The following is a 72,089-nucleotide window of genomic DNA, read 5'->3' as shown; positions in this document are numbered from 1 at the left end:
AATAAACATATTTTGGTAGTACTGAAAAAGAGCTGCCGAAAATTACATTTGTTTAGAAGTGCTTAACGCGTATTAGTAAGACCACAATCATACAGGACAATTTTTGTTCCTTCAACCTGTTAATTGTGATGCTCGTGCTGTGCCAACACCCTCTGTGTTCTCGTTTTACTAATGTTGTTGTTGACATGTACTAAGAACTAACAATTGCAAGGTGTGTGAATACGACGGGAACATACGAAGAGCATTCGCAAAGCTGAAGCAATAAAAGTTTCCCTTTTTGAACGCGGTCTAATGAAATGTGCCAAATATCAGAAAATGTAGTAAGCAGCAATGGAATTATTGAGTTTTATACTAGTTTTATGAGGTATAACCGAGGACGATAGAATACCAGGATGTGAATTCACTGTGCCGTAGAGCAGGAAGGGGAATCACTTGCTTGTGAAGAGGAAAAATAGGCGAAAGCAACAGAAACTACCAAAAACAGGAAATTATACATACACACGCATTCTCTTGCTACGGCGTCATCCGCATAAAAAACTGCATATGGAGACTTAATATTCATTTGTGCTTTTACAATTTAACACGCGACGCTTTGTTTTCATTAGTTTATATAGTTTAAATATCACAAATCACAAGATTGACAAGCCATTCACTGAACTTTCTTTACATGTAATTTCTCCTCCTTTTGTTTGTTTTTACGCTTTGTTTATTTGTTTTGTATTATTATGGTGCCTAACGTTACACTTAAGTAAGAGTTTCGCAAGGCGCCCCCTTCTGTATTCAATTCACGTTGAGCTATAAGCATACCCCCGGCCGCGAATCTTGCTCGATAATTTTGTTGTTGATTTCACATGCAAATTTTTCGTCAAGCGAGCAGAGTCCATAATTTGAATTTATAAATTATATAAAAACTACTTTGCTTGTATTGCAAAAAATAAATTGCCAAAGCAAATATTTCAGTCTTTTAGACTTTTTAGATAAACAAAGATAAACAAACAGAGTCATAGCCACTACAACATCGCCGTCACAGCATGTCAGCATCGACTGTGCGTCTTCGGAAACCTTATATATAAATATTTTTATTTACAATATACCTCTGATATTGCATCTATGGGCTCTAAAATAATACCTCGGACCGCGAATCAATGCTCAGGAGGTGTAGAATAAGTCCATATACATATGTATATAGGTTCCACGACCAAGCAGTCAGGCAAAAATAAAGGTATTTGTCGAAAGGACACTGAGCGCAATTCCAGTCCGCATCGGCACGTCAGAAACCATCTCTTCCAAATGAGATACAAACTACATAAAACAGCCCAACTGAACCCAATGGAATATATTCTCTGCTTTAAGGGGACTGATACCTGTAAAGAGCAATATTTTCCCTGATTTTCAATAAAATTATTTAAAATGAAGAAGTCAATATATATATTTTAAAATTGGCATACAGTTTATTTATGCATTGAAATAATATACAATTTTTTTTTATATTTTAATCATCAAAATGGCGGATGTACACTTAATTCTTCCAGGAAGGTCGCAACGGGGCTTCTCAATCGGCGGGCATTGTAGCATCGGCGTCAGGAACCTGAATACAAAAAATCATAATTTCTATATGAATTAACAATAAATGGGGGAAAAAATTCGCGGAAGAAAATGCTTAAAAAATATGAATTTTGGGGCGAATTTTCCTACTATTTTTGCGTCGAAAAATTTTTTTTTCGAACAGTTTTCGAATTGTAAATTCACATAGAAATTAATATCATAAAAAAAATGTGTGCAAAATTTCATGGAGATCGGTCAATAACTTTTCGAGCTATCGTTGTACGCCAATTCGAAAAATATAATTTAGAGAAAAACGCGTCTAAAGTTTGAATACATGAAAATTCAACCTCTCCCAGCGCTCGAACGCAAACAATAGAGTCGTCACGGTTGACGATCTATAATATAAGAAATACTTAAATTTACGTTCTAAAAAGTTTTTTACATATTCTTAAAGGATTATCTTAACATTTTATGAAAACATTTTTTTTTTCAAAATTTTACAGGTATCTGTCCCCTTAAACGACATTTACTGAGAATTCATTACTAACTTCACGGGCTCTGGCGCTCACAATGCCGTTATCGCAGTCAAAGTACCACCGATGGTAGACGAAGAGCTGTAGATGGCCCGTCAAATCCGCGCTACCCTAGCACAATTACTTTCTTGGGTTTTAGCACGTTAAACTTCTATTTATGCAGAATTGACTCAATAAAATACATATATACATATATCGGGTATATGGAGTACCTTATATGTCCTCCTACGCATCTCTTCACATGCCCGCTAAAGCCTACTAATCTAACACTCCTTTCCCTTTGGTCACACTTTGTTGAAACAGGGCGTTTTATGAACCTATAACCACTCTAAGCAGGGACCAGCAAGCTGCCACAACAACAACAACTACCACAATCAAATTATTAATTAAATCAAATAAATATAAAAAGTAGTTTTTTTTATTTTAATGCTCACATGTTTATGTATAATAGAAGCATAATGATTTGAAATTTAGTTCTAAAATTAAAAAGAAAAAATCTTGAAAATATGCGACACATCTGCATATTTGCACTTACTACCTAAAATACATGTATGTGTATATGCCGCTGTCATATGGCACCTATTGAACTTTAATAAACAAAGAAGCATGTAAATATGTGTATACATAAGTATGCCTGAATTGAATTGAATTTGAAAAGGTCGAGCCAAGGAGCACCAGGAGATTTGGTGGCTCCTAAAACACTCAGGCTAAAAAAAAGCCCATTGTATTTAAAGCTCTGGAAAGGGGGTAGATAGTCAAGGAGGGAGGGAGAAAAGTGTCATAGAAAGAGATAGGAAAGAATAGAGACAGAGATAGAGATAGTTAGTCCTGTTAGAATTTTCCAGATTCTTTGACAAATTTGTAAATATCCTCCAGTTTTAGAGAACGAATAATACTCATTCTCATGACATCGGAACCCAATACTCGTAGTCGCGCTCTAGCAAAGGCAGGACACTCACAGAGAAAGTGCTCAGTGCTATCCGCCTCCTCCAAGCACGACAGGCATACCGGGTCCTCGATGATTCCAATGGTGGTCATATGCTGACCCCATGGGTTGTGTCCTGTAATGATGCCGACCATCAACCGAATGTCTTTCCTTCTAAGTTTTAGTAGAAAGTTTGACAGTTTTCTGTTCGGACTCGTCACAAAACACTTTGCAGTTCTGCAGCGTTCTAGACCGGACCATCGCTCTTTATGTAGATTGCCTACATAATCGTTGATCCAGTTCTTGATTCCTGCGGGACTGATTCCGATTATTGGCTCTGGCCCCTGTGGAGGCACCGCTGATCCACGGTTGGCCAATTCGTCGGCGATTTCGTTTCCTTGAACACCGGAGTGTCCTGGAACCCATATAAGTACAAGCCTGTTCTGTCTTGCGACAGAATTAAGCTTCTTCTTACATTCTTGAACAATCTTTGAGGTTTGCTTCGCGTTCTTCAGGGCCTTCAATGCAGCCTGACTGTCACTGAAGACTCCAATCTGTTTCCCGCTCCATCTCCTCTCGATTATCCATTCGGCTACTTTTAGGATGGCAAAAACTTCTGTTTGGAAGACAGTTGCCATTCCCCCCATAGCGTAGTGATACTTATTACTATCGTTTAAGTACCATCCGGCTCCAGACCCTATTTCAGTCTTGGACCCATCGGTAAAGAAAATATCCGTCAAACCTCCCTGCATGCCTCCTGGATTGCTCCATTGCTCACGCAATGGAAATCTGACATCAAATTTCCTTCCGAATGAAACTGTGGGTATCCTGCTTATATACATACATGTATAGATAAACATACATACATAAAAAATGTTTTCAAAGGTAGAAATTGTGAAAAAAGCAGAAACAAAACACGCATCCACTTTCCTTTCTTGCTAAGTTGCCATTAAGACCTTTTGTCGTTGTTGTTCTTGTGTTTGCTCTTTGTGACATTTTTAAAAGATGCTTTTAGCGGTTAATAATGAAAAGTTAAAAAGCCACATCAATAAGTTTTTTTCACCATTTTTTCCCGTTACTATTCTGTTGTCCTCATTTGCGCATCGCAAAGGAAACGTAGAATACGACGCACTGATGGCGCTGCATTACAAGGGCATCGGTAAGTATGCATAAATATTCACACACACATACACATAAAAATACGTTCCAGTTCTTCTATTTGTCGTTGATGTGTTTGTGATGTTGTGATTTTGCAAAAAAACAAAAACAAAAAAAAATGGCGCATATTCATTTTCATTTTCGCTTTTCTTTTCATGTTTTGTGATAACTTTTTTTGTTGTTGTTTGATGTTCAAATGCTCTAAAAGTAGATGGACCGTAATGGCTGCGTTTTATGATGCGCTTTTGTGGCTGGCTATATGTGCAGATATACAAGTACATGCACACAAACAAAGCACATCCCACGCACCCAACAACACACTAATGGTACACCATTCATGCAAATATTCACATGTACGAGTATATGAGTATGTACATACATATGTATCAGGCGGAAGCTATAGTGAACTGTCTGTGGTTAGAAGGGGCTGTGCACTGGGTGTTTGTGCTTGTTTGCGTTTGTGTGTGTGTGGATATGTGGATATGTTTGTATAAATTGAAATGATACACAAATTAGTGTGCTGAATGGACTTTTAATAGCTTCACCACATGCTAAGGGAACTCATTTTATGCGCACATCGTTTACATGTACATAAGTACATACCCTGTAGTCAAATGAACTAGTTGTGAACTATTTCCCAACTCGCAGTAGGGCACAACTACTTTGAGCCTCAGATTCAACTAGTCAGGCAACTGTCTTTGTTCCATACAAACAACTGTAGGCTACATGAGAAGTGAATTGTCAGATTTCGATTACAAATATACCAGTTTCATGCTCGTTCAAAATATACAGAAAAAGATAAAAATATGCACCAAAACCACTGGTTTTAGTTTGAAAAGGGTAATGAAAAAAATAAACTAAATTCATGAATACACAATAAAAATCTACAGTCTTTGCGAACATTCAAACGCCGTTATCATTGAAAATGATTTTGCATGCTATTAGTCCATAAAAAAAGACAACAAAACACAAAAAATAGTGTATTGTTGTATTTTATTTTATTTTTTTTTTAATTTTGAATTGCGTACATTATTTTTGAATGTTTTTAATTTGGTATTCGGTATTTTCGTTATCGCTTTTATCGTCGTTAGAAGTTTTAAATTTTTTGGTTGGTTAAAAATACTCAGAGATTTTGGTTTTTCAATTTCAATGTCTTTCAACAGAATATGGCTTAAGAAACCAAGAAAAAAATCCAAATATATGCCATTTTTTGTTATTTTGAAGCCAGTAAACTTTATAATGCACAACGCGTGAACGTTGGATGGTTAGGCAAATATTTTCAATTTACTTTGAACAAATTTTGATTTTACCTTTGAGCTCCACAACCGTTAGCGTAATTTGTTGTATATCAAATACATTTGGTTTTATATTGCTCATATAAATACTTGAGGCTTTGATGTGCTTAGTATGCAATTTTCAAAAATAGCCCTAACTTTATCCAATTTAATATTTTGTAATACCAGATTATTCTTGCATTAATTGGATTTTGTAGGCAATTTGCGCAAGTCATCGATAAATCGACCTTCAGACATTGCCTTAAACAATTCAGCATTTTCTGCTATTCCACTATTGAACAGTTGGCAACAAAATGGGGACCAATGCTTGCTCTCCAAAGCGTTGATATCATACATAATTGTTTTTGCGTCAAATTTTTCCGAATTACTCACACAAATACCGAACATGTTTCCAATGTATGCAAATTTAAGTGGGTTTTTGTAATTATATTCAATAGAATTGAATCATTTGATTACATTTTTGTTAAATTTATTTATCATCAACAAAACTTGGATCACTTTTTTTTACATCTGCCAAAAAACTATTTACAATATCAAAATTAAAATATTCATTTTCTGGGTTTTATACGTATTCGTTATTGTTATTCAGGGGTTAGGGGTAGTCAGAGGCCCGAAAAAATTATGATTTTCAATAATTTTTTTTGCTGGTCAATTGCTTTATTTTACAAAAATAAAAGCATAGCATTAATAAATCATGTTTCGACTTGATTTGAGCAAAATTAAAAAGAAAATTAATATTTGTAAAAGTTATCGCTGTTTGTGTGGAGCCCGTTTCTCCAGAAGTCCCTAGCGGTGATCATCACAAGTCCTTGGAGATTCATCTCAAATCAATCGGACAAGAGAAATTAATTTTTTTAATAGATAATCTTGTGCCTGATCGAAGCTTTTTGTTTTCAATGTTAACATGCAGTAATTTTACGCTCCATTTCTACACCACAGGTTCTAACATCCAAATTCTACACACTCGAAAACTTTCTAACTCTCAAATTCTATACAAGCACCGCGTTCTAAAATTCTACTTGACCTGATAAAAAATAAAATGTATACATCTATCATGTTTTAGTGTTTGATAGGCTTACATATTTTACTTGCATGACGGTTTTTATGTCGTGTCGCCTTTGCATATTCTCGAGCGCTTAATCATTTTCAATCATAAAACCATTTTATTAAGAGTAATTTAAATAATAAACAGTTTTATTAAACAGCCTTAGATTTGCTAATAACATCAGTTTACATTTTCTGAGTGATAGAAAGGGGAAATAAGTACATAAATATTTCAAAATAGGCATAAATCCAAAGGTTAAATAAAAATATTCTTTATTACATTTATCAAAAGCAAGAGAATTTAAGTATAATAAGTAATATTGTTTTTATCTTTCCCAATAATATTAAATATGTTTTTTCTATCAATTTGCTGTTTCATGCACGGAGATTCGAACCTACGTACTCCCGAATGGTGGTCTCTCAGCAACGGCTACGGCGGCCGAGGTAACTAAATAAAATAGGTTTGAGTCAATTGAATAGACATGAATTGTATCGGTACAAATCTGGACTTTTTCGTACTAGTTCGATTTTGGCCAGGAAGTTAGGCAGTTGTAAACTAGTACTTTTTCTGATGCAGTTTGATGTTTCATTGCAGCGTGGTTATATACCCTGCCCGTGATACATACAAGTATATAAGTGTGGCTTTGTGATCACATTTTTGATAATGGATCTATTTATTTTTATATCTACCAACGTAAAAGAATATAACCACAGCTGGACAACCACTACATTCGATTTCGGGTTGCACTACTTGTATGCATGAATAGAAAATATATGATTATGGGAAAAATATGATTAGTCCTTGCTAGCGTGGTTTTGTAGTTGCAAGATCTACGTTATCTACGTTATCTAACTTATCAGTTTTTTCTGAAGATTGCCAAACAGGCTTTCAGAGTGGAATCCAAATTAACTCGATCTATCCGGACTTCTGTAAGGTCTTTTTTAGAAATGATTCGATTTTATTTATTAAATAAGAGCAGCATAGTAAAAGTAATTATCTTTTATCTTTTTAAACAGTTGGTTTAAACAGCTGACACAAGTTTCGTGTTTTGTTTCACTGTCAAACATCTTCAGTTTGGTCTATAATTTAACCATGAATCGTCTTACAAACGAACAACGCTTGCAAATCATTGAATTTTATTATATTATAAAAATGCGTGATCTGTTAAAAAAGTTTATCGCGCGCTTCTTCCATTTAATGGCCAGTTTAATCGACCCACTGAAGCGGCTATTGTGACTAAATTTAGAAACGAATTTACATTATTGGACATCAAACCACCAACACGCTTACGTAGAGTGCGAATTGAAGAAAATATCGCAGTTGTATCGGCCAGTGTTAATGATTACCATCAATTATCGATTCGTCGCCGTTGGCAGCAATTGGGCTTTTGTTACTCAACAACGTGGAAAATTTTGCGAAAGGATTTAGGTGTGAAGCCTTTCAAAATACAGCTGGTGCAAGGATTTGAATCCGAACGACCTACCGCAACGCAGAATTTTTGGTGAATGGGCTCTTGGAAAGTTGGCCGAAGATCAGCTTTTTTATCGAAAAATTGTGTTCAGCGACGAAACTCCATTTTGGATCAATGGGTACGTAAATAAGCAGAATTTTAGATTTTGGAGTGAAGATCAGCCAGAAGAATTGCAAGAGTTACCAATGTGTCCAGAAAAGGTCACAGTTTGGTGCGGTTTATGGGCTGGAGGTATCATTGGACTGTACTTCTTCAAAGATACTGCGAATCGTAACGTAACTGTGAATGATGAGCGCTACCGTGAAATGATATCAAACTTTTTTTGTCCAAAATGCAAGAGCTTGACTTGCATGACATGTGGTTTCAGCAAGACGGTGCCACATGCCACACAACACGCGTAAGAATGGACTTGTTGAGAGGCGAGTTCGGTGAACATTTTATTTCACTTCGGGACCTGTCAATTGGCCACCCAGATCGTGCGATATAACGCTTTTAGATTATTTTTTGTGTTGCCATGTTAAAGCTCATGTCTATTCAGACAAGCCTGCTTCAATTAACGCATTGGAAGACAACATTAAAGCATTTATATGTGAGATACCGGCCGAAACATTGGAAAGAGTATGCCAAAATTGGATTAAGCGGATGGACCATTTGAAGCGCAGTCGCGGTCAACATTAGCATGAAATAATCTTCAAACATTAATTTATATGGACTGTATTATCGATTTAAATAAAAACTTCGTGCATTTTGCTGAATATTACGTGTGTTTTTTGAAAAACTTTCCTACAGCTCTTAAAAAATCACCCTTTTGTTATCCATGGGGCTTCTCCGAAACAGTTTCTGACCTTTAGTGTACCTCAAGGTAGTATTTTATTACTTTTATTATTTGTTTTGTTTGTTAATAATATCTGTTCGCATTTCACCTTTACTAAATTTTTGCTCTGAGTGGATTTATTTAATTTATTTGCCTGGTGCCTGGTACATTTTCTAAACTCCGAAAACCCTTTAATACATCTTATCATATTAATAAAATATGTACATATATTTTGCTTCGCCTGATGTGATTAAAGATTTGGAGGTGTTTTTGATACTCTTGCTGTGCTCGCTTTTGTAAAATGTTACTCTTCGCACTTAACTGACCCAAATATTTTTAAAATATTATACTCCGCATTTGTTCGGTCCGGGTTTGGCAGCTAGAGGATTAAGGTCACTGGGTGCTCCTTTTTTCGACAGCCTGGGGCTGTGCTTCAGCCTAAATCTCATCTATCATCTCCATTATATCGGGTTAGTCTCATAATGTTATCAAAACGGCGCTTTAGTGCTATAGGTAACGGGTGATCAGATTGGAGGTACTTTTTCGAATAGGATTTTTTGACAGATCACGCGTGATTACTGTGAAAGTAAATACATAATTTTTTCAGTATTCATTGACCTTTCATCATGGAAAGATTTGCGCCTCAACAATATTTACAAATCGTACAATTGTACTACTAAAATCGACGCTCTGTAAAAAGTGTTCATCACGCGCTCAGACCAACTTATGGTGCACATAACCCTTCAGTGATGAGGCCATTTTTGGCTTAAGGCTTTTTGGAAGAGCAACTCGAAGTCATCCAAGAGAAGTCATAACATCCATTGAAAACAGACGTTTGGGGCGGCCTATGGTCTGGAGGAATCATCGGCACGTATTTTTTTCAAAGACGAGGCTGACGCCAGTATAATAGTGAATGGCGAACGCTATCGCACCATGATAAACAACGTTTTGATGTCGGAAATTGAAGCACGTAACCTCCACAATATTTGGTTCCAACAGACGAAGCTACTTACAATACAGTTCGTGAAACAATGGATTTACTGCATAGTCGTCTCGGTGAGCAATTTATCTCTCGTCTCGGACCATTGGAGTGGCCACCAAGATCGTGTGACATTACACCTTTAGACTTTTATTTGTAGGGGGTATGTAAAGTGTAAATACTTTGTGGATAAATCAACTTCGAGACTGAGGAATGGAAGTCAACATTATTAAAGTTATTCACGAGGTAATGACGGAAGTCCGCCGGTGAATCACTCAAAATTGGTGTTTACGTATGGCCGAATTATGGCGCAGTTATGGCAAACATTTGAAAGCGATTATCTTTAAAAAATATATTTCGTGAATGGTTCTACACAAAAATAATAAAGATTGCCCAATCAATTTGAATTTCCATTGTTTTATTTTAATTTAAAATTCGATATCTCTAAACTGATCCCTCTTTAGTAAATCTGCGTTATTAATTTCTTATCGGCACGGCAGAGTCTACTTTAAAGAACTTTAAAGTTTCAGTTAGCACCCGGGATTAAAAAAAATATTATTAATCCATAAACTTCTCGATTCTGAATTGATGCAAATTGATTTAGATAATTTCAATAACTGGTGTATCAATAATCATCTATCGCTGAACATAAATAAGTGCTTCCAAATTACCTTTTCTAGGCGTGTTGCTGTTATTGACACCTCTTATCACAAACCTAGCACGTCACTGTCGCGTGTAAGTTAAATTAAAGACTTGGGTGTAATATTTGATTCGAAGCTCACTTTTGCTAGTCGTATAAAAATTATTATTACCAAACCTTACGCGGAGCTCGCTTTTGTTAGGCGTCATAGGTCCGATTTCTCCGACCCTTATACGCTGAAGCGTTTGTATACGGCGTTTGTACGTCATTTAGTTTCCGTATTATACTCGTACGTGCCATGTTGCTAGAATTGAACGAATCCGGAAAGTATTTTTACATTTTGTGTTGCGTAATTTATGCTTTTTGGATCCTATCCCCACCTATGAAACGAGATGCTTTTTGATTCACTTGAAATCATTGCAGAACAGGAGAATAATCTTATATTTGTGTTTCGTTTTTGATTTGATCTGTGGTGTTGTTGACTGTCCGGTGCTTCTTGAGAGGATTTTCTTTAATATTCTGGTCAGAGTGCTTCCTAATTCGGAGTTTTGCTCCTATTACTAGAGCCTTAATTGAGTTTAATAAAAACTCTAAATTTGTTGAGATATTGAAATTTTTGAATATTTACTCGTATTATTGTATTATATTGAGTTGTTCGGAAAGTAATTTCGTTTTTTCCCGACAGAGAATTTAATTGTATTTTTTGGCATAGCTAACTTTTTCAAGTAACTCGCATTGTCATCAAGAATGATAGAAAGAAGATTGCGCCCATCAGAGAGTACGTGACGTCACGTTTTTCCAAGTTGTGCAGTATTGCCAACCATTTGCTCTTCGCAATAAATATAGCGCTTTTTTATACCGAAAATGCGAAAATTTTGAAGTTTCGTGTTTGTTTCTTTTTTTTTTAATTTAAAGCTACCGAAGCTTTAAGTTAAAAAGAAATGTATTATTATACTAAAGAAGGTTAAAAAAGGTCAATCTGAGAAGATTTTAGTGCTAATGAAAATTTGTTGATTTTATAAAATTTGATATTTTGAAAGTGAAAATTTAATGTTTTGCTCCTTTTAAGGTTATGCAAGAATATTAAATGTTCCTCTCTCACCTGTTCGCAAGATTGAAAACCTTTTTACACATTTTAAAAAGCGTTTGAACTTTCTGAATGCGGATTAAAACCATAGAGGTGTAATCGTTTCTTCCAGACATCAATCCTTAGTGGGACATAGGGTCCCAAGAGGTGTATTCATTGTAAAAATAAGCCACAAACTATCAGAAAATACTAAAGAAACCATACTGGAATTTTTACAAAAATCTTCTAACATAACCTCAAATATAGCAAATAAGTCGTTCTCTTAACAAAAAAAGTCTCGCTTAACAAGAAAACTCATAAATTAAATTGTACATAAGCATAACACATTTATTTAAAAAAACGCACATTCTATAGACAATTTGTCACGCATACAAAGTTCTTTAAGTGATTCAATAAAAATTTAGTGTTTTATTTTCTTTAAATGGGTATTTTACTGCGTTTTTATATCCAAAGCTAGGCAACACTGCAGTAGCGAGAGAGAGATTTGACTGCCGAAGGCAGAAGAATACCAACAATACCTTCAATCGCAGGCAATGCCACCAGATGTTAAAAAAAAGTAAAGCTAAATAAAAAATGTATATTTAACAAAATTGTAAACATTACATTTTAATTAGAACAGGCCAGAAAATGTCATGAAAAAAAAGTAAAACTCCGAGACTAAATAACAAAAAAAAAAGCTAAGTCAAGTTACGAAAATGGTAATCTGGCCATACTGGAGCTAAAATCACGTAACTCGTTGTCAACTTCGCTGAGAGCCAAGTAACGGGACCACGATAGGCGCCATCTCAAAATTCTTTCCATCATGCATTGTCATTATATGTTTTGGCAGCTGATATAGCAAGGCTTGTGTGTGAATAAGTTCAATTGATTTTACGCAGTAGTTTTTGGTCAGTGCCTTTTTAAATATGGAGAGCAATAAGCAGCATTTTCGACATATTTTACTTTTTTACTATTGAAAAGGTAAAAATGCTGTTCACGCCAGAAAGAAATTAACTGATGTGTATGGAGAAGATGTGTTGACAGTATGCCAGTGCCAGAACTGGTTTGCAAAAGTCCGATCCGGCAATTTTGATGTCGAAGATGCACCACGTTCTGTAAGGCCGGTTGAAGATGATAAAGACGCGATAATGGCATTAGTTGATGCAAGCCGGCGAATAACATCACTTGAGATCGGTGAGAGGTTAAATTTATCGAATTCAGCTCAATACATCATGGAGATGAAAAGATGAACCGGCTCTAAGCATTTTAAAAGCCGATATCCATCAACAAAGGTGATGCTGTCTTTAAAGGAGTCACTTTTTTTGAGCTTTTACCGGATAACACAACAATTAATTCGGAAGTCTACTGTCATCAGCTGGACAAACTGAATGATGCACTTCAACAGAAAAGGCCCGAATTAATCAACAGAAAAGGTGTAGGATTCCACCAAGATAATGCGAGACCTCATACAAGTTTGGTCACTTGCCAAAATCTTTTACAGCTTGGAAGGAATGTACTGCCACACGCACCATATTCTCCAGACCAGGCCCCTTCGGATTATTATTTGTTCTAGTCACTGCCACTTGGCTGGTAAAACCTTTACCTCAAACGAACACGTCAAAAATCACCTGGATCAGTTTTTTTCCAGCAAAGACCAACAATTTTATGAGCGTGGAATCATGCTACTACCAGAAAGATGGCAAAAGGTGTTGGATCAGAATGGCCAATAAATAATATTAATATTTATTCTTTATACGAAGATAGTCCTTCATTTTCACTACAAAAAAACGAAATTACTTTCCGAACAACCCAATAAATAGTTTAATTGTGTTTCCTTTTTTTTAATGCCTTAATGCCTATTAACCTTAAAATATGTCTCTTAGCCTAAAATGCAATATCAGCGCAATATAACACTGTGCGATAAAAATCAACTTTTATTGTTCTCCAGAAAAAATTTCATATGCACGAAAATTCTATATTTTATACTAATATAATAACGCTACATTCTCAGTTCTTTATTTTCTCATAAACATAAGCAGAGGTATACATTGCGTATACTTCATTTCATAGTAAAAAAGTTCAACAATTTTTCTTTATGTTTTTATAAAACAACAAGGATAATAAAGTCGTAGTATGTGCTACTCCATTTACAAGGTGGCGTGAAATTAATCATCTAATTTTGTTTTTATATAACTTTAAAATACAATAATACAAATATATTAATAAAACTGTGGGTCCCTCCATTTGTGGAAGAACATCAAGTCGCCTTCCAAAAATAGGAAGAGGAGCTCGGCTAAACACCCAAAAAGAGTGGTAAATGCCAATCACATACAATTAATTATACTGTTTTGCGAGTGATGGAAATCTTTATTTAGATCTTTACGCGCTTGACTGTTGGTCATTGCTTGTCTGTTTGTATACTGCAGCTTTTTAGTTGGCAAGTGTCAAATAGGAGTAGCACATACTACAACTTCATTCTTCTTGCTGCAAAAAACAAAAAAAAAAAAAGTTGTTGAAGTTTCCTACTATGAAATAAGGTATACGAAATGGATAAAATAAAGAACTGGGTATGTAACATTATTATATAATATAAAAACTCAAAATTTTTCGTGCATATGAAATTTTACAATTTAACAATAACAGTTGATTTTTACACATTTTGTCAAAGAACGTTGTTGCACTATTTATCCGGGCGAAAGTAAAAAAATATTATTTTCTAATAGTGGGATGCTGGGTATCCTCGTTCGTTTGATATTTATGTCAATATCATGCAACGAGTATAAGTATGATATTTAAAACTACTTCTCGTTAATTTAGTGCTTTGAGACTTTAAGTTATCTAAAAAATTAGATCGATCAGCATTTCCATATAAAACCTATAGTTTCACGTGCATTTGACACTTTTCCTGGATAACTTCTACTGTAGCTCGTTGTTATGTTCACTATGCACTAGAAACTCGAGTCATTTATGAGTAATTTTGGAGTTGAATAGTATGTTTTCACGGGCACCGCCAGTTGCGTTGTTTGTTCTCTCAATTACTTTTGAAAGTTAACCTATTTACGCAACATATTCGAAAAACAAAGATTTCACTGTATCGCTCAATTATAATATCCATCTTGCTATACGGTAGTGAAAGGTGGACACTCAGAGATGCAGATAAATAGAAGCTGCTGATTTTCGAGAGGTGAGATCTGCGAAAAATTTTGCGCGATACGCGATAAAGGTGAGTGGCGGAAGCGCTACAATCATGAACTCGACAAACTAAATGTGCACCAATCTGTGATAACCACAATCATGATCAACAGATTGAGATGTGCAGGTTACATATTGCGGGCTAACACGGATTACCCATCTCAACAAATAGTCTTCGGTAAATGCCACAGACAGAGAAAAAGGGGGCGCCCGCCACTTAGATGGATTGACGGTGTAAAAGAAGACGCAGGCTTATTGGGATTTCGGGCTGGAGGACACAGGCACGAAACCGAGACAATTGGAGGCATATGCTACAGCAGGCGAAGAGCCGACCAGGGTTGTCCAGCCAACAATGGTGATGATGATTCGTAATTCATTGTGACAGGTATATTGCTCTCAAATTCTTACTTTTTCGCAACCTTGCTAATAATTCCGTACGTTCATTTCAAAGAAGTATACTAGGTTGTGCAATAAGTTTTGCGATTCGATAAGAGAGGGCATTGCTACTAGCCTAAATTGTTTTTGGTACGTTTCAATCTGTCAATTCATTCTTTGTTTATAAGCCACAGTAGTCGGCCGATAAATTTCAAGCCCAGTCACAGTATCTTCTACAACGAAAAAAATCAAGCATCGTGCAATAAATTTTTATTTTTGGAGGGTTAAAAGCAAAGGAAATTTATGAACAAATGTTGAAATTATAAGGATTTTTCGTCATCACTTAGTACATTAGAAAGATTGGTTGCTGTATGTAAACGTAGTCGTACAAGTCTTGAAGACGATCCACGTCAGAGACGTCAAAAACAGTAACAAAACCAGAGATAATAGAAAAAAATAAAGGATACCATTTTGGAAAATCATCGAGTGACTGAAAGAGATTTAGTAGAAGCCCAAGGCATCTCATTGGGAAGTCTAAGCAATATTTTGACTGAAGTATTGGGTTTGTGTTTCTCAACAACATTTAGGGCGTTTTCGAAAACATAAAATGGATTTGTACGTCGATGGATGAGACTTGGGTCTATCATCATAAACCTAAATAAAAAAAAGGAGGTTAAAGAGTGGTGTGCAGCTGGTTCTTCGGCTCCGAACCAAGTTTGTGTCCAGAAATCGGCTAAGAAGGTATTACCATTGTGGTGGATTACTTGCAAACTGGTAAAACAATAAATTCTGAGCCTTTTAGACCAGCGGAAGGAAAAAAAAACGTGAAAAAGACCCAGTTTAAAAAAATTTTTTTTTTTTTCATCAGGACAAGGCACCGTGTCACAAGATCATTTTGACAATTGCTAAAATCGATGAACTAAAGTTCGAATTATTTGAGCTTTCACCGTATTAACCAGATTTGGCTCCTAGCGACTTCCATCTGTTTCAAGATCTAAAAAAATTAATGCGTGGAAAGCATTTTCCATCAAATGATGAGGTCACAGAACAGCTGAGGAAGCATATTTTGCAGCCTTTCCAGATTCTCACTTCAGGCGAGCAGAGAAGTAGCGAATCGAAAGCGCTTTTTATATAATATAAATATAATATTGGCGCTTACACCCTTTATTGGGTATTTGACCGAGCTCCTCCTCCTATTTGTGGTGTGCGTCTTGATGTTGTTCCAACAAGGGAGGGATCTACAGTTTTAAGCCGACTCCGAAAGACAGATATTTTTTTATGACGAGCTTTTTCATGGCAGAAATACACTCAGAAGTTTGCCTTTGCGATGCCACCACTATTAGAAGAAAAACACATTTTCCATCATTTTGTGTCTCAAGGTTTTGAACCTGGAAACTACCGAATGGTAGTCACGCACCAACTCATTCGGCTACATTCTTATATATAATTATACCCTATGATCAGAAAGTACCGGGAATGTTTAAATGAATCAAAACAGAGTTAAATTTCAGGCAAATTTATTTTATCTCCTTCAAAATATGACCCGTCTGAAACAACATACATGTGCCAACATGCACAACACATGCATCCCTGGTAGGCCGACGAAGGGATGGCTTTCAGCTCCTTCTCTTTGAACTCCTCTATCGGCTGAAATCTCCTTCCACGAACTGGTAACTTCAAGTTGGGAAACAAAAAGAAGTCGTACAGGGCCATATCAGGTGAATACGGTGCTTGCACGATGGTATATATTTACTTGGAGTTTGGTCAAATAATCCAGCACAATTTGGGCTCGGTGCGATGTCGCGTTATCATCATGCAAAATCCAAGAATTGTTTGCCCACATTTCCGGCCGTTTGCGACGTACAGCATGCGTATTACAGTCCTACCAACATAATGAAAAAATGTGGATCGGCTCCCACGTGGGCGGTTCGTTTAAGTTAAACATTCCCGTTACTTCTTGATCATAGGGTATATAAGTTATATAAGAAATCTATAAATTTCCCTTAACTATTGTAAATATATTTTTTTATTTAATATACTTTTTTTTAATTTAAATATATTTCATATATTAATTAAGAAAATGTAATTTAAATATTTTTGTATTTGTATAGTTTTAGCATGTTGAATTTTATAATTGAATAGAAAAGTCGATCATAGTTGCATAGGCCAGGAAAAAAATTAAGAGCCACCAATGAGGGTGGGAAATAATTTGTTGGGCTACATAGATTTGTACTCATCTATTTAATACAAGTACATACATATGTACCTATATACTACTATATATTATGTGTGTGTATCTAAGGCAAATACATATGCAGGTTTGAATTTTTTGCTCATGTACCTTCAATTGCAGGCTCTATCTTCTCCTTTTCAATGATTTTAAGCTGAAACTAAAACTACTTTACAAAACGCATTAAGTGCAGTAATGGCTTTTCATTAGATCTTTTATGTTTGCCTTCTTACTTTACGATGTTTTACTCGAATGTCAAAGCTTTCAGTATCTTTTGCAGTGTTGAAGCATTTGTCGAAATTTGTCTGTGTAAAAACGAATAAAAATGAAGAAAGAAATGCTCTTTACTTAAATTCGTTTCATTAATGCCATGATGGCCGCTGCTGTGCAAGCGGAGTGGAGCATTTAAGTGCTTAAAGTATTTGGCTGATAGAAAAGGACTTTCGCTCACATATACATACATATATGTATATAAGAGTCTGTTAATACAAATGTATGTATGTTGGTATGATATATGCACACATACATGTGCCTACTGTGAAAATTGAGATGTTCTCATGAAGGGCTACTTCCATATTACTTACTTACTTTGAAACCATTTCGGCACATGTACAAAATTGATGGCTACGGAGTGCCTAGCAACACTAATAATATGTAGTATTATAGAATAGCGCAAACATCTTTGACCAGTGTTTTGGCCAAGCGCATATTCTTAACTGTAGAATGTGACTAGATATTGTTCCACAAATGGAACGCCCTACAATTGTAATTATGACTTCTATTTTCATGCTAGAAATACATTCGGAGGTTTTAGCATTGCTTATTGAGGGGCTACCGTTTTTGGATAAAAGTTATTCAAGTTTCTTGTTCGCGATGCACTTCGAAAGCAGCTACATGTTATGCACAGAAACCCTAGACCGTGGCGGTTATTAAATGTGGAAAGGTCAAAACTAGTACAAAATATTTGTAGGGTCTTAACAGTGGCATATATGTACATATTTTTGTAAGTGTTTGACCCAACCACTACTATGTAGTTTTACCCCCACGATTCTTTCTCATACATATGTATAGATCCCGTTGCAAAATTATAAGCACACCAATATTTTTTTATAAACTAAAAAACTAAAATTTCATCAAAACCTATAACTTTTTAAATATAATTTTTCTGTGTCTGCAGTTTTATAGCCCATTGAATTTTAGTATAATAAAGTACAATACAAGTTTCATGCGATTACAAATTATTGCTGATTTTTAACATTTTTGTTGACGGTGGTAGGCGTTCTATTCCTACTTTGTGAGGAAGAAAAGGTGCAAAATTTTACAAAAATCAACGCTACTTTGTAGTCTCTTGATACTTACACTTTGTTCTACTACAATTCAATGTGATATAAAATTGTTTACCCAAAAAAATTTCAAAAATTTTATTTAAAAACTTGAATTTTTGTTGAAATTTTTAAAATTTTTGCACAAAGCTTGAAACCTTGCCTTTTATAGTTTGTGTTTTAATATGAACTATATTTTTATGAAAAAATATGTGTTGTGTTTTTATAGATAGTTTTGCAACCGGGTGTAAATGAGAAGTAATCGTTGGGGTACGAATTAATAGGGGTTAGGGCGGATACATACGGGTGTATGTTAGACTGTGTGGCACAGTTGGAGATTGATACTTTCCTCTTGTTTTTTTGCTTTATTCTGTATGCTTTTCGTCAAGTTTTTATGTTTGTAGCTTAACGTTGTACCCTATTAGGTGGATTTATTTCGATTCCGTTGTGCGCAGATGTACAATTTAGGAGAGTGCGTGTGTATGTAAGTATTTTGGAGCCTTATGGTTTTTGCGGAAAAGTATGAATGTATGCACACACATACATGCATTTGTGAAGAGCATGAAAATGTGCATTTATAAGCACATACATACGTACATATGCATATACATTGCATGCATGTGCAGATTGCAAATATTTCGTATATCATTTCCATCCACATTTGCCTGTGTCACTATGCGGCGTTTTCCATCCGCTGTCAGCTGCTCGGTTAATTTCTCATACTTATCAAATGAGCTTTGCTACATTTCATCTTCACAAATTATTCGGCCGCTTAACTTAAGCACAAAGGTACGAATGGAGTTTTGAGTTGTGGCAGATTTGAGCTTATAACCCGATTGTGAAATTTATAACCAAATATCATAAGATCCGTACTGTCCTCTGGCGACCTGGTGGTTTTTACGATACAAATAAAATTTCTTCTACTTTATGCATACATCATTCCTATTGCAATATTCTCAACAAAAATAAAAACAAAAAAAAATTGAAAAATGCAAAGCATACACTCGTAAGTTGACCTGATGATATCTATAGAGAAGTATAATAGTGAAACAACAAATATGTCATAAGCCCAACACCTATAATACACCAAATTCACTTCCTTACTAGTTTGTGCCTTAACTCATGCTTGTTGTTGCCATGCTACAAGATTTACGTCTGCGTGTTTTTTAAGCCTGAAACAGAACTACATATATATGTGTATATACTATATACATTTATTTTAATGTACGTATGTATGTATGTAGAATCGGTATTTTGTTGTCTCCCCCACATAAGCCAACGCCATCTTCTGCAGCGCCACTCTGGAACAGTCCGCATTTGCACCACCGCCATCGACAACAGCACTCTGATTGCATTTGTTGTTGTTGTTGGCACAGATGCCAGTTTTAACGAGGACTAATTCATTGCGCAGTCAAGTTTTTTCGTCCTTTGTTTGCACTTGTGTTGAGAAACAGTTTTTGATTGGTAGGAAGTAGCTGCGAACATCTGTCAAAAGCGAGAAAGAGATGTGCGTGAGAGTGAGAGGGATAAGCATAGTACATAAAAAGGTGCCATACGCTACACAAGTCATTTTACGTACAGTACGAATGAAAACTAGCATAACATTGGTGAATTTTGCAGTGGCCTTTAAACTGTGTGGTAGATAAAATTGTTAAAAATATTGATAGCCTGAAGGTCAAACTGCGGATACAACTACACAGGCATACGTTCATAGTTTACTTCCGATGTCGCAATAGAGAGTGCAGCTCATAGTCTAGGTATATGAGTATTAGGCTTCGGACAACAATTTTCGTTAGAATTGTTAATTCAAAAATATACTTTGACATCATTAACCCATGAATTTTATGTATGTATATTTATTGTTTTATGCTTATATTTATATGTAAATACATATTTTCAGAGAGAACGTAGATTCGAATCTCGGTGAAGCACCAAAATGAAGAACAAGTACCAGTCTACACAGAAATCCAGCGTCGTAAGTGGAGATAGATCGAGTATACGTTGCGTAAACCTCAAGATGACCTCACAAGAACTGCATTAGACTGGAACCCCAAAGGGAGTCGCAGACGCGGAAGACCAGCCAACACATGGAGATGACAAGTTGGAGTTTAACCGAAAAAACAGGCCATTTTTGCAGTCAAATTTAATTCTTAGCTCTAAATAAATCAAATTACAATTTCTTTATTGAGGCCATATGTTCTTCCTAGGGACTATGTGAAAATATATAAATAGTAGATATATGGAAGTTTACCAGTCAATACAAAGGAGTTTTGCTTCCAAACGGGTGTTCGAAAACTACTCAGAGGATACTTGGGCTAATCCCGGAAGTTGTGAGCTGAGTGAACCATATGTAGAAGAATCGTCCTGGCACTCCTAAGTGAATGGGAGGACAAAACGAAGTACCTCCTGACATCAAACAAACAATCGGCTCTGAAAGTATTCGATGCGGTACCAGCTGGTGGTAGGAGAGGAAGAGGAAGACTTCCTCTGCGTGGGAAAGATCAGGTGGAGGACTTAGTTTCACTTGGTGTGTCAAATTGGAACCGGTTAGCACGAGAAAGAAACGACTGGCGCGCTTAGTTAATCTCGGCCAAAATCTCGTAAGCGGTTATCACACCAATTAAGAAGAGAAGACCTTTTTTCTTGGGGTCAATTGCAGATGCGTTCTTCGCCACGCAACAGATCTCGTACACTCGCTTTCTCATAAGACGATAATAGCGACTTTACTCTACTCACTCCATCCCAGTGTATGTCTTTTGGGTAGGTGTTTTATAATTGGTATCATTTTCAAATCCAATTTATTAATAAAACACTTTTTAATTGAAAATTTGTTTTTGGCCCTTTACTTTGATTTTAATACCATTTCGTTTTATGATTTGTTTTCTCTTTAAACATAATTTGCTCTTCTCAAACAAATGACACAAATTTATTAACAATTAAGTATTGATTGACAATTAATGGCTGCAATTTTTGTATGGTAAATTGTACTACAATTAAGACTTAAATTGCTGAAGTTTTGTTAATTTCCAATTAGGTTCTTGTTTGAACATAGTCTAAGTATTGGAATTTCATATAATATTTAAAAGGAAGCTGAAAATTATGAATCGGAACGTTTTTGTAGGTATACATTTTTTTATTTATTTATTTTATTATTTATTTATATCTGTAGTACAAAGTATGACTAAGGCATTTTAATAGTATCTCAACATTATTATATGCAATTAGAATGATTTTGGCATGCAAGTTTCTTAATCCAAATTTTTAAAATTCAATAACAAATCAATACAATTTAACTTAACCATAATAATAAAATACGGCTATCGATAGTAGGAAGAGAAATTGTAGATTAAAAAAAGAAGAACAAAGGGTTGTTATTACAGAATAGAAGATAAATTTAATGCCATTATTCCATCCAACAAAACCCTATTGAAGTAATCATAAACTTGCGACTTGTAGATAAATTTGTTAGGTCCAGTCTTCACAGTGTCGGGTACTGAATTAATAAAAATGAAAATGTGATATTTCACTAAAAACGAACGAAAAAAATTTGGTAAAACAAAAACAAAAAAAAAAGACAATTATTTTTTCTTATTTATTATTTTATATGAAAAAATGCACTTTCCCCTAAATTTGGTATAAAATGTTTACATGTCGATATTATTTAAGCTCCTCTTTTTCTATTTCTTTCCATATGTTTAAGAAATTATGTTTTATTAAAAAATAAATTAACATCATAAACTGTTTAATACGGACCATGAAAATTCCCTAATGCTGAATAACACCCAAATAATTTATTTTTGGCAAAATTGAGGAGGAGGAGCTCGGCCAAACACCTAACAGAAGTGTACGCGCCAATTATTTATTTATTTTAATATTATTTTATTTGGCGTTCCCACCTGGCACTCGCTGATAGCGATAGTCGTTACTCGCCCGATAGTTAAAAAATAATGCACTTAAGTGGCCGCCAATGTTGTAATTGAGCTGTGTAAATCTAAACTACTTTCGTTTGCTCTAAGCAGTCAGATGCAGCACCAAGAGATGAAGAGCAGAGTTTTCGTTCAGTGGAGTTGAATCGCGTTATCAAGCGTGACGTGGTAGGTATTCCTCATTTAAATTACCAATGCATTTTCCTTCTTACAGGCGTTTGTTATTATCTCATAAACTTTGAATTGACATATTTTTCGCTTACTGTGTCCGGTTCTTTCTGCCAAGCTGTTTGCGCCTTTATTTTACTATTGTGTCAAACACTATTCATGTTTATGCAAATGTATGTATGTACGTGGATAAGAGTATGTGCGTATTCGAGAGCAGTGTCGATAACTGTTGAGAAATTTAAATTTGCAAAGTTGGCGCGCAAATCAACATTCGACAACCCAATGCCAAGAATGCGTTGAATATCTTCGGCATAACTACGAAACTATGCTCACTTTTATATTTACAGTTATACATACATATGTATGGAAATACTCGCATGTTGGTTTTATACTTTGCGTGGACGCATCAACTCAAGGGAAGTGTGTCAGACGCATAGTGATTATCCATTTAACATTTTGAAGGCTTGTCTGCCATCGTCACACTGTTGGCCATTGCTTTAGCGCTTTTAAAGCTGTATTGGTTTCTCTGTGTCTCCTGGCTCCCATTGTATTTCGAACCAAGCTTGCAAATGTTGTTTCATTTTTCCAACAGATTGTGCATACACTTGTAGGTATGCTCATATAAGAAAGAGGAAAAAAAAAACAACAACATAGCACACAGAAAAGAGTGGACGCACATCATTATCAATGACAGTGACTCAACCTCAGAGCAGCCATTCCTTATTGGGTTGAAGGGCTCGACAAACAACATTGAGGTTTTGTTGTTGTGTGCTATTTGAGCGACCGACAAAAAAGCAAAATCCAACCTCTAACGAAATTAAATCAGTTAAAAAGAGACAATACTATGATGCGCTGGATAATGAGGAGCTGTCGCGAGTAGACAACGACGAGAGACGACAGACAGCAAGTCGAAGGGATGAGTGGACGATAGGATTCAGAGTGACAAGGCAAACAGAGCAGTAGCGTAAAACTGTTGCTCTCCTTTTTTAAGCATGTATGTGTGTATGCATGACGGCGTTTCATAGCAATGATGCTTCATTATTTTCCACATTATTATTAGTATGGCTAACGATTCGTGTGGTCTTGCCAATACTACCATTAAAAACACATGAGCCCATACAACCGTACATACACATCATACAGTTACTACCACCAGTGCAGCATCCAGCTCTGCACCACCGCTACCACCACCACGAATATCCCACCTTTGGAATTGTGTGCAGCAGCAGCAGCAAAGGCAGCAACATTGATGAACTGCCACCCACCACAATCCAGCCAGCTAAAGAGGCGGGAGTGCGGAAAGTGCTGCGAGCCCAACGAAGCGGGCAGCGAGCACATGATCCTTAATTTCGTTATAATTTTGTGCGCTGCCTGGAATCGTATATCATTTTAAGTTTGATCGGCCGCGAATACGCGCGTACCACCGAACCGAGACATTGAGGTCGTACCGTTCGCGACAGCTCACTAAGTTACATAGAACATAGAACATTTAGCTAGCAGCAGAGTGAAAAAAATCCGAAGGATACATTTGCATACATTCGCTGGTTGTCGTGCGGCACACTGCAGCAGCAGATTGCGATAGAGTTAAACGCATCCGAAATTACATTATTGTTATTACCCCCTCTCGAGAAGAGGAAATCGAATTTTCATTATTTGTAAACATTAGAAATTGGTCTGGTGCTCTGGTCTCCACGTCAGCGAGCAGTCCGTCGAACAGTGAAGATTTAGTGTAACGTGTACAAGCGAATGGAGGGTGGCAGTGCACCTTCTTTCTATTTGTGTTGAGAGATTTTGGCATTAAATTGACGCGATTAGAAAAGTTTACCGAGTTCAGTTCTCACACTGAGCGAACGTCGGAAAGAAAGACTGGGCGAAGTTTGTCCATCGTCCGTCGTCCGTGGTCCGTTGGCAGGCGCCTCGCGATGGTCCGCTCTACATACTTATATCAACTAGCAACATAATCGACCTTCTGAGCACTGTAGTCTGACAGTGCTACGACCGACCAGAATAACAGTTCAGGAGTGACTAGATGTGTGCGTGTGTACGTGTGCACGTGCGTTCGGGGCTTGTGATTATTTGAACTATTCGCCAGTTCCTCACTCGGCATAGACATCGAGGCGCCAGTGTCGGTAACGCGTCGGTCAGTTGACGGACAAAATAGAAAGCAGCAAGCAGTTAAAATAGAATATACATGAATATGTATGTATGTATGTAATATAGAATACATACATACACTAATAGATACCTACTGAAATACTTTTGTAACTGTAATTGAAATTGAAATTAATTAATTGCGTTAGCCGCAAAATTCGTGAAGCGAGCCGAATACCGAACGCCGCAGACAGTGTTATATATCAAGTGGTTATTGTTTTTTTGTTATTGTTGTTGTGTATTATTGCCCGAATTTTTTGTGCGCGAGTGACTTGAAAGTTTGATTTGTATTCGAAGGGATTAATTCGATACCCGGCAATTGTGTGAAAGCTTCCTCGGACGGACGCCTAACCCCTACTAACTTAACCCGTTTTCAACTGACTAGTATCATTGATTTTTTCAAGACGTATATCGATACGCGATTCTACACCGGCCACAAGTTGGATTTCAAACAACACAGTTGTGCCGGCGGCCCTGTATCCGGTGGTGGTGGTGTCGTCGGCAATACCAACTCGAATTCCCTTCAGGTGCATCACATACATCAGCCTCATCTGCCTGCCAGCAATCCGTCTGCCCACATACCACCGCATCATTCCATCTTACATACGCATCACGCCGGTACCGCTGCTATATCGCACGCATCTGCCCAGTCACACATCGCCGCCGGCCTACCACATAGCGGCTTGCCGCCTGTAGGGCAACAGCAACAGCAGCAACAATCAGCCTCAGCGGCATCTGCCGCCCAACAACAAACGGCACACCAGCAACAACAACAAGCGACACAGTCACAGACTCAGCAATTACATACACCAACTTCCGGCGGCTGTGCGACCAGTAACGGCAGCACCACTTCTGGGAGCGGCAGCAGCGCTATCGGCTCAAACTCCGCATCTTCACTGGTTATTGGCAACGGCCCTTCATCGGGTGGCAATAACGTTCACCCTATTTCTTCAGTGGCTGCATCCGTTTCAACGGCTTCATCTTTGCCTCATATCGTGCCACCGAGCTTGGGATTAAGCCCACAATCGAGCGCGGATTCGCAACAGTTTAATATATTTCCTGCTATCTTTAGTCGGCAACTCAACTTTACGACTGGTACTTGTGGTCAAAGCAAACTTACTATGGATGAACTACGTCCAAATTTGGTTGGTGGATTGTTGGGCTTGCAGCAAGGCTTATTGGACGACCATGCGGCTAATATGCAGCATGCTGGAGTGTCGCAGGACACAAAGTTCATGTCGTTTCAGGATAATCGTTTAATGGGTATTTCCTCCTCCCATGAAAACCGTCTGCTCGGTCTGACCTCATCGATGCAAGACACCCGTTCTCCACTTACCTCCATCGACAAGGGCTCGCTTAATCACCAACGCAAATGTAGCAGCACACCCGAGGATTTCAGTTCATTGTACTCTGGTCTACCTACACCTGGCATGGACTCGTCATCACATCATCATACACCCGCGCATACGCCACCAACGCGCCTCTCTGACCATTCGATATCCGGTAATTATTTTATTGTACAGAGTTTATGAGCAACAATTCATTCATCAATGAGTGAACCAAGCGACAAATGACAAAGGGACATGTGTGAATGTGAAAGCTGTTGTACCATGCAGGGACGTATATCCTTTGAGTGGTCAATTTAATCCTTTCTTTCAAATTATTGCACATTTCGTTGCTCGCTTGCCACAACATTCGCATACTCCATCCTTTCTTGGCACTGCTGGGATTACTTCTAATCCGCAGATCGAACAGAAGCCAATAACTGATGTGCATCTGTTGTATGTTAAGTGTTTATATGTTGCATTGTGTTTATGCGTGTTGCATTGTGCGTATGTGGGTGCGCATGTTGCCAGCTGAGTGCTTCGCTTGTGAATTGGGCACACGCGCCAGAGATTATCGCGGATTTTCGGTGACTGCTAAGCAAAATATCATAATTATCCTCTCAAATAAAAGCAACAATTAAACCATTTGCTATTTGGAAATTTGAGCCTCTCGACGCAGGAGTGTGAGAGTTTTTAGTGATGTGAGAAATATATCTATGTCGGAAAGTGCTAGAAGTGAAAAGAAAACACAAGAGGCATTCCAAAGTAGACGGAATTTTTAAAAATAAAAGCGAAAAAAAGGTTTTGGGTGTACACTTAGAAAACCGTGGTTTGACATTATATGGAGAGAAAGGTAAATGGCTATCAGAAATGTCAGCTTCAAAAAGTGACATGGGAAGCTCAAACCTCTTTATAAAATTTGCGATTTATTGTCAGCGCCATATACTTTTTTATGCCTGAAAATTAGGATATTTCAGCCAAATTAACGCCACTTCCATTGTCTTGAAGGTGAAAAGATCTGTGGATAGTGTTCGCGTACACCTCTTGAGAGATTTCTGTTGGAAAAGCCACGAATCACAATTGGCTTAAATGCTACAAAAGCTGTTATTTCGATTTGGAAGTTAAAAGGCTTCCTGGAATTTTAAAGACGTATACTTTGTGATATTACTGCATGAAGATCCGTAGCAGTTGTTAGAAGATCCTCGATGCTCACTAAGCGTGACTCATCGTTTCAAAGCCTTGGCGGTAATCCAGAAATAAGGAGATTGCGTGCCGTAAGAACCAAACTCGATGTGAGACAAGTGATACAAATAAGGGTCGAGGTTGTTTGCCTTGTATTTCCACTGGCGGTAGAAAGTGGATCCATTATAAAAATCCAATGCGAAAAGAGCCGTCGGGGTCTGGCCAATGTTCATAGCTCGCAATCGATATTGCAAATTTCGTGACACCCACTCGACGGTTAGTAAAACAATCTAGCGGTCGAGTATTGAGCAAAAACCGGCAGTAAAATGAAAAACAGAGTCGAGGAAGTGGGTTTTCAGCAGGTTAAATGGTGTCCAGCTCGCTAAAACACTGAAATGGGAAGTCTTACCATACTCGCAGTATAGCCTATACATTTTTTAGCTGCTAAAACAACTATAACAACAATAGACCACACATTAGCCCTTCCAACTTTCATCTATTTCGGTCGATCACGCATGACCCGGCTGAGTAGCATCTCTATCTTACGAATAGGCCAAAAAATTTGGTCGCTATGAGGATTGCGTCAAAAGACGAGAAGTTTTTCGACGCGAAGTCTGTATGCTACCAGAAAGGTGGAACAAAGTTGTGGATAGCGATGAACAATATTTCTAATTGTATACCCAATATTTTATTGAAAATAGTCTCTACTGAATATTGCGTTCGATATATGAGAGTTTCGAAAATGTGTTTTAAATCGCCTGTCAGGATGACCTAAGAATCTTTATGTGAGATGGTTGGTTGTTAGTTAGAATTCGATTCATGTAAAAAATCAGCACCAAGTGTCGATAGAACTTTCATTTATCTGACAAGTACCATAAATTGGTGTTTGTGGAATATTCAATTTACATTACATGGGTTTCAATACCGATTTTAGCTGATTTTTGCTGAATGCATATAATTGTTGGAGTCTGTGGTGGGCAATCATAGATTTCGGCTGGCGAATATGGCTTTAATTATTTTATGTTCTCACAATCGTTTCCAAGTCGCGTGTACCAAAAAACCAGGAAAAAATCACTGATTGGTGCGACTGCATTACTTTTTGCAAAAGATCGCTTGGTGCCAACGTTCCCGTTAAGCGTCGAACCAGTCGTCGAAATGCTAAATTTTTGCAGCATGTTGCCATGCAGCGCTTGAAATCATCGCTTTATTTGGACCTACTTTTGGTGACCGAATTATCTCAAAAAATAGGCAAGTCAATCGAACGCCATGTCAGTGATGAGCAATCGAAAAAATCCGATGGCCATTTTGAGTTTCGGATTTCGTCAAGCACATTTCGTTTCATAAAAAGTGACTTGGTTTATATGAAAGAAATATTTCTTATTTCTTCAAAGCATTAAGTTATTTTACGGTTAAATTGTTCGCAGATCAGCTTAGTTGGTTCGTTTTTTTCTTAACGAATTTGAATTTCTGAAAAGCTCCATTTTTTGCTATTGAAGTTGGTGGCTCCGACGATGATAATGCAGCATTCGTCAGTTCAATCTCATTTCGCTAAATGAATAATAATCACTTATAGGGAATATTACCTGAGTAGTAAATACAAACCGTTCTGAAGTTTTCCTCCACTATGCACAATGTGTTGAAAAGTGAAGTTATGAGAGTGACAGATTTTAAGCCAGTGTGAAAAGCTTTAACGGAGTGGCGACAGCAACCAGAGGAACCTCTTATTTTTCTAGATGTTTTGTGCGGTAAATGCTTAAACATCGTGTTTTCCTCGTGTTAATTATGTAGTACCAAGACTTTTCCGCTACACCTTTTAATGGAAAGGAAGTCTTCCTTTTCCTCCACTACTACTTGTGCTCATTCGCATGCGGGGGAAGCCGCTGGACCTTTATTCGCTAAAATATGTCCATGGGGACGTAACGCTCATACAGCTTATATAGCTTATACTTGTGCTAACCAAAATCAATCATTCTATTTTATTTTTGAATAACTTTTTTATTAAAGTAAAAAATTTTTGAATGATCGAAATCCGTGCTCCATTGCTGATCTGTTTGTATACTGCAGCTGACTAGTTCACAAGTGTAAAATATGATTGACGTACGCCACCATTCGCTAAAGTTATAACTCTTCCGATCAGGCGATTAATTTTGCGCCACCTTGTATTAATTCGTACTAGTACTATTTTTTCTCGTATACGCCCAGTGATAAATTACAATATAAACACATAATAATTTTTTTGTTAAAAATACTCGTATAGTGAATACAACAAAAAACCAAATAAGGGATGGATTTTCCGAAATATTATCAAAACTTTCGACTTTTTACCCAGAAATTTTCTGTGCCCATTGAATTTTAGTATGACAAAGTGCAAGTTTCAAGTGACTGCAAAATATTGTTGATTTTTAATAGTTTTTTTTCGTAGATATTTCGAGCATGTTTTTTGTATGTAAGAAAAGTCGTGAGCTCTCAGCGATAAAAATTGCTAGCCCACGATATGCGCAAAGTTCAATAAATCCTCCAGCGAGATATCTGCATAATGCATATTTAATCTTTAAGGAAATATTGAAACAATTATAAACACAATTTTGAATACAAAGGGTGGTGCAAAGTGGCCTGTTGTTGCCTATAGAAAAAGATTAAATCAAAGCAAGGCGAATTCATTAAAGCTGGTGGTACTACGCCAAAAACAACATTTTGTACATTAGAATGTCACGTGAAAGTAGAAAACAAAGAAATGACTTATTGGTGAATAGAACAAAATAGAAAAACAGAAGCAATTTATTTGTCATATTGAATTTATTTTAAAATGTGCATAAAAACGTTTGATAGGTCGGTACTCAGCTATATGTCCACTAAACATTCAGACTAATTTCTGGCATACGCCATTTGAAAACAAAATATTGAATTAAAAATTATTTTTATTTGGTACATCAGTCGATTGGTTACATATCAAAAATACATTTAGATTACTCGCAATGGACCATTGTCTTGGATTTTTCTTAGAGTATAGCGAATGTCCCGACTTAAGTTTTGGCCGTTGCTTATATCGACTTCTTTCAATTTCACTTGATTCGATTGACCAACTGTTGCTCGTTTCCTGCCTCCCAGCCCTTTTCGTACACCATCCGCTTGAGAACTGCCCAGAATATTTCTATTGGGCGTGCCTGTGGCACGTTTGGAGGATTGCCCTTTTTTCGCACAAATGGTATTTTTTGTTCAGTTAACCAATCCAATGTTTTTTTGCATAATGGCAGCTTGCAAGGTCTGGTCAAAACAAGATTACGTCGCTATTGTGATTTTTATCGATGAATTTCTTCAGTTTTGGCAAGCATTGACCGATATAAACGTCAGCATTGATCGCTTTACCTTTGTTTTTGCGAATCAATGGTTCTGAAGAAATGACCACCGACACTAGTACCTTCAGCTCAAATTTTTTTTTGCTTGTATATTCTAACTCGTTTGGTGTTGTTTCTATGTGGCCAGTGTAAAAACTGTCGTTGCCACTCAATTCATGATGAAAAAATGTGAAGTACGATTCATCACCCAAAATTATGAATTTTTCATTCGCAAAGTGTTCACGACGAAGTGCACGGCAGCAAATTGGTATTTTTTCGAGTTGTTTCGCTGTATATTTTGGTGCTCGCTTACGTTTACGATAAATTACATTGTTTTTCTTCAAAATTTTGTGAACGCCAGACTTTGAAATGCCAAATTTTCGTGCTAATTTGCGTGTTGATTGACCAACCATTGTTTTTGGCACTTGACGGTATAACTTTATTTTCCGGTTCTTTTCCATTCCGCAATCTTTCAAAATACGAAAAATAGTCGCACGGGAGATTGGTTTATCTTCCAACCCCTTCAGAATTTCACTTGTACTGAGTCGTCCAAACAGATTGGCGACAGACTTACGTAAATCCAGCTTGTACGGCATTTTGAATGGAAACTTTCACGTAATATGAGTTTGACAGTTAAGTAAATATAAGCACACTTGACAAGTGCGTGGAGCTACATCTGTGTGTTTCTTTATGCACTCAAATATATGTCTGAAGTTAGTCTCAATGCTTAGTGGACATATGTTAGTGCCTTTCGTAATGTAATATAATTATGTTTCTAATAAAAAAATTCATTACGAAACTTAAATTTTCAAATTAAAATTTTGAATGTACATATGTAACACGTTTCATAATTCAATTTTGTGCTACATCCTAATGTACAAACAGCAAGAAAAAAAAAACAAATCAGTTGGCCTACTGCTACCACCTTTAATCGATACGCCTTGAATCAAAGTGTGCCAAATGTTTGATATTGTAATTTTCATATTTAACAATTCATACGTGAACCAATATGTCTATGTAAGTCGTTTTTTTAATTAACCCACAGAAAATATATGCACCAAAAGTGCCCAAGAACAATTTTAATTTAATTGCATCTAAAACTTGCATATGCATCAAAAATGCCTAAAAACTTAAAGTGTGACTTTTATTTTAAAAAATTAATTTAATTGCAAGCATAGGTTTATATTTCTGTTAAATAAAACTAAGCGATTCACTCAACATATTTATGTTATTTTTAATTCTTAAGCAATTTTTGTATCTTAAATGTTTTAGCCGAAAATGAATACCTTTGAAAAACAGTTTTTTGACCTTTGTTTCAATTAAAATGCAATTACTTTTTTTCAACTCAACTGAAAATAAATAAATAATTGCGGCTTACACTTCGGTTAGGTGAAACACACGCCGAGCTCCTCCTCCTATTCGTGATTTGTGTCCACAAATGGAGGGACCTGCAGTTCTATGTCGCCCCCGATGGATTTTATGTGCAGCTTTGTCATGACAGAAATATACTCGGAGGTTTGCCATTGTCTGCCGAGCACAACTGGTATTAGAAAAACATTTTTCTATCATTTTGCTATTTCATGCAAACCTACACAACAACTAAATTGCAGCATAAATTTTGCGCATATTAATTTTGTTACTAGAAGTTTTATATTAGTTCGGTTTTATCAAAGTCCTGAAACTTTGGTTAGCTGTAAGCTTCATTACATTTCAGCTCCTAATTATATATAAATAAGAACATTTGCATTATCCTTTACAAAATTTTTTGGGAAAAAGTGAATAAACATAAAACTAATAACACTAAACTTTTTCCTGCCTAAGCCCGAGGTGAGTTTACTACCCTCTGCAAATCATTGCTTACGGATTGTCATTTGAGTTCATTTCGCACATTCAGTCCGTTCGGTCATCAGATGTATTGGGCATTGTGGCGACGGAACTGCTTCCGGTTGCAATCGGCTTTTTCTGATTTTCGTAAGGATACAAAATATTTTCTAATGTATTTAACATTTAAAAAATGGGTGAATGGAAGTTTTGTTGATTATGGATATGTGAAACCTGAATCGTCATTACTTGGCACACCGTATATACTGGGGGGTTAAATGATGGCAGTTTCCAAAAACTCGTGGCAAAACGAGATTGTTTCCCAAAAAGCGCCAAATTGTATTGCATTACGCTTTGAGACGGCAATGGTGACCATATGTCGTGATTTCATTAGCTGTAACAAATAATAAATAACGGTTGTTATGAATTATCCCGTTTTGGTGTTCTTGTACTCAAAAAAAAAATTGGAAGAAAGGAGGAAATTGGCTGAGTAAAGAATGCGGAATTACCTATAATCCTAGTCTCACGAGAGCTTGCAGGGCATGGGCTGGACGTTCGGTCTAGAATATCGATTGTCTGCCGATGTTGCTGAGAACGAAGAAATCAAATAAACGACATGCCACGTAATAGGGCATCACTAGACGGACCCTACAGCGAGTTTTAGTGGAAGACTTATAGTGCATCTGTCAAAGCATGTTAACCGTCAGTTGTGAGGGAATTACTGTCAAGCCATCCCCCTATCAACAACGGAGAGGACGAATTTGAGTCAAAAATCATCATGAGCGACGAGACACATTTTAAGTTAAGTAAAATCTTCGTTTTAGGGTCAATGAAAATCCGCGTGTGTAGCACGAAGAGTGATTAAATCAGCTCAAAGCCACTTTGCGGTGCCGCGTTCACGCGGGAATAGTATATACAGTCTGTGTCAGAAGAAAAGAACCGATTTTTTCTTGTAACTTCAAGATATATTTCGTTCTGCTTTTTGCTGCATAATAATCCCACTCAAGTGCTACGACGTCAGTGCTAACTCAGGTTAGTATCGTTTGAAACATTCCCGTAAATGCAACCAAACAGAAATGAGTGAGAACTACACGAAACGTTTCGAGGCGGTATTTTTTTGCACGCATTCGAAAGAACCGAAATTATCTTACGCCGCGGCTGCAAAAGCGATTAAAAAGCATAAAAGTTTGTTGTGATGTGGCGAGTGCCGACAAAAAAGCATAATAAGGTGATCGTCCAACTTTTTAAGCGGGACCCTTCTTTGTGACTACGCCAAGCCCTTCTTGCTAAAAAGGGAATAGATGTGAGTATCAACACCATGGAACGTCGACTGAAGAAGACGAACACATTTTACCGTCCCACACCCACAGACAGTATTGGACTGGCTTTGCCAGTCCCCAGACGCCAACCCTATTGAAAATGTTTGGGGAATTCCGAAAACGCATATTGCCGGAAGGCCAGTCCATGATTTAAAGCAACTCGTGGGGAGGAATAAGGGATGCTCACTAAACAACTTCGAAACTACAGTCTGTACAGATGACCGTAAAATGGATTGTGGTGTTGGAGTTGGTATATAGACTTAAAATTGAAAAATCAGTGCGTCTTCGTAATACCCGCACTGTCTTCCAGGCGGAAGTACTGGCAATTGGAAAAGCTTGTAGGCTACTAATCGCAGATTTCTTCTTTAAGGGCAATATCGCTATTTTTTTCGGATAGCCAAGCTGCAATCCAGGCACTGGATTCGGCTACTACAACTTCTGAAGAGGTGGAACAAAGTAGAAATTACCTTAATCTGCGTCCCGGGACATCGGAACGGAGAAGGAAACAAAAAATCAGATGAACCGGCAAGAGGGCGATCTGTGATGAATACTCGTAACGCTCTTGTAGAATCGGTATCCACATCATTAGGTGCAGTCAAGAATACAATTTCCCTAAAATACCTTCGAATCGCGGATTGTAGATGGGGAGACCAGACGAAATGCAAAATTAGCAGAACGTTGTGTACCACCTATAACAGTCATAACTGGCTTTTGCTCTGTCGGAGAATAAGCACCGAAAGTGAGCATCCCTCACAATGTTTCTATGACAGTCGGTTCTACGTTACCGGAACGACCCAGATTTATATCCGGCCAAGGAATGTCACTCCAGCAGAATTCTCCGTCCATATATGGGGAATGTTTATGCTGCTACAACAACAACAACGGCATCCCTCACAATACATACTGTCACAGTTGTAAACAAGCAAAGGAAAAGTAAGCGATTTTCCATTTCCTCTGTGAATGCCCTGCCCTATGGAAGGACAGAATGTTAACCCTGGGCAAACCGCTGTTCGAGAGTCTCGAACAACTGTTTGGCTTCGACGTCAACCACCTAATAAGGTTCTTAAACCGCATAGACTGAATACAGTCTTGCTTTATATAACTGTTAAACAAGTCGGTAACGAGGATGTGGCAACAAAATGCGGAGCGCTAGTTGGATTCTGGAAAAAACATCACTTTAAACAACCAACCAACCAGAGTCTGACAGTTATAGTAGAAGCAAATCAAACATTGCTCGAAATTAAACGAAGTATAGAATTTATTGCCTCGACAAGCAATGGCAAACCTCTGAGTGTATTTCTGGCATGGAAAAATTCCTCGTAAAAATATATGCCTTTCGAAGTCGGCTTGAAACTGTAGGTCCGTCCATTTGAGGAACAACATCAAGACGCACGCCACAAATAGGAGGAGGAGCTCGGCCAAATACCCAAAAAGGGTGTACGCGTCAATTATATATATATATAGAGTTTATTGTTTTTAATATATGATATTAGCGAATTACTATTTGAGATTAAATTAATGTTTGTTTCGCTTGAAGTGCGATCTTCAAAAATGTAAATCATTCATAGTGTTACCCTCCAAGCGTGACTAAATTTATTGCAAATAAAGCTAGCGGATGAGAAGTACCGTCCCACTTCAAAACTCCTCGGCGGGATTGTTGATAGAAATTGAAATGTTTTCTGCAGGAAATACCTGCACCATTAGAAAAAAATTCAATTAAACAAAACTACTGTCATAAGAAACTACAATATGTACTTTACTGAAGTTTGCGAGCTGTTACTTAAAGCCCTATGCAATTTATTTTTCAGACTAACTACTGTGTATGTCGGTCACCAAATACAAACTCAGTTGCTTTATAATAAAGGTTTTGCAAACTTTTCAAGCTCAAAAAATTTTGAAAGTAATAATTTGCTCTCTTCAAAAAGGAAAATTTTTGTAATAAAAATTTTACAAATGCATCTGATGTAATCCCGGAATATGAATCGACTAGTCCCGGGAATTTTTAAATTCAAAAAATGATTAACGTACCTACTTTCGATTGATATTAAATGGAAAATAGAATATTTACTTAAATGCGTTCGATTTCGCTTGGTAAAACCGCTCCTATAATTTGTGGAGTGCGCCTTGATGTTTCTCTACAAATAAGGGGATCTGCAGTTTTATGCCTCCTCCGAATGGCTTATGATTTTTAGTGAGGCTTTTTCAAGGCAGAAATACACTCGGAGGTCTGTCATTGCCCGTCGAGAGGCCAACGCAATTAGAAAATAAACTTTTCTATATTTTGGTATTTCATCTTGCCCCTATTCGGGCCTTCCAGTATGGTAATTAGGCATGCGGTGGAGGCCCTAAGGCCCATTGTGATACTTGCAATTAATATACATCCCCTAACCCAGTGCCTTAAACCACTTATGTAGATAATCGTGGTTATAATAAAATCGCCCAGATAATAGTTAATTAATAATTCGCCCCTATCTTTCAATTGAAAATATCGCTGCTATAAGGTATAAATTTGTCCATGGACTTTATCGATATACATATTAATAACGCGATTGTTGAAGGTTTTGAAGATAAAATTCTGTGCAAAATTAAAGAGTTAGGACGCAAAGAGGATTAATTTTATTGAAAATTCATGAACTGTAGACTCTCTTTTATTTATGGGTATGTATGCCAGATAATGAATTCCTATTCAAAATACCAAAAGTGTTTAATTTAAATTTATATTTTTACGGTGGCCGCCGTACCCGAATGGTTGCTGTGTGACTGCTATTGGGCAGGCAAAGGTTTGAAACCCCGGGCGCGAATTACCAATTGATAGAAAAGTGTTTTTCAATAGCGTTCGTCCTTCCGCAGGCAGTGGCAAGCTCCGAGAGTATTTTTGCCATGAAAGAGCTTCCCATAAAAAAGCATCAGCCGTTCGAAGGCGGCATAAGACTGTAGGTCCTTACATTTGTGGGAAAAAAGAAAACGCACACCACACAAAGGAGGAGGAGCTCGGCCAAACACCCAAAAAGAGTATAACTGCCAATTATTTACAAGGTGGCGCAAAATTAATCATCCAATAACTTATTGAATAACGGTTTTACTAAATAAAACAAATTATTTCGAGTGATGAAAATCTTGATTTTGTCTGTTTGTATACTGCAACTGTGTAGTTCACAAGTATCAAATATGACTGACCTACAACGCCATTTCTAAAATTATAATCTTCCGATGGCGTGATTATTTTCACACTCTTGTACGAGATGTGTTCAAAAAGTATCGCGAATTTTGTGTTTTTTCAAAAATTATTTATTTATTCATTAATATCTATTTTGTCCCCTTCAAAGTAATCCCCATGAGATATTATGCCAAATTTTTTCCAATCCACTTAAAAAATCTTTTTTTGCATCTTGTTCAGCTCCTCTTTCGATGCCGTCTTTATCTCGTCAATCGTAGCGTAGCGTCGTCCTTTCATGGCCCTCTTCAGTTTCGGGAACAAGAAAAAGTCACAGGAGCCAGATCTGGGGAATACGGTGGCTGTCCCATCATTAGTTTGTTGTTTTTGGCCAAAACGTCGCGCACAAGCAACTATGTGTGAGCAGGGGCGTTATCGTGATGCAAGAGCCAATTTTTGTTCTTCCACAAATCCGGGCGTTTCTGGCGGATTGCTTCGCGCAAATTGCGCATAACTTGCAGGTATATTCCTTATTAACCGTTTTACCCTGTGGCAAGAACTCATGATGCACAACGCCCCTGCAATCGAAGAAAACGGTAAGCACAACTTTTACATTCGACCGAACTTGGCGCGCTTTTTTCGGTCTTGGTTCGAGCGGCAGCTTCCATTGAGATGATTGAACTTTGGTTTTCACGTCATAACCATAAACACACGATTCGTCACCAAATTGAGCAGTTTTGGTACGAATTTTGCGGCGACCCGTCTCATGATCAAATGATTGAAAAAGTTTTTAAAAACTTTTGGATTCTCAATTTTTTGGTTTGAATATTTTTCTCTCTGAGAGCAAATGCTTTCAAAGTCTTAGAAATTTCGCTGTTCGACATTTTTTACTGGAAAATTGTGAAACGGAAATGATTCAACGCGTGTGTTAAGACGGAAATATAAGTAGATCACTAATAATTGTTTTCCAAATTCCACAAATAAGATGTCCTTCACATATAATTAATTGTAAATAATACTATCATACTTTATTTGGCTACTACTTTCACAGCTTATTCGCTGTCGCTTCCTTTTATTAATGTACTTATATATAAAACTACTTTTCACATTGACTCTAAATTAAGTGATTGCCAAATTTGCCGCTCTTTAGCTGTTTAGCATAAGGCAGGCGGCGTTGGGCGAATTGCCCAAATTGCTTAGGATGAGTTTTAACTTGATGAAATTTCACCTCGATTAATATAAAATTTGCATAAATTATCCCAATGTTGCATATTCATATGACCGTTAGGTTAGCGTGCCGACAGTCCGACGCACCTGAGCCTTTCGTTTTATATTTCATTCACTTCATCTTCGCCATTATGAAAATGACTCTGTATACCTGTGCTCCGTATTGTTGATGTTTGTGTTGACAGCACCCATGACGCGCCCGCCCACACTTTGCTTCACTTCTCCAATCCAACAATGCCAGTTATTTGTGCTTGTGAATGTGTGTATGTAACGTCTTTGACTTTTTGCGTGTCTTGTGGCCGCAGTGAGGTTATTCTAATTATTCATAATTTTAGGGTCAGCATTTGGCGGACGCTTAAACGCTTTTTGAATAATAATTTGCCGGCGTTTTATATCTCGCTTTAAAGGTGCCACCTTTTGCTGTACCAATACATATGTAGATAAATGCAAGTATAATTACTTGTGTGTGTGTGTGTGTGCATATGCCTATAGAAAGTGAGTGGATATGCTTGTGCGAGGGCTTGTCTCTAAGAATACTCTGTCACGTGTGTTCACAATCATCAGATGCTAATATTTTTATATATAAGGATAATATATGGATATATGAACATATAAGTATATGTATAGGTATAGACTGTATATATGTGTATGTATATGATAACATGAGAGCCTATGGATGTGCATATTTGTACACAAATATATTATTCATCGACATATACAAATACCTACTCATGTTTTCATTCTGTATTTTACTAAATAGTTGACTTTGGCTTGAATTGAATTTTACAGCGGAAGGCGCATTTAAGAAGCTCAAGCCTGAACCTAATACGGGCCTCTCGTCGGTTTCCGGCGGTGTTACGTCGCCCGGAAACGGCTTATCTTCGTTAAGTCAACATGCCGGCCATACACCGACCACAGCATCCTGCCCGACTCCAGCGAGACGAAGACATCGTACGACGTTTACACAGGTCAGTTACGTAAATCTTGCTCAAATCAAATCTAATCTAAATCTAGCCTATATTTGTACATACGAACGTGCATCCGCAATTATGTGCACGTTTACACATTTATAGATACACACACACATACTTGTTTACGTATGAATATGTATATGCAGTAATGATATGTAGCTAACTTGTGATTAGTTTCCAGGAACATTTGTCAACAAAATACATACACAATAGAATTGTGTATGTTAAAGTACATAAAAGCAGCCAAAATGGAGCTGCACACACAAGTATTTATAGGTATATGAAGTTCGTATGTACATATTTAAAACATCTAAATTGCAAAAACAGGTTAAATGTGTATACAAACCCGTCTGTACGACGTGTAAACATTTAATTTCATGTTTTTGCCTTAAGAATTTGAAATATTGAATACTTAATTAATTAATTGTTTGTTGGTTTAAGAAACAGTTGTTCTTTTGGCGGTTTGGAACTTTTTGTCAAATAAGAAACAAAGCAAACAATGAAGCAGGAAATATTTTAGCTTTATTAGCAAACAAATTCTATGGCACTAGTAAACAAAATATACTTTCATAGATATTTATTGGGTATGGGAATAAGTTTCCGTACACCCTTTTTGGGTGTTTGGAGGAGCTCCTCCTCCTATTTGTGGCGAGCGTCTTGATGTTGTTCCACAAATGGAGGGACCTACAGTTTAAAGCCGACTCCGAACGGCAGATATTTTGTATGAGGAGCTTTTTCATGGCAGAAATACACTCGGAGGTTTGCCATTGCCTGCCGAGGGGCGACCGCTATTAGAAAAAAACTGTTTCTTAATTTTGTTGTTTCACCGAGATTCGAACCGACGTTCTCTCTGTCACGCACCAACCCATTCGGCTACGGCGTCCGCGTTATTCAAACAAATTATTTAAACAATTAAATAATACAGGATATTATGTGAAGTATGCTGGAAGTTATAACTGTAATCCATCTCCTCTGACCAAAAATATGAGTTGTTTTGACTTGATCCATTCATTGAGCCAGTTTGCGATGCTCTCGTAAGAAGTGAACCGTACTCCAATAAGGGATGACTGCATTGATCGGAACAGATGGTAATGCGAAGGTGCAATGTCTGGAGAAAACGGCGAATGGGGCAAGATTTAACCATTCAGTCCCTCTAAATATTTCTTGACCGATTTAGCAACCGATTGGCTTCAGAGACCTGCTACCCGGTCATCGGCATCCCTCTGACAGTTGTTAAAGGGGAACTGCACAAATTATTTCTCAGTGAGACTCAATTACGACGATTTTAGTGCATCATCCATTCTCCAAAGTTACGAAATCCAAGTTGACATGGAAGACTATCTCAATTTATATAATGAAATATTGATTAATAATGAAGATTTGGAAAAGATTAATACTGAAGTGTTAACTGTTTCCAAAGAATCGTTCGCCATCTCGTCTGAAGATGAAATAGAAAACGAGACTGACGACAAGTTAACTTCCTATAAAGAGGCTTATTTAGCTATAAGAAAATTAAAAACTTTTTCTCTAAACTACAATGGCCTAAAGGGTGTTGAACTGCTTACGGAGCTTTAAATACATCTTCAAGATATTGAAATTAAAGGAAAAAATCAGAAGCTAAAATTTCTGACTTTAAATCAATTTGAATATCTTGTATAATAAATTTTGCTTTTTAATTCTGGAAAAAAATTTGATTTTTGGTCGATCTTTAGCTCCTACGATTACTAACATGCCGGTAAACATCGATTATTTCTGTGATTTTATCGACATTTTCGACATTATCTATCGATATCTCGTAAAGTATCGATCAAAGAATTTAAAGTTTATGCTCGGTGTCAATTAGAAATTTCACACTAAAAAGTTCTTTTGCTGTTTTTTGTTTATTCTATTCAGTTGTGAATTACAGGGTGTTAACAATGGAAGTCAACAAAGAAAAAATTCGGTACATTTTACAGTTTTCCTTTCATAAAGTCGATCGGTTTTGTCGACTTCGTTCAGGCACTTTTCATGTTAAAGAAAATGTAGATAATGTCAAAAATGTCGATAAAATCACAGAAATAATCGAAGTCGACCAGCATGTTAGTAGTCGTAGCATCGGTGAGGAACTAAACGCTCATACCTACCTCTTTATAATGAAATAAATATCCGATCATTTATATTAAAAAATAGCATATATTTTTTATATGAGGAGCTTTTTTATGGCGGAAATACATTCGGAGGTTTGCCATTCCCTGCACAGGGGCGACCGCTATTAGAAACAACTTTTTCTTAATTTTGGTGTTTCACGGAGATTCGAACCTATGTCCTCCGAATGACTCCGAATGGTAGTCACGCATCAACCCATTTGGCTACGGCGGCCGCCGAATATGAATATTAGACAAGCTAAAGGAAAAAATTCGTGAAGGAAGACCCAGTTTGCAAAAGAAAAAATTCTATTTCATCAGGACAAGACACCGTGTCACAAGAGCATACTGACAATGGCAAACATTTATGAATTAAAGGTCGAATTGTTGGGCATCCACCGTATTCATCAGATTTGGCCCCTATCGACTTCCATCTGGTTCGAAACCTAATAAAATTCTTGCGGGGAAAGCTTTTTTCATCAAATGATGACGTCATACCAGCTGTCGAAGAGTATTTTGCAGCCCTTCCGGATTCTCACTTCAGGGATGGAGTTCATAAATTGGAATCTCGTTGAAACAAGTATATTGATGTTCAGGGAGACGATGTTGAATAGTAAAGTGCATTTCAAACCATAAAATTGTGGTTTTTCTTATCGAACCGCAAAACAGAATCCACACAAAACATAATTTTGGTAGCTAACATTATTTTCACTCGATCTATTCCAATTGTGATTATTTTACATTTTTATGATTTCCTATGGAGGCAAATAAAATACTTAAATACTCGTACATTAGAAAAACAATAAAAAGTGACAATATTTTGTATTATTTATTTCAGGAGCAGCTGGCCGAGTTGGAAGCCGCGTTTGCGAAGTCACATTACCCGGATATTTACTGCAGAGAGGAATTGGCACGAACGACGAAGCTTAACGAGGCACGAATACAAGTAAGTGAACAGTTCAGAGAATGGCCAACGTTTACAGTTGGGAATAAAACACAATAAAAATCGCAATAATAAAAAATAAATGCTTGAAAAACACTCTAACAGCGTTGCCATACAATTACATATGCAAATATTATATAATTTACAGTAAAGCGTTTGTTGCTACGTATGTATATGTATATGTACATATGTATCACTTTTACTGTTTTACTAATCATGATTAGCGATTAGTCAGTGATTATTCCAATTCAATGCTTCCAACTCCCACAGCATTTGGCCCGAGTGTCGCTGTAAAGTGCAGACCAATTCGCACTGTTTACATCCTATTCAGCAGCTTATATACACACACACACACACACACACACACCCACACATACATACACACATGCATATATACACATGTGAATGCACTCGAAGTTCACTTTGTGCCCCGCAGTTATAATTAATTTATAGTTTTATAATGACTTCAACCCTCGTAGATGTGAAATGAGTCGAAAAGTGGTCGATGGGTGGCATTGTTGTTGAGGTGTGCAAGTGAAATGACAGACACCCTTGTCGGTGGCATTGTAACACTTGTCGTCGCCACTACGCCTCTAAGCATGCTATGTTATTTTTACTTATGTACATTACGGTCGTAAATATTTTAAACCAGATGTAGATTGAAAAGGGCCTTACATCGACTCAAATAGCAAGCAAACAAATACTTGCCTACATATGTAAGGTAGGCTTGGCGGGTAGGCGGGTATAGTTCGTCAAATTACTGGGGTTGCTGCTCAATTTGTGTTGGCACATGCCGTGACTGAAAATATTTGAACATTTGCAATAAAATATGGTTTACGCTCGCTAATAAGACGGTGGTTAATGGTTCAAATCCTTGCTGTGTTCGGCGTTGTTTGCGGCCTTTTTGGGTAAGAGTTGAGAGCTGATGACATCTCGTCACATTTGTCATTTGATGAAGTGATAATGCGCTTTTAAAAGCCTATCACACATTTAATCTGCGATTACGTATCCATATACATATTTGTATATTTGTAGGGATTATTCGCCATATAAAATACAAAGGCTTGTCTGGTTGCATATTAGCTATGAAAACATAAATGCATGTACTTACATATGTATGCAGTTCAGATAAAAATCGTATGCATTTCTCGGATAATAATTACCCAGCTCACAACTGTATAAATTTCTCATAAAGAATCACTTATAGCATTTAATTGAAAAGAGTGGGGTAAAATAAAAACATTTTAAGTTTTGGCGGAATCTAACTATATACATATACAAGCCTTGCATACACCACCTTGATCAAAATACTAGTTTATTCCTCAAAAGTGATATTATCGCCTTCAAAGTACTCCCAGCGTTTGATCCAGCTCTCGAAACATGTATATTTATTTATTTTATACTTGGCGTGTACACGCTTGTTTTTTAGTGTTTGGCTGAGCTCCCCCTCCTATTTGTGGCGTACGTCTTGATGTTGTCCCACAAATGGAGGGAGCTACTGTTTCACGCCGACTCCGTATGGCAGATATGTTTTATGTTAAGCTTTTTCATCGCAGAAATAAACTCGGAAGTTTGCCATTGCCTGCCGAGGGGCGACCGCTATTAGAAAAAAACTTTCTCTTAATTTGGGTGTTTCACCGAGATTCGAACCTGCGTTCTCTCTGAATTCCGAGTGGTAGTCACGCAACTACCGATTCAGCTATTTTTCGTATAGCCATCAGAGCCGTGTTCGATTTTTCCATTATCTCCGTTCGGCTGTTAAACCGCATTCACAGTAGCAGTTTTTTGACTCAATCAAACAGAAAAAAATAGCAGGGAACCAGATCAGGTGAATTCGATGGCTGTTGGTTGGTATTCGTTTCGTTCTTAGTCAAAAATTCTCGGACGGTACGCAAAATGCACAAGTTGTTTTCCCAGAAACCCTTTCGTTTTTGGCGAACTGCTTCACGTAAACGTCTTAAAACGCCTTTACTAACAGTTTAACCTTCTGACATGGGTTTTTGGTCTTGATTCATATGGAGCTCTCGGCTCACTCACCGGAAATCTGGATTGCGTGCCGTTCTCATAAACCCACGTCTCGTCGCCAGTAATGATCCGTTTGATGAATTTTGGGCCACATTCAGCCTTAAAAATCATGTCTTTGGCAATACCAAAGCGGTCTCTTTTTTGCATGAAATTTTTGCTCAATACGGCACAAACCCAAGTCATTAACTAGTCTTCTGCTAGCTCTCTGATCGTTAATTTACGACTTTTGATCAACTTTTCCTTCCCTTTGTTGACGTTTTCATCAGTTTTCGATGTCGACGGCCTGACACGACGTTCGTCATCCTCGATGGACTCGCGATCTCTTCTGAAGCACTCATGCCATTCGTAAACGGCTGTTTTCTTTCTTTGGATATTCATTACCGAAACAGTTTCCCAACGTTTCTATGGTTTTCAAACCATTTAATCCATTTTTAACGCAAAATTTAATACAAACTCGTTATTGCAAATTCAAATCCATTTTTAAAACTGTAAATCGAAAATACGTGCAGAGGTAGATTTACTCGTGGCGGCGTAACTTTTACAAATGTCCAGAAATGGCGATAAAATTTAAGAATAGAAATAGATAAAAAATAAGAAATTAAACACAGATATGGCAACCTGACAAAAAAATAATCACAATTCAAATAATTTGCTTAGAGCTTTACCTGGCAGTTTTTCTGGGAACTTTTTGACTAAGGTGATATAGGAGTATATGATTTCTTTCGAAAAAAATCACACTAAGTGTTGAGAGAATTCAAATGCTTTTTCATTGAAGGTGAAAGACCATCGATACAATTAATATAACATCTTTCAAATGGCAGCCACGGCTCCTATTGCAATAACGAACCCAATGAATCCAACTTCGGAGCACTTTTTCCACTAAACCACGTCGTGTGCGATGAATAGTGCATTGAACATTGAAGAGACTCTGTAGTTTACTCACATAGGCCAATAACTCAAATAACCGCTCAATAAGTAGTACAATGAGGTTAAATCACTACTTCTTAGAGACCCTTCAATGTCACAATTTTTTTAAATATAATCGAATCGCCAAACTTTTCCCGCCATAATTCGATTGTTTCACGCGCTGTAAAGCACATATACCCTTTTTGTTGAAACTGGATGTTGTCAGGGTCAACCTTTTATCCATTTCAACCTTAGAAGGATGGTTACAGTTGTATGTACACAAATTTGTATGTATATGTAGTGAGAGCTGAGGTTATGTGCAACAATTTGAATGTGTAATAAGTGTTTGTCATAAGCGAAGAAAAACAAAAAAAATTCCGCATCATTAGCTTTTGAAGCTCATCATTTTTTATAACAGTTTTTTAAATTATTCGAAAGTCCATTGCATTTCACGAACATTGTTGTTCAAACTACATTTTTTTAGCCACTCCTCGCATAAAAGCAGAGGCTACGATATGGAATGCTTATTTTAAGACGGCATTTGTTCGCCTTGTCAGTAGAAATTATCGTTGTCGATTTTTCAAAGGACTTACACCCCAAGGCAAGGCCATCCACAAACAATACTTATTTGGGAATAAATACTTATTCACAGATACCTTTCATATCTGAAGACCGCATCACTATCCGCAACCTGCGACCCGTCCGGTAGCCTGCAGCTCGGCTTTCGCGGCAATTCCACCGATACGTGTTGGTACTATGCGCCCAGTGATCGGCGCGATAGCAATTAATCACCATCATCGTCATTTATCGTTCAAAAATTAAAGAAAAAAAATTCCGAGAACTACCAAAAATGATTCGTCACCTGAATCGCAGTTGGTACAAGTAAAGTAGTCGCGATCTTGCATGGCGACACATTTCGAATGATATGGAACGTTCTAAGTGCTTGCATATCTGATTTTTTAGGGAATTCGAAAAATAAATAATTAAAACATATAATATTTTCCTATCAGATTAGTAAAAAAATTCACTAAAATAATGATAAATATGAGATATAAAGTAAACTTTGAGCTCGAGAAGTCTTTACTTGGTTTTTGTACAGCAAAGAATGTGCATCTTATCACGTGTATTATATACAAGGTGGCGCAAAATTAATCACTCTATCGAAAAATATGTAATTTTTGCAAATAGCGTCGTACTTCAATCATATTTGACACTTGTGGACTACACAGCGCGTAAAGATCAAAATAAAGATTTCCATCCCTCAAAATCATTTTCTATTTAGTAAAAGGGTTATTCAAAAACCAAATTGGATGATTAATTTTGAGCCACCTGTATCTTACGTATAAGTATGAAAAAAATATATTTTTTGTACTTATTTTAAAAGCTGGATTAATGAAACTTCATCAACTTATTGCTTGGAAGAATGCCGGAAGCATATTGGCATTTTTAAACTAATTTACTAAGGCAACTCCCATACAAACCAATTCATCAATATTAGTTCTAAAGATTCTTCTGCCGTAGAAGTCCAAGTACCATCTGGCCTCTTGACCCAAAAAGCCATTGAATAAGCTTTGGACAAAATACTAGAACAAAATTCTTTTCAGCTCTTTTTCTTGGCAACTTTCTCTGTACAGTTGCCAATTACTTGATGAGTAGCTGATGAGAGTAAAATATGATGTGGTTTCTTCCCTTAAGTTTGAGAGCTCATTCCTCCACCAAGGAGGATAGGATTTTTTGCTATACTTCATTGGACATGACGTTTTGTAGGCTCTATTGAATATCGTCCCCAATGTTATAACGCTACTCTCAAGTCTTTCCGTGAGAGTGAATTCTTTCTACTCTATTTTTTACTACATTTTTGAACCTTTTCCAATTAGTTCTTAATGGATTTCGATACGGTAAGGATGGATCAACCATCATATCCAGTCCGTAATGGATCAAGCTATGATCCGAGAAAGAATATTTATTGGGGACTCTCCATTTGTCTACCCTTACTGAACTGTTTTTGGACAGTCACTTCCGCAGTCAATCACTTCCGCCCATCCCCTAAAGTACTCCGTACTAGGGAAGGTGAAGGTGGGAGTATTCATTCTGTTACATACCGTCAGGTTAGTATAAATAATAAAATCGGAAAAGGAGTGGCAATGAAAGGCTCTGCACATGACTTGCAGCGAGTGGTAGAGAACAGCATTCTTCTAAACGAACTGTATACTACGATTGATTTGAGCGTGATTGCAGAAACTAATAGAAGGTGGTCTCTGAAAACTGAATCTTAAAAGGACAAAATGTCAGCTTGGATTCAACAGATTAATTACCAGCGTCCTCACAGGTGTTATAACGGATGCCCTGCACTTCAAAGAAGCCGTGTCAAATATCTTGGCGATTATTTCTTTAAAGGCCTCAGAAATTTGCAAAATGTCTCACTGGAGCCCCTCTTACTTTCTCAAAAAGATCTAAGTGGCTTAAGCAACTTAGTCAGGAGATGGAAATCAAATGCAGGTATCACAATGGGCCTTAGAGCCCCCGAGTGTCTTGTCTTAGAAAGCAACCTGGCTGATCTAACCTAACTTAAGAGTTTATAAAACCACGGCGCAAACTAAACTTCAACATGAAACTTAACATCAACTCATGTTGTCGGGAAGTTTGCTTTTCTCCATTTAGTAAGAATGTATGTATGTACTGCTCACTTACATTTTTTATATTTTGTCCGCCTATGAGGAGGCGGCTGCCGTAGGCCCGGACATGAAATACCAAATGATAGATTTTTCTAATAGCTGTCGCCACTTCAAAGGAAATGACAAGGAGCCGAGTGCATTTCTGCAATGAAAAAGCTGCTCATAAAAACCATTTGCCTTTCGGAATCAGTTTAAAACTGTAGGTCCGTCCTCTTGTGAAAAAACATCAAGACGCGCACCACAAATAAGAGGAGTAAATCGTGTAAGTGCCAATTACTTAGGTATGCATATATATGTATATGCTTATATAATACCTTATACCTACCTAACTAGCTAATCCGCCGAGCAGTTTCTCGCCATGCCTCTGTGATCAGGTACTCAAATGAGCCTAATAACAAAGTATACTGAAGGGATATCAGGCATTCTCCAAATATTTAGTTTCGATCACTTTAAAAACGGCCCTAAATGCCACTTGGCCTTATAACTTTAGCCGTAAAAATGTGCAACTTAAATGATTTCAATTAATCCTTATTAATATTTACTAAGTTTAATACAAAAATGTTAAATATGCTTCTATATGCTCTATAATTATCTATTGCACTATTCTGCTTCATAAACTCTATAATCAGCTGTCAAAATTTCTTCCATTCTATTTTTTCATACATAAGAAATAATTGGAATATTTTCTTGAGAGCTGTATCCGCGCCTTAAGATAAAAAGATTGTAATGCTTAATTGTTGAGCTCTGCTAAAATAAAACGCGTATACTCAATTTAATGGTATGTACATTTGTACGCACGCAGTTGATATTTAAGCTTTAATAAAAAATGTTCTCAAATAAACGACAGAAATCCGAGAATCCCTCCTCCACCCAATGCACCATTTCGTTGTAGCTCCTAACAGTTTTTATCTTCCTGCGCGGTAATTTCACTTTGAAAATTTATAAAAAAGACGAAAAAAGCGCAGCGAGCAAATACATAGACAAAAAAAAGAAGAAGAAAGATAGTAAATTTAAATTGAAAATAATATGAAGGCAATGGCAATTGCAAAGACGATGGCGAAGTAACGCAAAAAGCGACAAATACCGAAAGGCTGTTCGCAGGATAAAGAATGGAGGGTGTTCAGGAGCATATCTATGTAAGTATGTACATATATGAGGATGGTTGTTGCTCAAGTTGACGACGTTGCTCTTGGCGATACATATTAAAGGTTGCGGCATCCAAGGCGATGACGACGACGACGATGGCAATATTAACGGTGGATAGGTTGAAATGTCTTAAGATGAAAGCCAAGCAAAATGGGAGACGTTATTATTTTTGTTTCCCTCTTTTTTTTTGTTCATTTACTTATTTATTCATTTTTTATGGAATTTTGTAAAATAAGTTGTGAATGTGCCTTGGATGGAACAGCAAATTTGTCGAAATGGGGTAGCTTAGTTGTTGTAGATGTATTTATTTAAGTTCGTTTGTATGGTCGTCGAGTTGTTGATGACTTTTTTGCCAATAGATTGGGAAACAGAATGAGGCAATACGACAACTCAGCTATGACTTTGGCTTCTTGCAACGGATGCTCAATGGGTCTAAAACAAGCAAAAGCAAGTGATTTTCAGAACAGGCACGGCAGCTATATTCGTAAGGTCCGCAGACAAGCTTACGATGAGAAGTAGGAGCTCATATAATACATACAAATGTATATAACTCATACATATTAACAAGGGTAGTGGAATTTTCGTTTTAATAGCGATTCGCCCCTTCTTTTTATTCGAATTATTATTTTCGACTGTGTGTATGTGCGCGTAAAAGCTGGGATATATATATAATAATAAAATATCATCACATAAGTTACATATAAATATATACATATCGGTGTGCTTTTGATAAAACGACTTTGGTCGACTTAGACTATTTTTCTGTCAGACACTAAATTGCTTGCTTTTCCGAAATTTGTAATCAATTAATCATTTATAGCCATACTTTTAGTAATCATCTTAATAAGAATTCAATAAAATGTCAAATTTTTCTATGGTAAATCAAAATTGATTGACCTCAAAGAAAAACCTCTTAGAGTCACATAAGTTGTTTAATCGAAAGTCCACAGAAATATGGAGTATCGAAAAGGTATAATATTCTAAGAATAATGTAATTGAATAGACTTAACAGGTAGACCCAAACAGCGTAACATCGATTCCAAGCTCGACCCCGTTTAGTACCTGGCATTATTTTAAGAATCGAAAAAAAAATAATCGAAACAATTTTAAGAAAAGTAATGAGAACTTGTATCAGGAATAGGGGCGGTCATGTCGAGATCGAACTATGGTGAATTAAAAAGATTAAGTTGTTAAGTTTTTTGTTTTATTTAGATATATTTTTATAATTTGTTCCTTCTTATGAAATTTTATCCTCCACTAGTTGATCTAACAAATCGCTACGGCTTACTTCTTCAATTTAAGTATTACGCCTTTTTAGATAGCTTAAAAAAGATACAGAATAGTTTCCATACAATTTTTTTTAATGTTGTGAAGTTGTAAACAGGAAAAAATCGTAAATTCAAAAATTAATCAAGCAGTAATTTTCAACCGTCAGGGCTGTGTTTAGAAGGGATAACAAATAAATATAAAAAGAATTTATAAATTATTTATTAGTACTTTAACTTTATAAAAAATGTATTTTAATTTTTCTTTTCAAAAATTAGTATATAGAAAGTCACGTGACCCAAAGTACAATGAAAAAAAAGTTGCTCCACGGTCTGCATTCTTTCTCCTTGAATAGTTGATGGATCTGTAAAAAGTAAAAAAAATCCTGCACAATAAAGTTGTAGTTATAGTTGTTGAGCCAGATTTTTCGGTTTCGAAAAATTTTACAATTTACGACACTTTAAAAAAAAGATAGCATTTTACGTCATAAATGTTACACTTTAATTATGTTTATACTTTTTTTTAATAAAATATTAAAAAATCCGACTCGACAGACTATAGAGGAAACACTTTCGAAGATTCAAAAAAAAAAAAAAAAAAAAAAATTCCATCAAAAAATATTAAAAACTGTATGAGCTATCCTAAACGATCTATCAAAAACGAGTTTAAACTACACTACCTGTGCGCATTAAACTCCCGTCGGGCAGTTATATTTTCTACCATAACTTTTTTACAATCGACTTCCACAGAAAAACGCTTAAACCTACAAGAATAATAATCTGTAAAAAAAATTAATTTTTCGAAAATGGACGTATGAAACCCCTTAAAAAATTTAATTGATGAGAAAATAAACAAAACTGAGCCTGTAGCAGTACCATATAAAATCTATAGTTTCAGGTGCATATGCGTATAATTTTTCGTGGGTAGCAAAATACAAACGTACATGTATGTGTGTGGTATATCAAAATGCTTAGGGCGATGAAATCAATCGATTCAATATCAAAATTTAATCGTTAAATCGATTATCAAAAATTGTAACGGGTTTTTGGTATAAACAACGTATTCTTCGTGCGAAATTGTATTAAAAAAATTGATCACCTAGTTCACAAGTGTCAAATATGATTGACTTACAACGTCATTTGCAAAAATTATAAATCTTACGATAGAGTGATTAATTTTGTGCCACCTTGAATTAAGAAAATATCTATTTATCCAGCGGTTTCTACCTATTGAAATTATTCTATTTCCTAATATAGATTAAGATTTAAATCCTTGGTGAAGTTTACTTCTAAGCGGTCAGTAAATAAAACCGTGTATCCTAAAAAAAAAAACATATCACTACTTACGATTACTAATAAATAATCGATACAGTAATCTAACATACATATGTAAATGCATTCGTATATCTATACAGGTATTTCCAATATATGAAAGTTTTGGAATATCCGTTAAAAATAAAAGTGTGTTTCCTGCAATTTTTTCTTGCGAGAAAATACTTGCATATATCCTTAGTTATTAATGTATTTACTATACCTGCTTTCCTCTCGCTAGCGCCATAATGTTAATCATGTTTCCAGGTATACCCACGATCATGAATATAATACAAGCTACGGAAGCAAACATTAAAAGCTCGTCTGAATACCCTTCAAATAATTCTACGCCAGATGCTTTGTCTTTCGTAGATGATATGTTGGAGGCCATTATACCGATAGCTCTCAAATAAATCTAAAAATTAAGAAAACATATAAAAAATATTAGCAATGGAGTCAGAAGAACAATCTTGAAATACCATAAACAATATTTATAAAACAAAAATTAGACTTATGGTAGCACAAAAAATTATATTCGCATTAGTTATTAAATATACCTCTCAGGTGAAGTGAAGAGTGAAGTTGGCATATTACACCTAAACTATCATTCAAAATACGTTGGAAAACCTTATAGAGTAATGCAGTAAATGAAAGAGTTGGAGTTATGGTTAATTTATTGAAATATTTACTTAGAGAAATGCAGGTACCTTACAGGGATGTGCATGCAATTGTAAATTATGCTAGGAACATCAAGTAAATCGTAAATCGTAAAGAACGCAAACCATACTTTAGGAAAACCTTTTGAATTTTCCCAATCCTGTTGATTGAGAGTTGTTGATAAGACTACCAAATAATAGTAGCATACTCAAGGTGAGAACATACATCAGAGGTGTACAGCAATTTTAAGGCGTATGGGTCCGAGAACTCCGAGCTATTCCGCCGAATGAAACGAAACATCTCATAATAGATATTTAGAAATGATAATTATTACCTTATGTAAATTTCTTTAGCTTATCAACAGTCTGTAGCCATGGCTAGCAATACTATAAGATGCCCAGATTTCAACAATAATAAATAAAATAATAAATAAAACGCAATTTTGTGTAAGTGGCATGAAAGAATTTTTTAATATTTGAGCAAAGATACGAGTAAATTTTCAAGGCTTCAGCGTACCACAGAAACTGAGCAGATGAAAGGCAAGAGTTAAGGGGACAGATACCTGTAAACGGTCATATTTTCCCTGAGTTTCATTAAAATTATTTAAAATGAAGAAGTCAATATATTTTTTTCAAAATTGACATACAGTTTATTTATACATTAAAATAATTGAATTGTTTTTTTATTTATTATTTTTTATTTAATTTAATCATTTAAAATGGATGTACACTCAATTCTTCCAGGAAGGTCGCATCGGGGCTTCTCAATCGGCGGGCATTGTAGCATCGGCGTCAGTGACCTGAATATAAAAAACCAAACATTTTTGGGTGAATTAAACAAAAATGGAAAAAAAGTTCGCGGAATAAAATGCTTAAAAGAAAAAAATGAATTTTGTTGGAAAAAAAATTATTTTTTCGAAAAATTTTCGAATTGAAAATTCACATAGAAAGTAATATCATAAAAACGATGTGTGAAAATTTTCAGAGAGATCGGTCAATAACTTTTCGAGTTATCGTTCACGGTTGACGATCTATAATATAAGAAATACTTAAATGTAAAATTTTTTTGACATATTCTTAAAGTATTATATATATTAACATTTATGAAAAAAAAATTTTTTTTTTTCGAAATTTTACAGGTGTCCCCTTAATTTTACTGTCCCCTTAATGACATTAACGAACAATACGAAAAGGAACGAATCTAAAATACTGCCCTGGGCGACATTGCACGAAAGGATCAATAGAGACAACCCATTAAATACGACTTAGGCCATTGCAAAAATCATTGAGTGAAAGCCTAGGTAAGCTAGTTTATGGATCAGTATCTCATGGGAGATTTATCGAAAGATTTGGAGAAATTCGTGTAGATGCAGTCGACCTGACATCCAGTAGAAAACGGTGAGATATAGTATGCACTAAAACTGTAGCACACCCCATGACAAAACCATTTTGGTTAGAGCAGATTCAACACTTAACGGAGAATAGCTTCGAAATATTAGAGAGCTTCGATATAGGCCTGTAATTGCATAAATCACTCTTGTTTCCACATTTGTAAATGGAATGAGATATTTTCGCATGAATACTGCAGAAGTCGTAGAGACGAGGAAGGGGAAGAAACAGTACAATACTCTATACGGAACTATCCGGTGTTCGGATAAAACCTATCCCATGCTTCAAGAGAGAGTCTAATTGGCTCCATGAACACTAACAGTAAGGTTCCCGTGTTACACAGTGGTACAACAGCGCACCTACACGATCTACATAAGTGAGTTTGGCCACTCTAATCCGACTGCCACAGAAACCTAACCTAACCTTAATGGAATGGGAGTTAGCGAAGCAACTTTTCAAGCATCAATAAAACTCACTAAAGCGAAGTGACATTTTGAATAGTATTTCTAGAGGTACAACTAGCGAATGACAGCCTTTTGACAGTGTCCTCTTTAGAAGATTTTTTTTTTATTATTCTACATGGCGACTAGTTACAAAGAAAAATTTTATTAACTAACGAGCAGTTTGTTTAGAATTTAGAAAATAAGGTATATATTTTATAATATAACAATTAACGCTAAGGTGTGGTTAGTACATTAAGTCTTTGGGCTTTTTGCGTTTCAGTCTTCTTCTCCAATTAGCTGGATTAACAAGAATAGAGGCCTCCGTATTAACATGGTTTTTTAATCTTTCATCGTGGGCTTTTGCTATCTTTTTTATTGTGTGTGTCACCGAGTCAATAATTCGGTCGCGTTCAAGATCGGAGCTACGGATATACCACCTTTAATAATTTTATTTTGGAACCTTTGTATAGTTTGAGTGTTACTTTGGGTGGAACAGCCCCATAACTGTGCATCTTTAGAGGAATGTTTTAGTTTAAATATATCAAAATAATTATCATTAAAACATAGAATTAATATCAGATGAAAAGTCAATATGTGGAACATCATCATCACACACTTAATTGAATCTGCGAAAAGTCTGCGAACAGATTAGCAGGTAAACTAGAAGTGCTTGCAAATTTGTTATGGAAAAAGGCAGTTGAGGGAATCGATAGGCACGATTTTTTCGACTTAATGAAATTCCAGAACGTCTTAGGGTTGGACTTTATACTTCATTCAGAATTAGCGATGCAGTTTCTGTAAAGAAACTTGTCCAAACAGTTGAATTCCTTCATATAAGGCTGGTATTTGTCATAGGACTGGCTGTTGGTGTGAACAAATTTCTTGTAAAACTTGTTCCGTAGATTCTTTAACTTTTTGAAACTCGTTGTGCACCATGACAGCCTTTTTACTACTGAAATATTCTCTGAACGGGGTTTTTAAGTTATCAGTTCCTGACACTTTTCTGACAGAATGTGCATCTTGAGCATCCCCTTCAAACTAGTTATGGTTCGGTATTTACCAAAAGCACTAGTTCAGGGCTAAAGATTTTTCCTAAAGGTAGTACCTTACATTTTGTGTCTCTGTGAATGTGTGTGTGTGTTGAAACTTAATTTTTAAGATACGAGTACTTTAAAATTCTCCTTATGACGATGGCACTGAATCGTTCATTGGACTAAAAGTATAGCGTACTTAGTTTCTACTTACTGTAGAAAACTTTGTGCATACGTTCACATGTATGCACGTATGTATGTTAATATATACCTATGGACTTACATATAAGAGATTATACTACATTCGGCACGGAAAACGTTTGCTTTGGTTAAGTTTGGCTGTATGAGGACTGATTATTTAATACTTACATATTTACACACATACATATCCACATTTGTGCTCTAACCGAAGTGTATGTATTTGCGCACTATCATCCCAGCAGGTAATCGATTGCGTAACATGTACAAGAATAGAAGCATTAATGCATTTTTATGGATGTGCTGAATTTACAGGGATCGGTACTCGAAGAGTAACCAATTAAAAAGGCCATACATTTAGTTTGGAAAATTACTTTTATTCAATTCAAAGTAAAAAAAGTGTGAAAATAACACAAAATTAAGAATCAATTTACTTTTGCTCGATATGAGCACCTTTTGCCTTGACTATTGTCTTGACACGGTTCATAAACGGATCGCAAGCTGCCCGAATGTGACTTGCAAGTATTTTGGCCCTCTCGCGGATAATGACTTTTTTCACCGCCTCGAGACTGGAGAATCTTTTAATGCGGCCCTTGCTCTCCAAAATTGCTCAAAGAGAATAATCTGAAACGTTGTTATTTAGCCATACTTGGTTTACTCGAGCTTTGTGAGACGGTGCCGAGTCCTGTTGAAACGTCCATGGTCTGCCACCGAAATGTTTGTCTGTCCACGGCTACAAAGCAACCTCCAGAATACTTTCCCGATAGTATGTCTTTCGCATTTACCTTGACGCTGGGCTCGATAAAAATGATTGGAGGCGCCCATCTGCGGTTACTTGTGGCGGTCAATGACTCAAATTATCGTATGAACGGTCGGTCAAATAAAACCTATCGTTTGGGAGCTTACGATTTGCTCAATTTGAAAAAATTCCTCATCAGAAATCACAATGTTCGGAAATTGATCGCTTTTGGCCCAGTGACGCAACTCTTTCGCTCTCTCAAGTCTGACTTATTGCTGCTTTGGTGTGAGATCATGCGCCTTTTGGATCTTATAAGGCTTGACTTTGAGATCATTTTTCAGTATGCGGCGGATGCTACGGTCAGATATTTTCAGTTCTTTCGCCATTTGAATGGCACTTCGTCGGGGATTTCGCTCAAGTTGCTTCTTCACTTTTGAACCATTTCACGTGACGTTGCACTTTTACGTTTCAAATCCATTACTGATTTTCTCTTTTCGCGTTTACTCTCGGAAAAATGCTTCCGCGCGCTAGTAATTAATACTCTGGACTGAAATGTATCAAACTAACAGACAGCTGATGCCTATGCATCTGACAGCTGATGTCTATGCGGCCTGAAGTTGGTTACACTTCGAGTGCCGGACTCTGTAATAAATATGAGTTGTGATCATTGGAAATTTTAATAAGAGTTAAAATGTTTATAATGGGATAGAAATAAAAAATCGAGCCCATGGCCTCGCAAATTTACGCCAATGCTCTATCCGTTCGCCTTATGTGACAATTGGGCCCGCTCTCAATGAATGTCCATAGATTATTGCAATCGGACTAACCATTAACTTTGCCCATAAAATTGGTTTGTAAAAACATTTTTTTGGGATTTAAAGTCAGACGGGTACCAACTTAAAAATAACTAATTCTGCACTAGACAAGAAACAGTCCGTTTTAGTACTAGGAATTTACATACATACACCTATATTCGAACATATACATGAGTAGGACTGTGCAAAACTCATTTTAACATTTACTACTGCCAGTTCTCCCCCTCCCTATTCTATGGATGTAAACGGGATCCATTCCGTTCTGTTTGCCAATCCGTCTGTGTACTAAGGGTATATTGATGTTCGCTTGACTGCCTTTTGCTTTCAGGAATGGCGGATTTAACTTTGCAATGTTAGGAATGAAAATGATGATGGTGGTGGTAGAGATGGTAGCGGTGATGGTGGCGATGGTTATGCGCCTGTGCATGAATGAGTGTGTGGGAGGTTGCAGGTGGTTTGTTGGCCGGCGGGCTAGCAGCCCAGTCGGTTCGTTGGTTGGTTGGTTGCTTGTTTTCTTGCTTGATTTTGTGTAGATGAAAATGTGTTTGTAACTGAACGAATGGTGGGCGGAGTAACTCAATTAAGGATCCATTTGATGGCGAACACACACACATACACGTACATACATACAGAAATTGGAGTGAATACAAATATACGCTCATATTTATACAAAAATATATACACACATACATATGGAAATACAAATTTTCTCTTTTCGTATTATTTCTCCACTTTCTTCTCTTTACGATTTTTCTGCATTTAATTCGCTCGTTGTTCGAGGCCAGCAACAGCCTTTAAAGTTAACTAACAAGAATATTTATATAAAAATTCAAAGTCAACGAAAATTCGTACTCGTATAAATCACCTTAATTATATGAGTATGAATTTAAAAGTGCATTCAGCGGATGTAATCAAAATTAAATGAATCCAAATTTAATTTTTCGGTTTTAACAAATTTTGGTTTCATTGACCTACAAAGCCGTGGAAATGTTTTTCATACAACTTGTTAAAATATTGGAATTAATGACCGTCTAACTCGTTTAATCATCGTAGCGAAATGGGTTGATACGTGGCCATCATCCGGGAGCGCACAGGTTCTACACTCGTTGTGGACACGAAACACCAAATGAATGGGCAAGTTTTTCTATAGCGGCCGCTCCTCGGTAGGCAATGGCAAACCTCAGACTTTTTATTTACCATGCAAAAGCTCTTCAAAAAACACCATCTGCCGTTCGGAGGTGGCATAAAACTCTAGGTTCCTCTATTAGTGGTAAAATATGAAGGCGTACAGCACAAATGGGAGCAGCGCCTCTGTCAAAGCAGCATACACGAAAAATATCTATCTATAAAAAAAAAATTAGAACTGTAAGATGCAAAAAAAAAAATGTAAGAAAGGCATGAATGTTCATCATCATCCTCTATTAGCGTTACAGCCCGGGGTGGGCTTTAGCTAATTTTTTCAGGTCCTCGATGTCATTATGCAGCCAAGTTGTTTTTGATCTGCCACGGGGTCTTGATCATAAAGGACCTTGATTGTAGTCCAGCAGCTATTCTTAGGCACTTCTCATCTGCAAGATGCAGGCTGCAAAGCTCGATTTATAAATACCGAGTTTGCACCTACGTGAGAGAGATATTGATTTCAGGAGATTTATGTTGGCGTAGCACGCACAATTCCCCGCCATTATCCTATCAGATATACAGCCCTGCATGCTGTTGTCATTACGTATTAGTACGCCGAGATATATAATATAAATTTGGACACGCTCTCAAAACTCAATTCTCCGATGTAAATAACGCCAGACGCTTTCCTTTTCACTTTTGAGATCCCCATATAAAGGGTTGTCCAATAACAGGTGTTATGAATGAATGGGTTGCGCTATCGAGAGTTGATGAACGATTTTTTAGGGCCGGAATTGTATGGTATTAATCTGGACAACGTTTATTTTCAACAAGACGGCGCTACGTGCCACACAAGCAACGAAACCATATGGAAAAGTTTCCATACTGTGTTATCTTTCGAAGAGATGATCGCAATTGGCCACCGAGATCTTCTGGTTTAACACTTTGTGACTTTTTTCTTTGGGGCCACGTGAAAGAGAAAGTCTACGCCAACAGGCCAGGGTCGATTAAGGACCTCAAAGATGGAATTCGTGAGGCTATCGAGGACATAGGGCAGTCACTTTGCAATTCGGTTATGGAAAATTTCATGAAAACGATATTGTCCTGTAAGCGTGGTCGTGAAATCATATTATATATTCCTCATTTCTTCCTATTTTTGATAATATTCAAATAATTTTTTGAAATTCTTATTTTCTACAATGTGCATACTACATACAAATACAGTCATTGATAGCTAATTAGAAACGCGATATTTGGCTTGTGACTACTTTCTTTTTGTTTTCTTAATTTTCATACATTTTTTATAAAAATATAGCTCAATATACAACAAATATCATACAAATCAAGTTTCGGCCTTTAAAAAAAATTATAAAAATTTAAATTCGATATTTTCATACTTTGTATTCAGAATTTGTAGACATTTTCTAGCTATGCAGTTGCACAGGCTATAATAAAGTTAATTAGATCTTGTAAATACAGTGAAATAAATGAATAAAATCTGAGATAATTTTCGTCGATTTTTGACAATTTTTCTTCCTTGACGGTGTTAAGAATATTTACCATAAAACGAATGCACGAAATTTTTTTAGTGAACAGTAAAACTGCGTAGCCAAATTCTTTTTTTGTAATTCTGTTTACAAATTTTTAAATTTTGATGGAAATTTGTCGAGTATTTATAAATCTTGTATTTATTATAGAATGAACTATATTTTTGTACAAAATTATTGAAATTAATAAATAGTCAAGACTTGTCAATAGGTTGTGCTTTTATAATTTTTCAACGGGGTGTATATTTACTGTGTGCACAACATTTTTTCGTTTTGTAAATCAGCTTTAGAGATGTTTTATTGTTTTTTTATACGAGTATTAGTCAACAAAAACAAGTTGCCTTACAGACCAATACAGGTGTTTTAACAAATAATATTAATCCGTGAGAAAAAAAAAATCTAACAAAACATACTAACTGAAATTATTTATATTCATAATTAAGAAGTCTAAGGGGTTATATACCTTTAGTAGGCGAACAAATGGGAATTTTCCAGAATTTTTTCTGAGAAAACTTTTAAATTTATCGATATAAAAATTTGTACACATATTATGTTATTTTTTAACTGTATTTTAAGACTTAGTATTAGTAAAAATATTTATTTGGAAAGTAGCTACAGCTGATCACCGGTAGCTCCTCTCAAAAAAAACGTTTTGCGGTGACCACTATGTGTATCTCTGAAATTAAAAAACAGATTTCAAGTAACGTTAAATCTAGTAATAAATCGAAGGAATAAGCAAAATAAATTTTTTTGACAAAATGGCGGTTTCTCAAAAAAAAAAAATCGATTTTTGACAAAAATTTCGGCCTTAAATTCTTTATAAAAAAATATTTATCGGTGGGAAAAAATCTTCGATTAAATACTAAAAAATATATTTAGAAGCTCGTGTTAAAATTTGAGACTTATCGGTTTAGCCGTTTTCGAGTAATGTTGGTCACTGACTTTGAAAATACCGTTTTGAGGAAAACGCGTTTAAAGTTCTGAAACGCCTTTTCAAATTTGCGTGTAACTTCGAAAATATTGACCGGAACGATATTAAATTTTCTGTGTGTATTCCTAAATATGTATATGTGACCTGGTCTACGAAAAGGTACCTTACGTGCGAAAACAAGTTTTCGAGAAAACAGCAGTTAAAGTTTAAACTTCTAAAAACCCTTGTAACATTTTTAAATATTAATATTTTGAAAACAGACTTCAGTATCGTATTCATTACACCTCATACTGTTCAGGAATGGTTCAGTTTTTAATTTGCACAAATTATTGTCTTCGTTATTCTAATTTGTATCATGACAAAAAAATCAGTCTTTTTCGTATTTGTACTTTTCTTTTTTTTTACTTTTAACAAACTTTTAAACAAATTATGACTTTCTGATTTTCACCATTTTAAAGAGCCTTTCACACACTATTCGAATCAACAAAAAAGTGACAAATGATTTCTTGACACGTAAGGTACCTTTTCATAGACCAGGTCACATATATACATTAAGAAAAAAATAATAAAAAAAATCATTTTTTTTAAATTCTAACTGTATATCACTCTAAGAAAGCCTTCGTTGGCTGAGTCATGTCGTCCGAATGGATTCAAATGCTCCGGCTCTGAAAGTATTCTATGCGGTACCAGCTGGTGTAGCAGAGGAAGAGGAAGTCCTCCTCTGCGCTGGAAAGATCAGATGGAGAAGGACTTGCCTTCACGTGGTGTGTGCAACGGTGTGTGTTAAACTCGCCCAAAATCGCTTAAGCGGTTATCGCACCAATCAAGAAGAAAAAGAAAACAGAATAGGCCATATCAAACTCCCACACCTACACCTCCTTACAGAAGGTTCCCTGTAACAGTGGCCGCACATTTGAGAGTATCAGGAAGAAACACTTCGGATCCAACAAAGCTTCTGTTTCTGTCGCCAATATGACTGATTTAAATAATTTTTTAAAATATTGTTACTTAACTTCTTCTTCTTAATTGGCGCGATAACCACTTACGCGATTTTGCAGCAGTTTAACAAAGCGCGCTAGTCGTTTCTTTCTCGTGCTATCCGGCTACCACGATTTAAAATGATTTGCTTCTAATAACACAGATTATTTTATCGAACTATCGAATTGTGGGCTCTGGCAGCTAGAACTCGTTCTCGTATTAGTTTTAGAACTATACATTAATTCTAATAAATAAATGAATAAATAAAATACTTGTACAACAAATCAAGCAAGAATTTAGTAAGCATTAATTGTTAATCATCGTCCAATGAATTGTTTATATTATTTTCACAACTCAAGCCAAGTTAAGAAACGTCTGAAGAGTTATAAAATGAGAATAAATGTTTTTTGTTTTTCTGTATTTCCATGCCGTGTTAAAGACTTTTTATTATAAAGTATATGTACCTATGTGTTTGTATTAAAATCTTTGTTTAAATTTTATTGCAGGTTTGGTTTCAAAATCGACGGGCTAAATATCGAAAACAAGAAAAACAACTGCAAAAAGCATTGGCGCCATCTGTGATCCCATCGTGCAACGGTATGATGAGAAATATTCAAGGATATAGCGTATCGCGTGGTTATCAACCCTACCCGCATCACAATTCAATAAATCGATATCCGCAGGTGTGTATACAACACTACTTTGAATAAAGGCACAAATGTTTGGCTGTGTGAAATAAATGTTACACACGCACACACAAATAAGTAACGGGTGTTTTTTAGAGATATACAGTGAACCAAAAAGAAACTGGCACACCAATATTCAAGAAATTAAAATTTATATAAATAAAGAAATTACTCACAGATTTTTAAGAAATCGCTTACGTTGAATATATTTCATTTTTAACTATTCATTTTTGGTTTAATATTAACGGTAACTCCGTTTATTTAAGTAATAACAGCAATATCATAGTTTTTCAAAGTCAAACAAAAAGTGGGACACCCTAATTTTTTAGCATATTTAAGTAAACAGTGTGTATTCCGTTATTTTTGTATAAGTGAAATACAAGGTGAAATCCAAAATAAACAAGACTGAGTTAAAATACAAACGACAAGAGCTTTGTTCTGATAACTTCGAGTTTATTTAGTCAAAATAGTCCCCTCTGGCCTCGATACATTGATTTGCGCGATCTTAAAGTTTTTGGGAAGAGTGTTTCAGGTTATTGACCGAAATGTCCTTCAGGATGTCGGTACAAGCCTTTTGGATTGCCTCTACGGACGCAAAACGTTTTCCTTTCATGGCCAAATACAATTTTCCGAATAGGTAGAAGTCACAGAGAGCCATATCAGACGAATACAGTGAGTGATTGATGCTTAAAATACGATTTCTAGTCAAAAAATCAGTCGATTAGATGGAGCATACCATGCAATAAACGCCAGCTTCCTCCTTCGTGGTATTCAGGGCGAATTCGACGAATGCGATGCAACAAACGCTCCAAATCGCCAAGATAGAAATCTGCATTTACGATTTTGCCCATTGACATGAACTCCTTGTGGACAATTCCCTTGAAATCGTAAAAACAAATGAGCATCGACTTGATTTTTGACTTCTCCAAGCGCAGTTTTTTGGGTGGTGGGCCGTCTGGGGCCTTCCATTCGGCACTTTGACTCCTAGTTTTAGGTTCAGCTGTGGAAGTGTCATTCCACAATTTTTTAATAAAATTAGGATACGTAGTTTTAGTACCCAATAAATTTTAGTATAACAAAGTGTAATTTTAAAGTCGCGAAAAATTTTCTGGATTTTTGATAATTTTTTTTCGCTGACGATGTTCCGCATTTCTTCGTATAAAAAAAATGTCATGCGTTCGTTATATGAAGAAAATGCGCAACGCTTTCAGGAGAAAAAACTATCACAAATGAACGAGAATTTTTAACTACTTGAAACGGTAATTCTATTGAATTTTAATTCATTAGCTATATTCATAAGCTATTAAAATTCAATAGACTAAAAAAGGTCCATACAATTCTGATTATAAATTTTGAAATTTTAATGAACATTTTTCGAATTTTTACAAATCTTTACAAAGTCTGAAATTTGATTATTTGTTCTAGGTTACAGAATAAACTATATTTTTATAAAAAAAAAAAAATAATTATAATTAAGAAATAACTAAGTAAATAGTCAAAACTCGCCACTCTGTGGCGCCTTTATAATAATTTCGGATAGTGCATGAAATAAGGTTCTATATTTCTAAAACAAAAAACATCCGTTACTTTAGGTACATAACCTCCATACACACATAAAGTATCTTTCGCCATCTGAAGTTATACAATAAACAAATCTTAGAAAATGTTGTTAAGAAATTTGTGTTTTTTCAGGATCTTTTCCAAATGGGCGCTTCCTCTTATCCCGGCATGACGCAGCCGTTCTCAATGACACATGGCACCAATATGGGTTCCGTTGGCGTTCGTCAGGATTCCATGGGTGAGTATACCCCACAAAAGGGTACATAACTACCTACTAAATTAGTTAGCCAGCATTCAGTAATTTGCCACCGTTTAATTTTCTAGCTTAGCTTGCCTTCCATTATGAGAATTTACAAGTAGATCACAACGGTAAATTTAAATATGCCCATGATATGAATTCTGACTTAGTTATTTAAGTAATATATCTGTAGGTACTCGTACATAACAGGCATATACATACATACATACATACATACATGCATACATATGATATTCACGTAAATCAAGAAGTCTACCATCAGGAAATTATGCATTTATTTTCTTGAATTTATCATACATGAGCAAAAGTCTCATTCGCATTGGCTACATTTCCGTTTCTTAAATTGAAGTTCCTCCGAAAGCTCCTTAAAGAAGCATATAAGAATATTTTCTTAGCTTAGAGAGGAGAGACGTTAAATAAAATCAATTGGTTGGTGTTTCGGCACCTAAGATAATGAAAATGGGAAATGAGAATATAACTTATTTTATTGCATTTGAATCGTTATTATATTACCTTTCAGTGAGACGAGCTCGAGTAATCACTTAAATAAATATGCGCATATGTATGTATGTAGGTGCGTGTATTTATACATTTTACTAATGCATTTACGGAAGTAAAATTGATGAGATGAGGAATATGAAGGCCAACAATCTTTGAATCATTTTTTTCGGATAACTTTTATTGAAATAGCGAAGGTTTGTGAACATGAAATGAACGTGAAAAGTTAGGTTACGTTAATGTAAGAAAAACAAGAAAATACTAAAAAAAATAGTTTGTAAACGAAAAATGTAGAATTATGTCAGCTCAACAGCTGATTCTGTAAAATTCACTGGGAGCCAAGGATGCGGTTAAGCATCGTGAGAAATTGGTTTTAAAGGTCAATTGTGTTTTCGAAAAATCATCACCAAAGCATTGTCATTGGGGAGAAGAGGTATTGCACATTAAAGCACATAAAAACTCAATCCAAAGTTTAAGAAAAGTAACCCAGTATTTTTTTAATTCCAGATAAAAATAAATAATTAGCGCGTACGAATAAACTTCTGTTAGGTGTTTGGCCGAACTCCTCCTCTTCTATTTTTTGGCATGCGTCTTGATGATGTTCCCCAAATGGAGGGATATACAGTTTTAAGCCGATTCCGAACGGCAAAAGGTTTTTTTTATGAGGAGCTTTTTCATGGCAGAAATACACTCGGAGATTTGCCATTGCCTGTCGGGGCCGACCGCTATTAGAAAAAAAAATTTTGGGGTTTCGAACGTACGCACTTCCGAATGGTAGTCACGCCCCAACCTATTCGACTACGACGATAGCTAATCCGAGATAGTTTATTTAAATAAATTAAATTGTCATTAATACATTTTTCAAAAGTAACTCACGTTTATTTCACAGTTGCAAACAATTAAATGAAAAGTTACAATAACAATTCACTACAGCAAATGATTCGTCTTTGAAAAGAGTATCGCCCAGTTTCAAGCTTGCACTCTTTCTGCAACTTTAGTCTCATAGAAAATCCCTTATTTCCACAGTGCTGAGGTTACCCAACTCATTGAAGAATTGCTTACCTAGAATGGCGAATTTTCGCCAGGATAGAGCAGTACCCCGTTATCACGATAGTGCCCCGTTATCACAGAGATTAGTGTGCTATATAAGTAAACTATGTTTGTTTTGGGATTCCCAATATTTGTCATTAAGAATCGGCCACAATTGACTGGATATTGGTTAGGGAATAAGTTCATAACGTTTTTGTATTCTCTTTCATTTTACAACAATTTGTTTGCAGTTTGGCAAAGAACAAGCATTCATTAGATAGAACTCTTTATGTTCTACAAAAGTAATTATGTTAATTTAATTTTTGAGTTTTTCACTTTTTGATTAGTTTTGAGGCTTAGAAAGGGAATACCCAGGAGCTAAAAATCAACATTTTCGACACCTGCTCTTCTTTGCTTTTCATCGAGGTCAAAAGCTGCCGAAACAACACGGGACACTTGCGACGTGTATGGAGAAGGTGTTACAGGCAAGTCTACAGAATGTAAATGGTTTGCAAAGTTCAAAAATGGCGACTTTGACGTGGAGGACACGTTCCGCAGCTGAAGGCCTTCTGAATTCGATGAAGAACGTCTCAAATCTCTTTTGAAGGAGCGGAAGAATGGCCGCCAAACCAGTCGTGTATTGGCGGAAAAAATTAACTGCGATCATAAAACGATTCTCAATCACTTTCTTCTAATGGGATTTGCCGAAAAATTGGGAGCCAACGAAAAAAACAAAGAAAGTCGCCTTCAAATTGCTTCTCAGCATCTCGCCCACTATTGTGCAACACGCGGTCATAATCAGCGCTTTTTGTATCGAATCATCACAGGAGATGGGAAATGGTGCCTATACATCAATATGAAGCTAAGAAAGAAGCAGGTGACTCCAGGAAATACGCCAAAGCCGAGAGTCAAGTCGGATCTCCATCCAAAGGAGATCATGATAAGTGTTTGGTGAGACTGGTAGGGCATGGTGCACGGTCAACTAGGAGCTCTACTTTGCCCACCTACACCGCGTGAATGAGGCTATTCGACTGAAAATACCTGATCGACATGGTCAAACTACACTTCTTCACACAACGCCAGGCCCCATGTTGCACAAGTCGTCAAAGCCGCACTCCAAGAGCTCGAATTTGAGGCCCTTAAGCATCCGCAGTATTCTCCGGACCGTGCACCGCTTACCATCTTTTCCGCTCCCTGTCAAACCATTTGAAGGGCTTTACCTTCGATAACGAAAAGGTCCTTAAAAATGGGCCCAAAAACTTCTTTCACACCAGATCAGGCGAGTTTTGGAGAGACGGCATCAACAAATTGGTCGAGAGGTGGGAAAAGGTTGTAAGCGGCAACGGCGAATATTTAATTGATTAACTTATTGATATAATTATTATTTTTTGTTCAAATAAAAGTCTTCAGTAAAAACACTACGAACTTATCCCCCAACCTAATGCATCTTTCCCCCCCTTGTTCACTCCACTCGGGAGCATAGGGTCTCGACAAGACCCTCTTGCGTTGGTTGCGTTAATCTACATATTTGATTTCCTAATTAACATACATATTTAAAAGAAAATTAACTGAATTATAATATTATTTGATTTTTTTTATTTATTTCTTTCACAGGCATGTCACCGGAAGATGAATGGTACAACAAAAGCTTATCTGCCTTGCGTATGAACAGTTCGCACCATCCTAATTTGTCAGCGCCGATGTTGCAATATCAAACATAATCGAAGACCTTTGACGACTTCTTTTAAAATACAAATGTTGAGTTATAAAATGCGAACAGCAAACAATTTGCTGCACCAGTCAATATTTGTATTTTAAAGGAATGCCGTCAAGTGATCTGTTTTATGAAGAGTGCCACCCCAAAGCAGGTGCATACTTGTTACATATTTTAAAATGCCCATAACTATAAATATTATACCTAATAATAACAACAACAATAATAACAATCATAATAATAATAATAAAATAATAAAATAATAAAGATAATAATAATAAAAATAATAATAAAATAATAATAATAATAACAATAAAAATAATAAAATGGGGAATACGTAAAGGTGTGTGAGCAGATATGGGGAGTATTTATCAAAGTACACATATATATGTGTATGTATGCATGTACAAGGTGTACAATTAATCGCTCTATCGGAAAATTTATATATATTTGACACATGTAAACTAGACAGCTGCAGCATACAAACACACAAGCAATGGAGCGCGTAAAGATCAAAATAAAGATTTCCATCACGATATTCCATTCCAAAAAGATATTCAAAAACAAGATTGGATGATTAATTTTGCGCCACATAATATATGGTATGCCCGTTATTAGGCGTGTATATGCATACAAACGCATTCCTCCGAAAGGAAAAATTCGACCGTTTTACAAATAATTAGAAGAAGAAAAAGTATTAAATAAATATAGAATTCATGAAATTTTATTGTAAATAATCATAGTGTTAAGAATCCACACAAAAGTTGAGCGATCAGAAAAGTGCTTCGCACATGTTTGTATGTAAATGTATTGTAATTGCATGTTTGTAATATACTATGGGAATTATGCCAGACTTTTATATGCGTATTGATTTTGTTGTAATTATACGCAATGAAAATATAAATCTAATAAATAATAATAATAATTATATTAATATGTAGGAAATACGAAAAGGAAATGAAAATGAAAATCAAATGTTATCTGCGACCAGATGATTTATATGAAAGTAGCGCATTAGCGTTTTCCGACATCTCAACAACAGCCAGCCCCTACTAAGCATTGTATTTGAATTGTTACGATACTATTTCCGATTCACAACCCTGCATTTTAAAGAAAATCTCCTCTTAAGCAAATAATTCACTGTATAAAAAAATAAAATAATGGAATGGAATGGAAAGTGTAATTTGTGCTACACACGGCAGCGTACAGTCAGTCTGCTACATCTCCATTGTAATAATTCTAATATTTGTAAGTTGTAGCTAAGCAATGACTAAATAAAATACCAACTACTTAAATATTTGATTAAAAAATTTACACTATTTTATGATTTAAGTCCAGAATATTCAACAAATATAAAATGCAATTTTCCCACTCTATGTTGTAAAATAAAACAAATAAAAAAAAAAACGATTATTAAATATAAAATTGAATTGAATTTAAAATTTTTTATTATTTGTCTAGGACTAACCCATCCAAAACAACACTTGTCAAATGTCCGACCCTTAATGGAACAACACTTCAACTCTCGACAGAAGCGAACTATCTTGGCGTCAGTCTTGACAAAACGCTTACGTGGAATTCCCATATTGAGACACAAGGCTTTTTGGTAAGACATGGGGAATAACCCTAGAATAACCTTCTGGACATTCACCACCGTTGTGAAACCCATAGTCACTTATGCATCCTTAGCATGGTGGCCCAAGGTCAAGCAAAGAAAAGCAGTAAACGAATTAAACAAACTGCATCGCCTGATATGTCTTGGTATTACAGGGGCTATGAAAACATGTCCCACGGAGGCTGTGCTCCTGAACATACCACCGCTTCCAATCTTAATTGAAAGGGAAGCTCGCTCGTGTGCCTTAAGATTAAAAGGTATATCTGAATTTAAAAGTGGGGATATGAAAAGACATTTCAAGATCTTAGAAGACTTCCTACATAGTCCTTAAAAGTGGGGATATGAAAGGACATTTAAAGATCTTAGAAGACATATACTATCACCCAAACCAACGCTCTTCAGGAACTTCCAAGTTATAATTAATGAACGCACAGACTGGAGAACTAACTCTATCACTTTCAAACCTAGCTCCCAGCTATGGTTTACTGATGGGTCCAAATTGGAAAATGGTAGAACAGGGGCAGGAATCAATGTGCCTAAATTCAAAAAATCGATTCCGATGGGATTCTACCCAACAATATTCCAGGCAGAAATACATGCCATCGAAATATGTGTGAGAGAATGCCTTAGCAGGAAAATGAGAGGTACTCACATCTACATACTTTCAGATAGCCAAGCGTCTCCAAAAGCCCTTCTATCAACAACTATCACCTTCAAATTGGTAAATGATTGCCTGAACCTTCTCAACACGTTAGGGAACCTCAACATAGTAACACTAGGCTGGATTCCGGGACATGAAGGACATGAGGGAAATGAAATGGCTGATGACCTTGCAAAACAAGGAGCAAATATGCAACTTACTGGTCCTGAGCCTTTCTGTGGACTCACAAAAGGCCACATTAATGAATTCCTTAGGAAATGGGAAGAAAGACAATTTTCTGCACACTGGCTAAACTGTGCCGGTCAGCGTCAAGCCAAACTATTCCTAAGTCCCAACAAAGGAATATCTGACAAGCTTCTCTCACTCTCACGCAGAGTAGATCTGCGTATTTTAACAGGATATCTTACAGGTCACTGCAGCCTGAGTTATCATCTAAATAATATTGGTCTATCTGAGACCAATGTCTGCCGCTTTTGCGAAATGGACATAGAAAGCTCAGAACATGTGCTTTGTGAATGTCCTGCGTTGGGCAGACAAAGACTTCATCACCTTGGTGGTATCGTAGTATCTCCATGCAATCTTTGGTACAACAAACCCAAAATTTTGCTAAAACTTTTAAAAAGCCTAAAACTCTAGGGTTACAAAAATAGGCCTTTCACAATAGATCAGCTGTGGTCGCAGTGCGTAATGGCCTTCTAATAATAATAATGATAAGGGTTTACCAGCTACAATAGGGACAAAAATTACCACGGCGGTCGCTTCTACCTCATCCGCCCGCCTTGTATTTATATTCGACCAATGGCGCCCGCCGTAGCCAAATGGGCTGGTGTGTGACTACCATTCGGGAGTGCGTAGATTCTAATCTCCGTGCATGCAACGCCAAAAAGTTTTTTTCTAATTACTGTCACTGTCAGCAAAACTCCTTAAACACTTATGACAACAATGACATTTTACAAAAACAACAACAACAGAAATTTTAAATTCTCCTCCTCCTTGATTCTATAGGGTTATTCAATAGGTGCGCTTCAACATTTTCCGATAGGGAGGGCGAACGACGCAATATTTTTTATTTTTCGCTTGTCATTTGTAAACTTCATTAGTATATATTTCATCATGGAACGCTACACACTTGAGCAACGATTGCAAATCGTGCAAATTTTTTATGAAAATAATCGTTCTGTTGCTGCTACTTTAAGAGCATTACGGCCATTTTACGGTCCATTTAACAAGCCGTCCCGTTTTGGGGTTATGTGTAGTCATTGTTCTACAGTAACAAGCCGGCGACGATTTGTGAGCTCAGAGTCAATATTGAACGCAAAATGGGCCGATTTATGCAAAAGAGTGGTCGAAAATTGGGTTCAACGATTGGACTTCGTAAAACGTGCATGCGGTGGTCATGCAAAAGAAATCGAATTTCATACTTAAATGTATATGTTAAAACTCGATAATAAAAAAAAATTAGTTAAAAAAGTCAAACCGTTTGTGTTTTATTCAAAAAAGTTCAAAAGTTGAAGCGCTCTTACTGAAAACCCCTATATAAGGTATAAAAAGAACTTTTTAACTTCTGCTTGGGATGCCCCTTCAATTTCTCAGCGACGTTTGTGCCAGAAAACGATATCTTTCGTGGACTAGGACTGTGAGTTCAGTAGCATTCTCTAACATTTATGTGTGTTTATGCTGTTACAACATCAATAAGAATCATAAATTTGTCTGCCCTTTGACTCTATAAGGCACAAACAGAACTTTTTAACAGTCGGCTGGGATGACCTTAATTTTTCCAGCGACGTCTATGCCACAAAACGAGTTAATTTTAAGGAATAGTATTTATTTGAGTATCCGACCAAGGACTGTAGCTTTACTAGCATTCCCTAAACATTTAGCAGTGATGTTCATACTGCTACAATAAAAAGAACAAAAACAAACATTAATTTGTATGCAAATTACACATAGAACTTTTTAGCTATCAGCTATGATGATTTTCATTTTCCCAGTGACGTCTATGGCCACAAAACGAATTCCTTATTATATAATTAGTGATGACAGCTCGGTCTCTCCCGGCAGAAACTCGTCCCGAGTTAACCAGCTTCATGACCATCATCATCAATTTCAGGAATTAAGGCACACCGAATAAAGCTTCATCTTATCTGCAATTGCACTGTACTTTCTTTGCGAGCGTTGCATACCTTCAATATCTTCGATGACATGGCGGTCGAATCGTAGGGTTTTCTTGACAATGTATGGGCCCTTGTACTTTGGCTGGAATTTTCGTGATTCCCCTGAACTTGGTGGTGGAGCTTCTATGAGGACCAAAGACCCTTCCTTATATGGCACTGGTTTCCTATGTCTAGCTGTTTCGCTGTTACGAATTGCTTCACTACGTCGCCCGTTCGTTTATACACATGTAGTTGCTCATCGTAAGTTTGCAGCGCTGCCAATATCTTATTTCCACTCAGATCGCGAAGCGGAAAATCCCAAACTAGGTCGATCGGTGCAAATTTCGTTGTTGCATTCACCTTGGTATTTAGTGACCATTGCAACATACGAATATGTGTATCCCAGTTCTTTGCATCGTTAGTCGTTGTTCTCAAGTATGCCAGCACCGCTTGATTTGCGCGCTCTGCTAAGTCTGCTGCTGCCTTAATATGTTGGATGTTATTC

At 36.4% G+C, this 72,089-nt stretch overlaps 2 protein-coding genes across 2 annotated transcripts; both read left to right on the top strand.

Moving 5' to 3' along the window:
• Window positions 1–25,119: 25,119 nt before the first annotated feature.
• LOC128857543 (GATA zinc finger domain-containing protein 10-like) lies at window positions 25,120–25,852 on the top strand (the record flags this gene model as incomplete). The annotated part of the gene is made up of 2 exons (XM_054093294.1): window positions 25,120–25,734; window positions 25,790–25,852. Coding segments are annotated over 2 exons (678 nt in total), but the record flags the coding sequence as incomplete, so codon positions are not given.
• Window positions 25,853–25,956: 104 nt separating this feature from the next.
• On the top strand, window positions 25,957–67,210 carry LOC128856530 (homeobox protein unc-42-like). The gene is made up of 6 exons (XM_054091834.1): window positions 25,957–26,338; window positions 38,988–39,166; window positions 42,131–42,238; window positions 61,916–62,092; window positions 63,788–63,893; window positions 67,056–67,210. Exons 1-6 carry the CDS (start codon window positions 25,957–25,959, stop codon window positions 67,160–67,162), a joined length of 1,059 nt encoding a protein of 352 aa, XP_053947809.1. The 3' UTR covers window positions 67,163–67,210.
• Window positions 67,211–72,089: the final 4,879 nt, after the last annotated feature.

This window comes from Anastrepha ludens, chromosome 3, assembly GCF_028408465.1.
Source record: "Anastrepha ludens isolate Willacy chromosome 3, idAnaLude1.1, whole genome shotgun sequence".
Lineage (NCBI taxonomy): Eukaryota > Metazoa > Arthropoda > Insecta > Diptera > Tephritidae > Anastrepha > Anastrepha ludens.
The sequence above is the reverse complement of the archived record's forward strand: the minus strand, read 5'-3'. Positions and strand labels throughout refer to the sequence as shown.

Coding starts and splice junctions, on each gene's coding strand:
- LOC128856530 (XM_054091834.1), top strand. CDS start 25,957: ATGGATGAACTACGTCCAAATTTGGTTGGTGGATTGTTGGGCTTGCAG. Junction 42,239..61,915: donor TTAACGAGGCACGAATACAA/GTAAGTGAACAG, acceptor ATTTTATTGCAG/GTTTGGTTTCAAAATCGACG. Junction 63,894..67,055: donor CGTTCGTCAGGATTCCATGG/GTGAGTATACCC, acceptor TTTCTTTCACAG/GCATGTCACCGGAAGATGAA.